Source organism: Ornithorhynchus anatinus, chromosome 13, assembly GCF_004115215.2.
Source record: "Ornithorhynchus anatinus isolate Pmale09 chromosome 13, mOrnAna1.pri.v4, whole genome shotgun sequence".
Lineage (NCBI taxonomy): Eukaryota > Metazoa > Chordata > Mammalia > Monotremata > Ornithorhynchidae > Ornithorhynchus > Ornithorhynchus anatinus.
Window position 1 is genome coordinate 31,164,944 of NC_041740.1, and position 72,089 is coordinate 31,237,032.

Here is a 72,089-nt window from a genome sequence, read left to right on the forward strand (position 1 = left end):
TAACCAATAATTAAGTCACTGACTATCCTTGGTCCTTCAGATTCAAACATCTATTATATTTCAGAGCTAAATGAATCCAGTGAGAATTGCTGAAAGAGATTGCTGTTGCCCCTCTTAGTCGTGCTACTGTATTATCGTAGAGCGCAATATATTCTTAATATTTGCATCGGAACTTCTAAAAGCTACAAGCTGCCTAGACAGACATAATAAGTCTCAAGATATCATTTATATTTTCTCTTCAAGGTATTGAGAATTATGTATCACAAATAACAACCACAACATTAACTGTGAATATCCCAAAGTTTCTGTTGGTGGGACCTCTCCTTCTATTATTCCCTTTCCCAAAAGTAAAACCACTTTTTTCCTGGGCGCTGAAATCCTTAGCTGAACTTTAATAATGTCTTGTAAGTATATGTTCTGACTTCAAAAACATGAAAAAAGATTTCTTACCCAAGCTCTCCTGGGATTTAGGCTCACTTGAACAGCCTGAAGAGCCAAGAAAAAGGTTGTAATTTCATGTTTTCATTTCTACTAGAATTTAAGCTCCTTGTGAGCAGGGAATGTGTCACTTTCTTCCCAAGTGTTTAGTACAGTGCATTGCACCCAAGGGGCATTCAAGAAATGCTATGCTCTTATTATTACTACAGTAGAAGTAGAATTTCTATTTATTGAGCTCCTACTGAGTGCACTTCACTATACCATGTGCTTGGGAGATACAACAGAAGCACAGACATAAATATAGCCAATATGCATAACTACACAAGTGTGTATACTAAAACTATCCTTCGTTAGAATGCTTTTCTTTAAGGATCCTTTCAAAATAGTGTAAAGGGATTTTAATACGAGTGTTACCTATTATAGATAGGATTGACCTCTCGGTTCAAGAGAGCACTACATAGTTTAGCCTGCCTTAAAAGCTTCCTGATTTGAATAGAATGATTAGAGCCCATTTCTAATTAACATAGATTACAGGAGACCTATTAGCACAGCCGTTTCTTGGCTATTAGCACAGGGTGAAACAATGAAGATTAAATACTGGGTGTGGTGCGGTGTAGGGGAAGAGAGAGAGAGAGAAGATTGAGAAATATCAAATTCAATGAATAATAATAATGATGGCATTTGTTAAACGCTTACTATGTGCCAAGCAGAGAGATACAAGCTAATCAGATTTTCCCACATGGGGCTCACAGTCTTAATCCCCATTTTCCAGATGAGGTAACTGAGGCACAGAGAAGTTAAGTGACTTGCCCAAAGTCACACAGCTGACAAGTGGCAGAGCTGGGTTTAGAACCCATGACCTCTGACTCCCAAGCCCGTGCTTTTTCCACTACTGATGAATACTGCTGATGGATAATAATAATAATAATAATGTTGGTATTTGTTAAGCGCTTACTATGTGCCGAGCACTGTTCTAAGCGCTGGGGTAGACATAGGGGAATCAGGTTGTCCCACGTGGGGCTCACAGTCTTAATCCCCATTTTACAGATGAGGGAACTGAGGCACAGAGAAGTTAAGTGACTTGCCCACAGTCACACAGCCAACAAGTGGCAGAGCTGGGATTCGAACTCATGAGCCCTGACTCCAAAGCCCGTGCTCTTTCCACCGAGCCACGCTGCTTCTCGAAGAAACCTGGGTAATCTCCAGTCATGTCCACCACCATTTTAGCTGCAGTGTGCAACAGGAACCCCTCCAGTTCTCTCCTCCACTCAAGGGAAGGATGAGGCTGTAGGGAGATTGGTTTCATTCTTCCTTCAGTGAAAGTTGGTTGTGGGCAGGGAATGTGTCTGTTATAGCATTGTGTTGCACTCTCCCAAGCACTTAGTACACTGCACACAGTAAGCACTCAATAAACATAATTGATTGATAGGTATTTATTGAGCACCTACTTGGTTCAAAGAATTGAACAAGTCATTTGGAAGAGGACTATAAAAGTTAAAGGACAGGTTTCCGTTCTATAAGAGCTTGCATCCCCTCACCTCCATCCCCACAGGAAAATGTGTATCCCTTGAAATGATGGGAAGAAATTAGTTCAATCTTTTTTTTCTCAGTGTTCAATCATTTTTTTCTATGCTCCAATATTCCCAAGAAATGGACTTAATTTTTGACTGAATTAGACCACAAAGTCGGAAGGTAATTTGGTGAATCACAAAGTAAGGAATGCCAGCTGGAATGACTGTTCTAATGGAAATGGAAATGCTACAATACCCAGAGTTTGGCCAGGGGGATGTTTGAACAAGTGTTGGGGTAAAATATCCATGAAAAAAGTGATTCCAAAGAAATTGTAAATTAAAGCAGATGAACCAAATTCAGAAATGTGTATGACCACATGGGCATGTAGTTTTGCCAAAAAATAAATGGAAGGAACAAATTAAGCATTAAGGCAAGGTGCTCCCATGGGTGAAATGTAACCCATAAGAACAAGCCAGGTTGAGGAGAAAAATCAGAAAAATCAGTACCAGTGTTCTTTCTGGAAAATAACAATTCATGTCTAAACTCTTAGAAGAAAGACCCTTCCAGCATGATCAGCTTTGAAGACAGTCTTGGGAAATCTCATTATCTGAAGATAAATGGAAGAAGGGAAATCTCTGTAAAGCCAATGGCAATCCCAAATTAATGAGACTACATGATGATAAAGGGGAAATAGCAGAAATTTAAATAAGAAAGTGTCCTGATGTCTTTAACTCCCTTTATCCCTGCCTCCCCCACCTCCTCCCTGTCATTTGGCAGTGGTCCCTAGACCATTAAGAGAATAAACATTTAAAGCAAGTAGGCACCAATAAAGAAGTGGCAGGGTGGCAGGGAACCTTTCTGTTCCAGAGAAGATCGAGCTGAGAGTGGGGTTAAGAGGTCAGGTTCAGATGGATGAACCTGAAAATTCATGATCTGAAGCTTTGTCTCTGACTTTTCAATCAGGATGAAACAAATCTGAGTTGGTGCCTCAATCACAGACTCAGTAGAGATGTAATATATGTTACTAACTGCCTAGGCAAGGTCTCACACAAAGAGAGCACCTACATTTCTGACTTCGAAGATGTCTGCATCATTTCCTCTATTTCAAAGATGAAAACAAGTCAGACATCACAGGAGTGAGTCAGACATCACAGGAACAATATCGTCCTTCTATACACATGCTTCCCATTGAAGCACTGCAGTCTCCTGTTTCAGACATGGAGCAGATCTGATATCAGCTCTTTGAGAACAGGGCAGTTGTCCAGAGCATGGCCCTCTGGGTCATACATGCAATACAGAGACCAGTTCCCTGTCTGAAAAAATTCAAATTTCCCTTCTCAGATCTTTTACTCTGTTCTCCTATTTTACAATATCAGCAATTTTGCCCTTTATCTCAGTAATTCAGTTATTCACACATCACTAGTCTTTGGCTCTATGTGGAAGGGACTTTTCCCCACCCCTGTGAGTGCTGTGCTCCTTTTTCTGATTGACTGTGCTTGTAATCACATTTCCATTCTTTAGATTTCCAAGTGTCTTCATGGTTAAGAATAAGAGAGTCGAGAGCAGAAGCAGGAAACTTTCCTGCTGATGGCTGACAAAAATCAGAAACCAATAGTGATATTTAGTGGCAAAATCAAAAACACAAGTCTCCTGAGTCTCAATTCACTCTTCTTTCTACCGTTACTATCTCTCCCTTCCTAATAGTAGTAGAAGCATATTATTAAGTTAAGAATACCACGGCCTCTCCCCCATAGGTTAATCACTGTTTAATTTGATTCTCTAATTAGGATGAAATTTCATGAACAAATTGCTCTGAGCTGCTATAAATAATGCATTTTCCACCCTTAAATTGCAATTAAGATTTAATTGCCATTACTAGATGGGAAAAGATGGAAAATTGTGCCTAATAAAATATAAAGACACATACTGAAATGTTATAAAATATGACTAACTTGTGCCATTCAGGCTTTTCTTTAGCTGAGCAATAGGTTTTGTATAAATCAGAAGCTGAATTAGTATAATATATAAATTAAAAAACAGAACTAGAAGTGGACTGAATTCAAATAAAAGGAAAAACCCACTGATGTCAGAGTTGATATAATCTAACCTTGCCATTTTAAAAGAAGCTTTCAGAAAGGCACTGTTCAAGCCTACCATAAATTTTACTAATTTGCTACTGCAATGGCAGCTTTCAAATCTTTTAAAAACAAAACGATGAAAAGAAAGGTTAGACTAGAAAAGCCAGGAATGATTCTGATTAGGAAAGGCAGCAGCAATATATGCGAATGAAGCATTTGTCAAACACTATCATCATCAACGACAGTATTTATTGAATACCTACTGAACTAAGTGCTTGAATGCATAAGAAGAATAGAGGATATCGCCCTGCCTTGTAGGGGTTTTAACAATAATGCAGATGAAAGGTAGCCAAAAAAAGTGTGGTGAGCATATAGAAATAGGTGGAGCAGAGGAAAGACACAGAGAATAAGATGGTAATTGCTAGAGAGACAAATATGAGCAGCATGGCCTTGTGGGAAGCTTTGTGGCCAAGTGGAAAGATTTATGGGACTACGAGTCAGAGGGTCTAGGTTTCAGTCCCGGCTCTGCCACTTGTCTGCTATGTGACCTTGGGCCAGTCACTTAACTTCTAGTGCCTAAGGTACTTCATCTATAAAATGGGGATTAAATCCTCCTGATTAAATCCTCCTCCTTTTGTCTAAGACTGTGAGCCCCATATGGAGCAGAGACTGTATCAAAGTGAATTATCTTGTATCTACCCCAGTGCTTAGTAAGTGCTTACCTGGCACATAGTAAGTGCTTAACAAATACCATAAATATTTAAAATATACACATATGCCAAGGAGCCTGTGTATACATGTGACCCTTGGGAGAAAGTGACCTCAAGTGGTGGAAAATTAATTGATAAAGATTTCTGGAGAGGTAGAATTTCAGGAAATCTTTCCAAATGTACAGAAAAAATATGCAAAACCCCTTCTCTTCCCAGCTTCTGAATAGTCATGATTAAACTCCTATATTCCAAATATGAGTAGGACTGGCACTTGAGATTTTTGCTGCTTTATAGTATTTCAGGTTTAAATTTTGCATGATCAAGTGCCCGGGTAATGGAGAAGAGGATGATTGAGATAAATAATTTTCCAATCATTCATTTTGTTGATTTGTTGTTTCAAAAACACAGAGGAAAAAGGGGATGTATTTTCCTATTCCTCCTCCTCCATCATGTTAAACACAATGTTATTTGGAGCTTGTCTGGTGATGCAGAAGACAAGTTGTCATCCCAATTCATAAACTCCTCATTTTCTTTCAGATGTTCCTGGTATTATTATGGTATTTGTTAAGTACTTACTGTATGACAACCAATGTTCTAATCGCTAAGGTAGTACTAACAGCTTAGCTAAGCAATGCTTCTGTGGAAAACCAATTGCAACCCCCCAGAGTACACAGTGTGTTTGGTACTATAAATATGTTTTACATTGTCAATTCTCAGCCTTGTTCTTCCTATTTTGCACACGTGTTTCATATCACCACCTTTCAGAAATGAGGTAACAGATCATTAAATATAAATTTTTTGTATTGCAGTCAGAGAGAGACCATATGGCTTAAGGTAGTAATCAATGGACGGCCGTGGTTACCTCTGTCCTCCACTCGGTTGGTGAAGGAACATGAGCAAGTGACTGCAGCTTTGCTTATCTTTCTTATATGGAAAATACATGCTCTCTGCAAGCATAGTCACACCCTTCCCAGTGTTTACATTGCAATTCAATTCCTGCACCAGTCATATTCTATTAAGGACTGCATTCCCCACCAATTAAGACAACATTGGTCATATTTAAAGCAAAAAACAGTTAAGTCTGTCAGTCAACCACTGTTCAGCACAGAGCATTATATTAAGTGCTGGGAGAGTTAAGGAGACAAGCTCTATGCCCTCAAAGATTTTCTAGCCTAGAAGGATCTAGTCTAATTAAATCATATTCAGGAAGTAAGAGTAGACAAGACTGAATTTTGACTATAGTCAGGATCTACAGCTATCGTAATTGCAGAACAAATCATTTAACCCCTGTCACTTTTTTCCCTTCACATAGGGAAATGTAAAACAGCATGGCCTAGTGGATAGAGCACAGACCTGGGGGTCAGAAGGAGCTGGGTTCTAATTCTGCCTCCACCCTTTGCTGTGTGATCTTGGGCAAATCACTTCCCTTCTCTGTGCCTCAGCTCATCTGGAAAATAGAGATTGAGACTGTGAGCCCTACGTGGGACAGGGACTGTATCCAAATTGATTACCTTGTAACTGCTCCAGCGCTTAGTTCAATATCTGCCACGTTGTGCTTTACAAATACCACAATCATTATTATTATCAATATTAAACAAAATTCTCCCCATTCTGAAGGAAATTTAAGTCAGGAAAATGGGATTTTTAGGATCAAAGATAACAAAAATATGCATGTAACTGTGACTTGAGGGACTTTTTATACTCTGAAATTCTGTAGAGATTTATTTATCCTTCTTTAGAAGAAGAGAAATTTGAGTGCAGCACTTAGTCCTATACAGTGCACAGAGAGACAAGAGTTTTGGGTTTATAAGTGAATAGTGAGTATTGTTAAGGTTGGGAATGAGTTATTCCTACTCGGGCTTTGTTTCTTCATAAAAGCTTTCAACTGATTTATTTAGTTTTCCTCACTCCACTGGGAAACTCAGGATCTCTGGCTTGGGAGAGAAAACACCTCTTCATATCCCATTGTATTACCTCCTCCTTGGCACTAATGGCTGATAGTTGAATGTCTTGGACCGTGCACCGTAACCATAGACACAAGGGACTAAGGAAATAACCCAGAGAATCCCATGTTAGTGTGGTCACTGGCTCCTCTTACTGCATTTTCAGCCTTATTCCAGTTAAGTCATTACACAGAGAATACAACAGTTGATCATATGATGGAGGTAAGGGGCACCTTCCCTCTCCCCTAAGAAAGCATGGTCTAATGGATAGAACAGGAGCTTGGGAGTCAAAAGAGCCTGGATTCTAATCGTGGCTCAGCCACTTTTCTGCTGAGGGACCTTAGACAAGTCACTTAACTTCTCTGTTTCTCAGTTACCTCATCTGTAAAATGGGGATTAAAAGTGTGTGCCCCATGTGGGACATAAACTATTTCCAACTTGATTAGATTGGATCTACCTCAGTGCTTAGTACACTGCCTGGCACATTGTAAGTACTTATCAAATACCATGAAAAAAATTCACTGGCTCTCCATGGGAGTAAGTGAGTGGATGCAGGGACCAGAAAGTAGGGCTGAGGGGAAGGAAGGAAGCCAGACTGATTGTATTAGGATTTCAACTCTTAATCTTATCCTACTTCAACTACTTTGGAATGCTGGGAGCAGTTTTGAAAAGGAATGTGAAAGTGAAGAGGGTATTAGCTTTGTCATGAAGGTAACAGGAAATTACTAGTAATAATGATTATTGTATTTGTTAAGCGCTTACTATGTGCCGAGCACTGGTCTAAGTGCTGGAATAGATACAAGGTAATGAGGTTGTCCCATGTGGGGCTCACAGTCTTAATTCCCATTTTACAGATGAGTAGATGAGTTAACTGAGGCACAGAGAAGTTAAGTGCTTTGCTCAAAGTCACACAGCTGATCAGAGGCAGATCTGGAATTCGAACCCACAACCTCTGACTCCCAAGCCCCTGGTCTTTCCACTAAGCCATACTGCTTCTCTAGTGGTCTTCTGGTGTATCGGGAAGGGTTAATATATAAAAAAGAAAAGTGTAAATGGAACAGTAATGCTAAGCATTTAAGGCCCCTTGGGTGCTTTGAGGGCTTATTTAGGTGTATAGATCTATCTTCAAGAGGATAGATCTGACTATGGTACTGGTTACTTTAGAAAAAACTTAGGAAGCTTAATAATAAGAATAACAGTTTTCTGCCTCAGTTTTTATTTCAAAAATTCCTTGATAATTAGGCCAAATGCTAATTGTCCTTGCCTGATCAGCAGATTGCTTTCTTTGATGTTATATTTCTACCTTGCCAAAAATGAGATCATTCAAATTTCTACTTCTGCTTCCATGCTGGGAATGTGTTTTACAGAGTCACATTTTCCTGCTAGGTGTGGTTCCTCTGAAGTTTGGAAATATTAGAATTGCATGTTCATCTCTGATTTTATTAGAGCAATACAGTCTTTCCAAAAATTATTACTAAACAGAACTCCTAGTTCATCTCCCCACCAATATCATCCCTCAAAGTGTTATCTACCATACACAAAAAGCAGAATTTTCTGCTAATACAAGCAGTATTTCGGCAAAGACCCAAGTTGTGAGGTGTTGGTTCTTTTTTCAAACAATAACTAAACTACATGCTCATTTGAATTTTCAACATATCTACATTCCAAATCCTTCCATTGTCTCTTTACCACTTATTCATTCCCCATAGACATTTTAATGCTACCAAGGTTCAAGACAGTGCAATCATCAGACTGGCTTGTGCCTTAAATTATCAGATTATAAAATGAGGCAGGACTCACTTTGTTATTTTATTAGTGACCATGACAAAAGTGGAACACGCCTTGTTTTGAGCTAGGTCAGAAATTAAATGTTGTTGTATCATTGAGTTTATCTTGTCTCTCCATTCCAGAAAAAAAGAAATATGAAGTGTAAAATATGCAACATAAAACATTAGATCTGGACAGCATCAGAGGAGCAAATTAGAATAAAAACAGCAGCTTGTACCTGCAGTTCCCTATTACCCAACTTTTAGCAGCCTCAAGAATAGGTAGTAATGGTGCTAATTTAGTGTCATCCTCTCAGCATTCTAGGTGTGAAGGTCAAGGACATTTTTTTCTCAAATTAATTTTATCGTCCTGAACATTGTTCATTCATGTGACCTCAAATGATATAATCAGATCAAGGAAATGCAGGAGAGAAAAGAAAAACAAAACCTTCCTTTGAAAATCACTGAATGTACAGTGAAGTTTGTATCTATTAACCATTAGCCTATTGATGCAGAGGCTGAGATTTGAGTTCTTCCACAGTTTGCAAGAATTTAGGTATTTCAAGATTGTATTTTGATTGCTTTAAGTGCTAAATTTTTCCATGGACAGACTAAAGAAGAACAGAGGCAGATGAATGAAGCAGTTACAATTATGGTGATGGAATATGAGTGTAGGCCTTGGAATCAGTTTGGGGCTAAATCTCTAGAGGAAATCAAATCACATTGGACTGACCTAGAGCAGTTTATCATGAGATGTTCATTTTCCTTCATATTAAATGGCAAAACTGAGTTTTGAATAACTTTCTCAACCAAATTCCAGAAACTCTTCAAGGTCTTAGTTTCCAGAGGAAAATGACTGGTGTTAGTTTCCACTCCTGAACCACCACAGAGTTTTCCCAGGGTTAATAGGTAGGTTGTGTTAACTGTTCAGTTGCTCAATTTCTCACTGCTAAGGAGGAATATAATGAGTTATTTCAGTCAGTCAGTACGTCAGTCATATATACTGAGCATTTACTGTGTGAAGAGCACTGTACTGAGTGTTTGGGAGAGTACAAGATAGCAATATCTTGAGAAGCAGTGTGGCTCAGTAGAAAGAGCCCGAGCTTGGGAGTCAGAGGTCATGGGTTGTAATCCCAGCTCTGCCACTTGTCAGCTGTGTGACTGTGGGCAAGTCACTTAACTTCTCTCTGCCTCAGTTCCCTCATCTGTAAAATGGGGATGAAGACTGTGAGCCTCATGTGGGACAACCTAATTACCCTGAATACCCCAGCGCTTAGAACAGTGCTCTGCACATAGTAAGCGCTTAATAAATACCAACATTACAATATAACAGACACATTCCCTTCCCACAGTGAGTTTACAGTCCAGAGTGGGGGAGACAGGCACGAATATAAATACATTAATTACAGATATAAACATAAGTGCCTTAGGGCTGGAAAAGGGAACAAGTCAGGTAAACACAGAAGGTAGCTGAAGAAAAGGAAAAGGGTTTAGTCAGGGAAGGCCTCTTGGAGGAGACGTGTTATCACTTGAAAATCTATTGTAGTTTATAGGGGCTTCCTGGCTCTGGCTAGTAGGTAATTTTACTTTTTATCAACATTCAATCTCAGTAACTTCAGGAAACATTTCATACAGGTCAAAAACGCTAACTCTGAGTTATCGTTTTTAATTATTACAGCATAGCAAGTAGAGTCTGCCTTATTGCCTCTGTCCTTTCTAATGTTTGCAAAATCCAAATAATCCATATCCCCTCATTACCTGATGCAGTTCCCCAGAAACAGGGAAAGAAGTGAAGCCTTTGTTCTCAGACTCTTTCTGGAGGAAACCAGGCAGTTGCTCGCAGAAGGAAATAATGAAAAAGCCAGGAATTAGTGGTCCATATTATTGATCGGGTGATCTTCCAGTCTAAAAATGGCTTCTCTAGGGTACAGAGAACTAGCCTTTTGAGACTCTCTACTAATGATTTTCAGGGCCTGACTACAGTAGAATTGAGTTACAGATGCTATGGTAACCTTTCCTCTAAACTGCCAGTTTTTGCAGTGTGTGGGTGAGAGTAGGTGGGTGTGGGTGTATTTTAAGATTCTGACACTATTTTAATCTGATTTCAACAATCACAGTTTTAGTGGGTACAATTATTTCTTGTTAGTCTCTATTAAGTGCAATACAAAAGGCAGTGCATCTGATTAAATATGAGCAATGATATTAACACCCCTTTCTCTGTGTCTTCTCTAAGTGCTGCCAAGCTGGCTGCTTTGTTCAATAGTATACCGCATTCTTTACATATAAATTAATGAGCTGGAAAATGATATCCAGGAGGCTAGAGAATCACATTTTTGAGCTGCCATTGCACACGTATGTCCTTCACATCTTTTTATATAGCTAAGACCCTCATTTATTTATGCCATATTTAAATGAGTGTTGTAAACTAATTGCTTATTCAGTGGTCCCCTTTGTCAGTGCACTAGAGAAGCAGGAAACCCTTGTGAAGGGTGTCATGTGGGACTTCGCATGCAGGAGCTTTGAAAAGAAAACCCAGTACTAGGAAATGTTGACCCAGAAGTTTGAAGAAAGGCATGAGTTGCTCAGGCAGTGTCCACTGATAAGCTCAGCTCGCCTCCTGAAATCCTCTACCGACTGACAAATTCTCTCAGATGCCAAACTGTTCACTAGACTGTAAACTCCTGAAGGACAGAGATCACATCTGCCACATCTACTGTACTAGACTCTTCTAAACTCTTAGAAAAATGGTCTTCATCCAGTAAGTACTGAAGAAATACTGTTGATTATTTTGTGGGCCGGAGCTCTGAGAAGTTGAGACTTCCAGGGGCAGGGATTCCGGGAGACAGAGAAGAGATGGGGAGTGAGAGAGAGTAGGAGAAAGAAAAAAAGAGCAGAGAAAAAAGTCAAGAAATCTAGTTGGGATCACAAACCCTCTCAACTCATCAGAGAGGATGGTAGAGATGCAGAAAGAATCCACGGGTAGGGCAGTGGCACTCCCAGTCCAGACCTAAAGAGAGTAAGAAAATCCGGAGCCTAAACTGGAGCCATGTTCATTTCCATTACTTTATTTTTTAAAATAATAATAATTGTGGTATTAGTTAAGTGCTTATTATGTGCCAAGCACTATTTAAGCGCTGGGGTAGGTAACAAGGTCATCAGGTTGTCCCACGTGGGGCTCACAGTCTTAATCCCCATTTTCCTGATGAGATAACTGAGGCACAGAGCAGTTAAGTGGCTTGCTCAAGGTCACACAGCAGACAAGTGGTGGAGTCAGAATTAGAAGCCATGACCCTAGTCCAAAGCAGCATGGCTTAGTGGAAAGAGCAAGGGCTTGAGAGTCAGAGATCATGGGTTTGAATCCTGGATGTGCCACTTGTCAGCTGTGTGACTTTGGGCCTCAGTTTCCTCATCTGTAAAATGGGGACTAAAACTGTGAGCCCCACTTAGGACAACCTGAAAACCTTGTATCTGCCCCAGCGCTTAGAAGAGTAATTGCACATAGTAAGTACTCAACAAATACCATTATTATTATTATTATTACTAATTCACACTGCTTCTCAATGGTATATGTTAAATGCTATTATGGGTCAAACATTGTTCTAGGCTCCAGGGTGGAAACAAGTTATTAAGTTGGACACAGTCCCTGTACCAAGTGGGGCTCACCATCTAAGCAGAAGGGAGAAAAAGAGAACTGAGGCACAGAGAAGTTAAGTGACTTGCCTAAGGTCACACATCAAGCAATTGCCAGAGCTGGGATTAGACCCAAGTACTCAGACCACCAGGCCCGTGCTCTTTCCATTAGGCCATGCTGCTTCTCATTTATTCAATAATATTTATTGAGCTCTTCCTATGTGCAGAGCACTGTACTCATCTATCTTCTAGAGTGCTCATCTATCTTCTCTTATTCATGTACTCCTGTTGACTGAGTTTTCAACACTATTGTTCATATGCCAAATTGGAATGTAACTTTAAACTTTAGGGAAGTGCAATTGAAATTCTTGTCACACAGAAGGTCAGTAACCAATCCTTCTATACTATCTCTGTTAATTTGACCAAAGTTTGGGGGATAAACAATAGATTAGAATGCTGTCAACTCTCAACAGTCTGCAGGAGTTCATCAGCCTTCTTAAATCACAGTCTCCTGTCACATCTCTATACATATTGATTTCCAGGCTGCACTATTTTTGCACTTCTCCCTCTTATCTGTAAATTATTGTGTATTCATCTCTCTTGTTAGATTGCAAGCTCCCTGTGGGCAGAGATCATGCCTCTCTGTGTACTTTATGCTCTTTAATGCTTTGTACAGTATTCTTCATACAGTAGGAATCTAATACATTCTATTACTTAATTGATTGACTGTCAGCCTGATTCACAAACCTTGTTTAGCAAGATATTTTATATATCAAATGAATCAAAGACAAAGCAGGATGTGTAAGTATGATTACAAATTTTCCCTTCTATTTCTCCAAAATGTTTTTTTCTCCAAAGAAGTCAGTAAACAGTTAGAATTGTTAGACGAACCATAAGAATATGCAGTCATTCCTTGTTTCTATGTGGCTATAAAATAGGGAAGGCTTTACTTCTGTGTTAAAAACATAAACATTGCTTATAGAAATCAGAAGGTAACTAGCCATGATTTTATAAGTAGAAACCTAAGATCTCCATTTCTGCATTATTATTATCATAATTATGTAATTATTATTATATTTATTGCAGTGTAGCTTAGTGGAAAGAGCATGGGCTTGGGGGTCAGAGGTCGTGGGTTCTAACCCCAGCTCCACAATTTATCAGCTGTGTGACTTTGGGCAAGTCACTTTACTTCTCTGTGCCTCAGTTACCTCATCTGTAAAATAGGGATTAAGACTCCAGCCCCACGTGGGACAACCTGATTACCTTGCATCTAATCCAGTGCTTAGAACAGGGCGTGGCACATAGTAAGCACTTAACAAATGCCATTTGTTAAATACCTACTATATGTTAAGCACTGTCTAAGCACTGAGTAGATACAAGTTATTGACGTTGGACACAGTCTCTGTCCCACATGATGCTCACAGTCTAAGTAGTGGGGAGTAGGTTTTAATTCTCATCTTTCAGTTGGGGAAACTGAAGCACAGAGAAGTTAAGTGACTTACATAAGGTCACGTAGCAAGCAATTAGCAGAGTCGGGATTAGAACCCAGATCCTCTGACTGCCAGGCCCATGCCTGGTATGCCTGGAAAGATCCACTTGGCGAGGCAGCTTTCCAGTAGTCTCTGCTGCTTCTGCATCTTCCATAGCTCAATTTTGCATGGAAGATTGTCAGTTATAGCTTTTAAAATGCATTTGCTTTATTTTCAGAAAAAGTACACCTAATTACTCCTTATGGGCTGGATGGGTTTTGGTGACTTTACTAGGGGATGAAAGAACTCTAAATTGGGCTATTAAATTTGTGGAATTCTAAATTTGTGGTTATTTTCACAGTACTGGATAGAAGAACAATTCATTCTCTACTAATAGTGGAACTCCTCTTCAACAAAATCGAACATTTTTCAAGTGTGCAATTATGTCTATTTTCTCAAGGGGGAGCTGTAATGTAGGAAATTTACCTCCTGAAGAAAATGCTGTGTTCATGGAACTTCTGCTGTTCAGCATGACTATTTCCGTAAGCATCATTGTGATCAGATTTCATATTTTCTATAAAAATTTACTATGACTATTGTTCATATTTTAATTCAATTTAATGCATATGCATCAAGCACATTTACTGAAATACCTGCTGTATGCAGAGAATTGTAATACATTATTAGCTCCTAGCTAGAGAGCAAACTCCTTGAGGGCAGAAGGTTATGTCTACTAATTCTAGGTCATTCTCCCAAGTATTAGTACAGTGTTCCACCAATTAGACTGTAAGCCCGTCAATTGGCAGGGACTGTCTCTATCTGTTGCTGATTTGTACATTTGAAGCGCTTAGTACAGTGCTCTACACATAGTAAGCCCTCAATAAATACTATTGAATTTAGAGTAAGCACTCAGTAAATACTATTAATTGATGGGCAATGGAATCCTTGCCCTCAAGAAGGTCACAGGCTAATGTGGGGTGACAGACACAGTGTGAATACAGCTAGGAATAAGAAGAAATTGGATAATCACAAAATATAGGTGAGCAACTGCATAAATGGCAGAGTATATACAGAACTATGAGAGTTTGTGAGTGCATTAAAGGAGTACAAAAGTGATGAGTTGGTAGTTGGAAAGATATGACCTGGAAAGAAGTAAAAAAATTAATTGGGGGCAAACTCATAAAGGAAGAAAGATTTCTAAAAGGCTTGGAAGATGCTGGAGAAGATGAGAAGCTGTGTTCTGGCAGATTTGAAGTGGGAAGGAGTTCTAGGGAAGAAGGCCATGAGCAAGGGGTCAGAGATGAGAGAGATAAGAATGAGACACACTGAGTAAGTCAGCTTGAGAGGGACAAAGTGTGATCTGGGGTGCTGTGGGAGATAAGAGCTGAGAACTAAGAAGGAGAAAGCTGCTGGGGTTTTTTTAAAGTTTCACCTCTGAGAACTCCTTATCTTCTTTCCCAAAACCTTTTTTCTGCTTAATTTTCCCATCACAGTTAACAATGCCACCAACCTCTCTGACCTTAACTGTTATAGCTTTGTCATTATCCTTGATTACAGCTTCTTCAAAAGTCTTCTTGCCCTCCTTTTACTCCCCTCACCAGTCCATATGTAACCCTGCTATTTGAATCATTTTTTTGAAATATCGTTCTGCACACATTTCCCCACTCCTTACAAATTTTCAGTGGTTAAGCATTCCTCTCCCTCAAGTAAAAATTCCTGATCATGAATATTAGACACAGATAGTCACTAACTGAGTAAAGGATTCCAAATTCCCAGGATTTTTAAGGATTCAAATAGAGGTGGGGTTAGTTGCATCAGCACTTCTTCAAGCTTAGGTGATTCTTGTAGGATCTGCCATGGTTGAATTTTCCAGGGAAAGATCTTTATTGCATGTCTCATATGCAGTATGTTTTTGTTTCCAAGCCTGTTGGATACCCAAGAAGCTGATGAATAGTGAACTGATGAATAGTAAGTCAGATGGGCAGACTCTACAATATAAAGGACAGAGAAAATTCCAGTTTCAGAAATTTGAACAGTGAACTTTGGGGGAGATATTTGCAGTGGAATGACTAGGCTGCAATCCGGAGAGGAGAGCTCCTTGAGGACAGGGATCAGGTCTACCAACGCTATAGAACTGAGTATTGTATTCTCCTAAGCACTTAATAGAGTGGTCTGCATACATAGGTGCTCAGTAGATACCACTGATTGTTTGATTGACTGATCACCTTGATCTTTGTGAAAACTTTCTTTGAGGACAGTCTCTCCTCTCCTTGTGTCAGGGGCCAACTGGTTCTGTATCAACTATTCCAGCTTACTGATCCCTACCCTCTAGGAGCTTGTGATCTAGCAATTTACAATCAAGTGGAGCTTTCCCTCTCTGTTTTGCCTCTCAAGGGTGAGAATAGGGCTAGGTTTAGGAGGGAATCTCTAAGGAGTTTACAGTCTAGTGGAGGAGAGAGTCATTAAATGAAATTACTGATGGGAAAAGGGATAGAGTATAGGGATATATACAGAAGCATGCAGGGCTGGGGTGGGGTGGGTATCAAAGGGGAACAGGCTTGAAAACAGAAACATACCCTGTAGGTGACAAGCTTGTTAACAACCACAAGGGTCTATCTTTATGTGCTAGCAATATAGAAAGAAATAGCCAGACATCAGTCCTTTCAGCCACAGTTGCATATATGGGTAGGTTTTCACCTAGTGCTATCTTTCTCTCTCCTTAGGCCAGGGAACAGCTAATGTGAGGAATCCTAATAATCATTGTGGCATTTGGTAAGTGCTTACTATGTGCTAAATTCTAGGGTAACTACAATATGGGGAGTCAGTAGTTTAGGAGACACAAGTCTCCTCAGTTCCATCCAATGTGGGAAGACATGTAACTATGAGTGACAGTTTCCTGGGACACGCATTAGTTTCTAGCCTCGCTGACTTCCTCCTGCTGCTGTTTCAGCTGCCCCTGCTACATCTTTCACAGCTGCATCTCAACATTTGACAGGGCCCTGTTTGGAAGAATGCAGGAATGCACAAAATGAGATAGAAAGCATCTCTTTTATTACCTTTTGGGTATTGCAATGATGGTAGTTACATTTCTCCACTTCCCCAAGTAAATTCTAAAGGTAGAAGTCTGCTGCTTCCCCTATCTTGTAATTTACTGGCATGTCTGTCTCCCCCACGGGATTGTAAAATTCTCGAGAGCAGTGATAATATATACCAATTTTATTGCACTGTCCCAAGTCCCTAGTTCAATCAATCAGTGGTATTTATTGAGCTTTTACTTTGAACAGAACGCTCTACTAAATGCTTAGGAGAGTACAGTACAATAGAGTTAGTAGACATGTTTACTGCCTTAGTTCAGTGCTCTACCCACATTTTTTTATGATTTTAGTTAAGCACTTACTATGTACAAGGCACTATACTAAGCGCTGGGGTTAAGGCAAGTTAATCAGGTTGGACACAATTCCTTTCCCACAGTAGGGCTCACAGTCTCAATCCCCATTTTAGAGATGAGGTAACTGAAACACAGAGAAACGAAGTGACTTGCCCCACGATCAAACAGCAGACAAGTGGCAGAGCCGGGATTAGACCCCAAGTCCTTCTGAGTCTCAGACCTGTGTTCTATCCACTAGGCAATACTGCTTGAGACAAACCGTATTGAAATTATTCAGGAGGCTATGATTGGTTAAAATGTATTTGGCACAAAAGGCTCAGGGTGTTGACTGAACAAACACAGGTTTAGTTCACTCTCTTACCTCCTTCCATCAATTTCAAAGGAAGCCACAGCCAGAGCAGGAAGAAAACTGCTTCCGATCGTCTAATGGCATTCCTATCTAGCTTCCAGATTAGCCAAATGGATCAACAGCACAGATGTTTGTTTATATTTCTGAGGTAACCTTGTTACCTAACCCTTCAGGTTACACACTTAGTAAGCCAAAATAGTTCAGCAGAGAAGTACGTTTGCTTCAGGCAAAAACAAAATTGGGTGAAAACATCCTGTTTTTCTACAACTACAAAGATCAGGGACTGTTCATTAAGTCACACTTAAATGACATGGTTTTATAGGAAGCTGTCAACTTGTCCTCTTAGACTAGGTGGTCTGAGAGTGACAGAAAACAACAAAATGTATGAAGTTAGGGCAACGTCAGAATGGATGAGAGAACTGAATACTGACACCTATTTTCTACAGAGTCTGCACAAGGCAAAATAAATATCCTCTTAGTTTTTAAAATCCTAAAACCATGGTGAAAACTTCTCCATTATTTCACCACAACCAGTATGGCATTTCATAAAGCAATATCTGTTAGCATTACTATGGGTCTGTGTGACCTTGGGCAAGTTATGTAACTTCTCAGGGTCTCTCTGGGTTTCTTTTGGATTTTATTAAGTGTTTACTATGTGGTAGGCACAGTATTAAGCTCTGGGGTAGTTACAAGTTAATCAGTGGGAAGCAGCATGGCCTCTTGGTTAGAGCATGAGCCTGGGAGTCAGAAGGACCTGGGTTCTAATCCCCACTCCACAACTTGTCTGCTTTGTGACCTTGGGCAAGTCACTTCACTTGTCTGTGCCTCCATTACCTCATCTGTGAAATGGGGATTAAGATCGTGAGCACGTTGCTGGGCAGGGATTGTCTCTATCTGTTGACGAATTGTACATTCCAATCGCTTAGTACAGTGCTCTGAATACAGTAAGCGCTCAATAAATACAATTGAGCTCCATGTAGTATAGGGTAGTACAGGGACTGTGTCCAACCTGATAGGCTTGTACTTACCCCAGCACTTAGAATAGTGCTTGACAAATACCACCATCATCGGCATCATTTCCTCATCTCTAAAATGGTGATGATAATATCCGTGTCTCCCTTTCTCATAGGGTTCTGGTGAGGATCAAATGAGATGATGGAAGTACTGGTGGTGTAGAAAAATCAGAGTGCTATCTAAATTCCTGGTATCATAGGTTGAAGGTGTGATCAGGATAACAATCAGAATCAAGTCACCTATCCAGGCTCCTATTTCTTTCCCTAAAATGACCATTGAGCCTTTTGGTTTTGCTCGCACTGACCTATCCAAAGCCTTTAACATAGCCAGGATAGGTGAAATCCAAATTTAAGTAATTATCCTAGCATGCTTTAGCTCCCAGCAATATACATAACCTGACACAGTCATTAGTTCTAATGCTGTTTAAGGGCAACTGTGTTTCCAGAAATCCAATTTACTTCTGACAGAAGACTATTAGGCAACCAAAGCATGAAGTCTGTCGAAAGCTTCCTCCAAGTGAAACACAATGCTGACAGAAGGTGAGCTGCAATCAAGTAGAGACATGATGCTTTATTTGTTTGCTTTGATTGGCCCATCATTTTCCTGTTCTTAAAACTGTCTCATCTTCTGTACTGGCAATATTTAAAACTGACTTAAGAAGTCTCTGTTCCTGAAAAAGGTTCTCATAGATGGTGCCTCGGCATTTGTTTAGGCAATGACACGGCATTCAAAATTGTTAGAAGACAGCTGGTCCAGCATGTTGGCTGTAATAGAACAGGGGAGGGAGCGTGAAATGTACAGTGGAGGAATGAGGTTAGAAGCAACAAGCTGTGTTTGAAGAAGTTTAGAGCACAGTAACCTCCCTCTGTGGCCATGTGGCCTTTCTCTTTCTCTTTTCCAAACATGTCCTTCAAAATTCCATGTAAAATCTTGGAGTCTGAACACAGAATAGCAGTTAATCAATTATCTTCAGTGAACACTTACTCTGTGCAGAGCGTGGTACTAAGTGCTTTTTTAAGGTATCTGTTAAGTACTTACTATGTGTTCAAACACTGTCCTAAATGCTGGAGTAGGTACCACGTTAATTAGGTCGAACACAGTCCTGCTCATGGGAGAGTACAATAGAATTAGTAGACATAATTCCTACCCTGCAGGAGCTTACAAGCTAGAGATCAATAGTGATAACAGCAGTAATAATTGTGGTATTTGTTAAAATCTGACTATGTGCCAAGCACTGCATTAAGTACTAGGGTAGATACAAGATAATTGGGTTGGACATAATAATAATAATAATTTTGGTATTTGTTAAGCACTTACTATGTGCAGAGCACTCTTCTAAGTGCTGGGGTAGATACAGGGTAATCAGGTTGTCCCACGTGAGGCCCAGTTAATCCCCATTTTACAGATGAAGTCACTGAGGCACAGAGAAGTTAAGTGACTTGCCCACAGTCACACCTACAAGTGGCAGAGCCGGGATTCAAACCCATGACCTGTGACTCCCAAACCCGGGCTCTTTCTACTGAGCCACGCTGCTAGTCCCTGTCTCACATAGGGGTCACAGTCTTAATCCCTCTTTTATAGATGAGGTAACTGAGGCACAGAGAAGTGAAGTGACTTGCCCAAGATCACACAGCAGACAAGTGTAGGAGTGGGATTAGAACCCAGTTCCTTCTGATTTTTGTGCAGTAATAATAACAATATCGTACCCTTTTTTTAAGAATGCTTTTATTTTTCCATTTAATTTTTACCTCAATTATCTCAGTTTATTCTGACAACATTCCTCTGAAATAGAGAGGGACAGATGTTATTATCCCTGGCCAATTCAGATTGGCCTCCTCAAGGGAATGCACAGTGAAAAAGTGTTGTATACAGCAGGTTGGAGAGAGATTATTCTGCAATATTCAACCAATCACTAATTCTCTTTGAGATTTTTGTTTTAATTCCAACCTCTTTTACTTTAAGCTTCTTGAGAAGCAGCATGGTATAGTAGATAGAGCATGGGCCTGGGAGTCAGAAGGTCCTGGGTTCCAATCCCACTCCACCACTTGCTGCTGTGTGACCTTGGTCGAGTCACTTCATTTCTCTGTGCCTCAGTTACCTGATCTGTAAAATGGGGATTGAGACTGTGAGCCCCACATGGGACCAGGACTGTATCTAACTCAATAAACCCCAGCACAGTGCCTGGTACATAGTAAGTGCTTAACAAACGCCATCATTCTTGAGGGCAGAAATCACGTCTACTTACTCTATTGTACTCTCCCACAGAAAGCACTGTATAACTACTACTGATGTGCCTCAGTTACCTCATCTGTAAAATGGGAATCGAGACTGTGAGCCCCATGTGAGACAGGGACTGTGTACAACCTGATTTGCTTGTATCCACCCCAGAGCTTAATATGTGCCTGGCACATAGTAAGTGCTTAACAAATACCATAATTATTATAATAATTATTATTCTAGGAGTTTCCCTTCCATTCCTTCCCCTTGTAGTTGACCCTACCCTACCCCAATTACCTAATTACCCTCTTCTCCCTCTACACCTCAGTTACTGATCTCTCTCTTGCAAACCTATGCCCATCTTCCTCACATGCTTCATCACTCCACTTGCCTCTGAGTTGTTCCTCCTTTCCTCCTCCATGCTCTCCATTTGCTCATCCCACCTACCAGACTCTGTTCAAATTTCATCTGCTGCCTTTCCAATCAGCCAGCCAACCAGTAAGTGGCATTTATTGAGCCACTTTTAAGAAAAAATCACTATACTTGACAGAGAACATCAGGAGAAAGACATACTTTCCCTGCTTTCAAGGAGTTTACAATCCATTTTCTCCTTTTCAGACAAGTCACAAATGACTATTCACTCCTGTCCTACCAGGAAACCTGCTGTTTTTCTTTCTACCTCCTTGATAACTTCCCTCAGTCTACATAAATGTTGGTCACTGATTGCTCCCTAGTAGAAATGAGTTTCAAGAGCAAGTTAAGGTAGCTGACAGAAGTCAAATATTGGATAGTTTGTAGGAGATTGTGCAGTCTGATTAGAAGAAATTGGATGGAGATTGTAATTTCTTGAAGGGCAGGGAATGTGTCTTTTATTTCTGTAATATGTTCACAAGGGCCCAGTACAGCACTCAATAAAGGCTGTTGATGATGTGTCAATAAATCATTTCTATCCAATAGCCATGAAGTAAACCTCACATTCTGATTTTTAACCTAGAGTGTGGAGTGAGCATAAATTTCAGTTGGTTACAATTCTCAGTTTTCCATCTTCACCAATGATTCTGACAGCAGTGCAATGATGGGGGAAGTCAGAAGGGAAAAAAGAAACTTTTTTATCTATATGTCTCCTTATAGCGTTATCCTAGGAAGTGTGGAGCTCCCAAAGCCGAGAAACCATTTTAAAAAATGGGATATACTTTCCTGAGTTATTTAGTTTTGAACTTAAAAATAAAAAGCATGATTGTCAGTTCAGTCAGATGTAAAAAAAAAAAAATCATTGCCAATGCCCCAGAGTTCCAGCTCAATGCACCTTGACATAGACATTAAGATGAAACAGATGTATTTTTTTCTATTTCATTAACATTTTAAAATGAACTGGATTTATAGAATTACAGTGGCAAGTTTGATTCTAAATGATGTATGAAATGAAACCTCTTTGCCAACTTCAGATAATGGGCTAAGGTCTGCTTTCTCTGCTATGCTTGGTTACTTCCAAATATATATATAAATACATATATATGTATATATTTGTAAATACATTTGTGTGTGTGTGCTTCAAACGTGTGTGTGTGTGTGTGTGTGTGTAAAAATCAGTCTCATTTGAGTGGAAAAGGATTTTCTAGGATTATTTCCAGACTCTCTTCCCTCCCCACTAAGTCTCCAGCAGCTAAGGTGGGAAGAATAGACTTAATTTATTGTTAATTCAAGTTTTAATGAGCCAAATTTCCTTCTGGAAGCAAGGCAGTTGAGCTGTCACAAAGGTTAAGTCAAGAGCCTGAATCTGTAAGAGCTTTAATATGCCACCCTACCCCATGGATTTACCCCAGCCAGTCAGAAGGAGCAGAGCCCTAGCCCAGGAAGAACCAGGGATGCTGCAAGATAGGTGAGTACTTCCTCACCCCAATAATAAAAACAATAATAATAATTGCGATATTGGTTAAGTGCTTCCTGTGTACCAGGCACTATAGTAAGCGCTGAGGTGGTTACAAGCAAATCAAGTTGCACACAGTTCCTGTCCCATGTGGGGCTCACAGTCTCAATTCCCATTTTCAGAGGAGGTAACTGAGGCACAGAGAAGGGAAGTGACTTGCCCAAGGTCACTGAGCAGACATGTGGCGGAGCCGGGATTAGAACCATGGCAGCTGTATGGTGGGCCTTCTTTCCAAGGGGAAAAGTTGCAATCACTTTTGAACCCCCTCTGATCAGAGAATATGGAATATTCCATGCATTCTAACATTGCATGCACATACACATGTTCATCTCACCTTCACAACATTTCCCCTTCCTCAAAAACCTGCTAAAAGCCACCTTCTCCAGGAGGCACTCCACAGTTAACTCCCCCACATTCCAATCTTGTCAGCCCTTCAGCCACTTAGGACTTTTCGCTGGTTGGCTGCTAAGTAATTTATTGTTTATTTACCTGGATGCTGTTCTTGCATTTCTGCTGCTGCCAAGATCAACCAAACGGTGTTCTTTTTTGAGCACTTAATGTATGCAGGGCACTTTACTAAACCCTTGGGAGAGTATGTACAACAGAGTTGGAAGAGTGTCAAATAGATTGGAGCTATTTCTAAGTAGCCTATTCTTCTCCTGGAGAAAGGATAGCTACAGAAAGATCCACATGACCATATGTAAGAGCTTAGCCATGACAGCCCCAGCCAAGGTTAGATTAATTCATACATGACCTAGAATTGGGACTGAGTAAAGCTGATTGGCCCTCTGCCCAAGTGCTCTTTCTTACTCTAAATGCTTGGACTTCTATGTGTGGGTTGGATAGGCTCAGCATACTAAATTTATAATACAGCATTTTAGGATTTACACTACAAATGACCCAAATTTTTGGAGAACTTTAATCCACATGATACTCTACCTCTGTGCTCTCTCTGCCACCTAGCTAGAAGGGGAAGGAGTTTAAATTGAGTCTCTTTGGTCCAGTTTTCGTACATGACATGATTGATGGATTGAAAAACAAATAAATTTAGAATACCACCCACTCGGATAAAAAAATAAAAAGCCAACCTCTTTCTTTGGAGAGAACATGGGATACAGCTATAATGAACCATTTCCTCGGCTCTCTATGTCAATGACATTGCTGGCAATTTGATTCCCTGTGAGTGAATTACTAAATCTGCCACCTGAAGTTGTGCCAGTTGTCCTGGGCTCCTGAATTGGCTCATAGTAACCCAAACCTTTGGATGCCAGACTATGCAACCTGCATAATTACTGGTAGCAAAGACTACATGAGCATTTTTTCAAAACTGCCTGGATGAGTCATCATCCTCCGTGGCTCAGCGGACAAATTGTCTCCCAGATCAGTGTTGCAGCAGTCAGATTCCAATACACAAAGCTATTCTGAGATATTAAGAGGCTCTATCCTAAGTAACGTCTAAACCATAGTCACATCTCATGTTAGGTCATCTCCTTTTTCCCATGATAAATTAAAGGGCTATGGGTCTTAATGGCATTAAGAAAAAACCACCAGATTAAATGGGGCCATTTGGACACAGAGAATAAAGCCAATTTCTCAAATGAAAAAACCTCCTGTTCCGGTGATGGAGTGTCACTGCTTGCAAGGCAGTTCTCTCTCAGTATGGAGTTTCAGGATCAGAAGTGGTCATGCAATTGGATCCAGGTAAATCTGTCCCCTTAACAGATGGAAGGGAGGTTCACAATGAGTGGAAAGATTTATCATTTACAAAACTGTGTCAGCTTCATCTAAAAGCAGCCAGGTTATAGCATGTGGCACTGCATGAAGTGAGTTAAACAGTCACAACTCCCACTATCCCCAACTTCTAACCGTGTGGCATCGTTTATGCCTTCTCCCCGTAAAGTGTTCTTGCCCTGTTGCGTGAACATAATGCAATGACTTCGTTACATCTGGATAGGTTTGCAGTCTGGCGATATTGCATTGGATCACCAGAAGGGGGTGTGGAATGCCATCCCCGAACAAGGGACTTGGTCCCTGCACTGTTCTTGCCAGAGGGAAAAGGCTATTCCGGGCAGTAGCTGCCCACCTGTAATCTCCAGAACCCCAGTGGCATGGGGACTCCTGACTACTTTAATTGTGAGATCTCTATGAAGCACTTACTGTGGACTCACAGTCTAAATAAGAGGGAGAACAGATCCTCTAAACATATTTTACAGGTGAGGCACAGATAGTTAAGTGATTGTCCAAGGTCATCCAGAAGGCAAGTGGCTGCGTTAGAATTAGAACCCAAGTCTTGTGACTCCCTAAAAAATAGACTGATCATATAGCAATCCATCTAGTAAACTAGCTCCTCCCTTCATGTAAAAATCATCATGACGTAGTGGATAGAGTTCAGGCTTGGGGTCAGAAGGTCATGGGTTATAATCCCAAGATCCACCACTTGTCTGCTGTTTGGCCTTGGGCAAGTCACTTACCTTCTCTGTGCCTCAGTTCCCTCATCTGTAAAATGGAGATTAAGACTGTGAGCCCCACATGGGACAGGGACTGTGTCCAATCTGATTTGCTTGCATCCCAGTGCTTAGAACAGTACCTGGCACTTAGTAAATGCTTAACAAATGTCATTATTATTATTATTATTATTACTCAGAATTACTACCTTCTTCTTCCATTTTTAACTATTGCTTTAAATCCCCCCCTCTATGTGTATCTACCCACACATGACCATACACAGATACTCTCACAAAAAAGTGCTCCCATCCCCTCAAAAATACCAGCATAGAAAGGTTCACACACACACACACACACACACACACACACTTGCTTATACACATTTACACTTTAATCATATACTCATACTCAGTTACACACAAACAGAAATGCAAGCCTTGCAAGCTCAGTCAATAAATGGCATCTGTTGAGTGCCCACTGTGTGCAATATACTGTAAAAATAATAATGTTGGTATTTGTTAAGCGCTTACTATGTGCAGAGCACTGTTCTAAGTGCTGGGGTAGATGCAGGGTAACCAGGTTGTCCCACGTGAGGCTCACAGTCTTCATCCCCATTTTATAGATGAGGGAACTGAGGCACAGAGAAGTTAAGTGACTTGCCCATTGTCACACAGCTGACAAGTGGCAGAGGCGGGATACGAAGCACTTGGGAGAGTACATTACAACAGAGCGGGGAGACACAATCCCTGCTCGCAAGGAGGGCATACTATTACATTTACTATTTACATAGACTGTAAGCCTGTCAAAGAGCAGGGACTGTCTCTGTTGCCGACTTGTACATTCCAAGCGCTTAGTACAGTGCTCTGCACATAGTAAGCGCTCAATAAATAAAAAATTGAATGAATGAAAATTACTATTACATAGTATTCATTCAATCGTATTTATTGAGCCCTTACTGTGTGCAGAGCACTGTACTAAGAGGGCAGGGGCGGCTCCACTAAATTATGAAGGCTCGCTTGAGCTTCAGCTTGAGCTGCATGGGCTTCACTCCTCTGACTACTCACCCCACCCCCATCGTGATTCAGTTCTGTTTGGGGCTAGAGAGAGAAAAAGATTCTTGGACAGATAGCAGTAGTTCCATTCATTGAGTACCCCCAGGGAAATAGACTGCAAGCTCTTTGTGAGCAATAATTGTGTCAACTCTTGTATTCTCCCAAGGACTTAATAGAGTACTCCCCCCAGAGTAAATGTTCAATAGATACTATTGATCAATTAATTGTTAAATTGACAGAATAAAGAAGTGAAACGTTCCCTGTTCACAGGAACATATTATAATGGAGAGGTAAACATAAAAATATTCAAAATATGTTTACAATATTTACAGATGAGATTTGGGGTCAGGAGGTATCTTAACACAGCTCTGGGTCTCAGATAGCGACCCACGCCTGCGTTCAGTTCATAGATAAGTAGAGATGTGCAACCTCTTCTAGAACATGGGTTTTCACTAATCACTTTCTGGAACATAGAGAATTAGGGACCAGTCAACCAATCGTAGAACTCTGTTTGGATATAGAACCCCATGGTGTTAGAAGAAATGGCTTGCTTTCATTTGCTTATGTGCATCATATCAATCACTATAACACATGTATTCCTGAAAGTGGGGTTTTAAGAGGAGACAAACTCTGTGTTTTAGGAAAATTGAGTGGGCCATCATTTTGTCTCTCCATTTGTGGGGCAGGGGAGTTTGAGTTTGTGTGTGTGTGTGTGTGTGTGTGTTTCCTTATATCTAGTAGAAATGACCTTGGTGTGCTTCTGTAATGTCAAGGTGGGGCCTCATGCTTTTTGATGCCTAAATTCATCCCTTTTTGTCCTTTACCCCTTAAAGCTATAAATATTGGCAACTCATCTGAAGAATTTCAAATGCTCTGAGGCCAAAGAGAAATTGACAAGGTAATGCACCTTTAAGTCCCAGATTTTTCAGGGCAAGCAAAGCCGAGAATTGAAGCAATTATTCTTCTAATTCAGGATCAGGATAATTGCACAATTGTCTAGGGTATATGGGTTATGGAGGCCTGAACTTTTGTGCCTGCCTTTCTTGCATTAATGGACTTTGGTGGGGGTTGTTGAATAAATTACTGCTCAGCTTCACTAAATGACTCCTAGTGGTCTTGAAATGAATTCACCCCAGAAAGGCCCTACTTGCACCCAAGATAAAGTGTAATTCTCCTGGAAAATTCTAACCCAGTCATTTCTAGCAGAACCTAAATTTAGACCAGGTGCAGTACCATTTAAAATAATTTTATTCAAATGAGGGACTATAATCAGATTTCTATATTTATATATTGTTTTGATCCTATGGGGCTTATACCAAATTATCAAAAAATCCTTCTTTTTATGGGCAAAAGCTTGGGGAAATTGACTTACTAAACTAAATGAAAGCAAATATATTCCCCTAGAATACATATTATTTAAGATGTGTATGCTTGTTGCATTAAAATCTTCATTGAATTTTAGGATAAATTTGGGATGCAGAGAAAATTCAGAATTAATTCTGAATTCTTTCTTGCCCTCTAGATGGTAACTTAGTGTAACTTCATGTGGGGAAGGAATGTTGCTACCAACTCTGCTGTATAGTACTCTCTCAAGTGCTGAGTACAGTGCTCTGCCCACATTAAGTGCTCAATAAATACCATCAGTTGATTGATTCATTCATTACCAATGTTTTCACCAGCATCACAGACAATATTCATCATAGCCACCATCATTTCCAACATTACCATCACCACTATCATTCTCATCCTTGCCATCATCATGATGATTGTCAACATCTTCATCTCATCATCGCCACCCATCATTATCACCATCAACATCCTCCTCCTCATCATCATTGGCATCATCACCATCATCATCACCAAAATCATCCTCATCATAGTCATAAATCGAAACTCTTTCAGTAAATGCTCCTTGTCTCCTGATTCACATACATACTCTCCACTGATTTCAAGAGGTTAAGCGAGGTGGAAGGATCTGAGGAAGCAATTGCAATAGATAGGCTGCCCGTTCCATGGCACACGTGAAAGGAAAGCAGTGTGGCTCAGTGGAAAGAGGCCGGGCTTGGGAGTCAGAGGTAATGGATTCGAATCCCGGCTCTGCCACTTGTCAGCTGTGTGACTGTGGGCAAGTCACTTAACTTCTCTGTGCCTCAGTTCCCTCATCTGCAAAATGGGGATTAAGACTATGAGCCCCATGTGGGACAACCTGATTCCCTTGTGTCTACCCCAGCGCTTAGAACAGTGCTCTGCACATAGTAAGCACTTAACAAATACCAACATTAAAATCCGTGGAGTACTCTTTGGCTATTGAGATGGACTCTCAAATGACTAGTCGCTGAAAGACATCCATTCAAGGGGCTGAAAAACATCACAGGAGTGAAGCAGGGAAGAAAGTGAATGTTCCAAAGTCCTATGGAAAAATAACTCTTATTGTATTTGGGAGGGCTCACATTGTTCTCAGTCTAGAAATTGCCGTAGACAACCGCGACCTAGAAACTAAAGCAAAATAGATTGAAGTGGCTAAGAGCTGTCTAAGTGGATCATTGGAGCTCCCCCAGAGGAGAAACATGAATGCCATCATCTACTGACATCTTTTGCCTCATTCCTAGATCTGCCCTCTTTCACTGATAAATGAACCACTAAGTGGGCAAACAAGGCCTTATCAGCATTGATGTTATCAGCATTTTTTGAGCACTTGCAGGAGATAGAGCACTGTGCTGAGCACTTAGAAACCACAAAAAATGAAATAAAAGATTCCACCCCTGCTCTTAAGGAGTTGAAAATTAAATGGAGAGATATTAGACACAAATTGGGACATATATAATAGTTTATGAGTGAGAGAACAGATACAAGTAATAGGCCCATATGAATAAATGAATAAAAAATAAATTAAAGCATGAATACTGGCATGGCCAAGAGAATGACATCACCCGTGCAGTTAAGTACTCCCACCCTACCAGCACTCTTCTACACATATCTTTATACTATATTACTGTCATCTGTCTGTATTTTATTTTAATGCCTTTCTCTCCCCCCCCCACCATATTGTAAACTCTTTGTGGGATGGATTCATGCCTGTTATCTCCTAACTACTTAATGCATTGCTCTGCATTTAAGACACTCAATAAATATTGTTGATTGATGACTGGAAGGGTTAGGGGAATTAATCAAGGGCTGTATAAATGAGCTAAATAGAATGTGATGGAAAATAATTAGGCTTTTTTTAAGAGAACAACATCTTTGCTGCTGGAATGCCCTAGTTATGTAATCACCATTTTTAGAGTAATAAATGCAGGGTGACCTAGTGAATAGAGCAGGGGCCTGAAAGTCAGAGGGACCTGGGTTCTAATTCTGGGTCCCCCACTTGTTTGCTGTGTGACCTTGGGCAAGTCACTTCACTTCTTTGTGCCTCCGTTACCTCATCTGTAAAATGGGGATTAAGATTGTGAGCCCATTGTGGAATGTGGACTGTTTCCAACCTGATTAGCCTGTATCTACTCCAGCACTTAATACAGTGCCTGGCATATATAGTAAATGCTTAACAAATTCCATTTACTATCAGTGGTATCATCGATGTAACTTGAAAAGGGCGGTGAAAAATTTGCCAGGCTGTAAAACATTCCATAAACCTGAAGATTTTTTAGTCTATCTGGAAGGGTTGTTTAGGATTGCAGAGACAACAGTTTAACTAATTCTAGCAGTAAGTAAATGCTTACTGCAGTTTTGTGTTTAGCAATGCAATTTGAAAACAACTATTGACACTTAAAATACCTGTATTATACATAGACTCTAGCCAGTTAAGAGTAGCAATCAATCAGTGTTATTTATAATGATGGTATATGTTAAGCGCTTACTATGTGCCAAACACTGTTCTAAGCGCTGGGGTAGATAGAAGGTAATCAGGTTGACCCACATGGGGCTCCCAGTCTTAATCCCCATTTTTACAGATGAGGCAACTGAGGCACAGAGAAGTTAAGTGACTTGCCCAAAGTCACACAGCTAAGTGGCAGCGCCGGGGTTAGAACCCATGACCTCTGATTCCCAAGTCCGTGCTTTTGCCACAAAGCTATGCTGCTTAATTGATCACTTACTGTATGCAGAGCACTGTATTAAGGGTCTGGAGAGTACAATACAACAGAGTTGATAGACATGTTCCCTACCCATAAGGAGCTAAGAATAGCATCTACTTATATGCAAAATGAAAAATGGTAAATTCTTGAAACTTGTAACATATTTTTCAGTCTTGTTCTACCTCTGTCAGTAGTCATCAAATCTGTCCTGGGAACTTACTGAATCCCATGAGATACTTAAGACGGTACCATAATCATTATTATTATTATTATTGTTATGTTTAATCTGTTGGGGTTCATGATAGAGTTTACCTTTCTTTAAGACAGGGAACTGCCACTGATATTGGTATTAAACTAGTCAGTCAGTCAGCCTTATATATTGAACCCACTCTGGAGGGGCTTGTTGAAGGCTCCGAGGGTTTCAGAGGAATTTATAAACTCTGGTACTTTGAAGAAATCACAATTCAGTGGTTTGTATTGAATTCTGTGCCTACAGTTCTTATTAACAAATGAGTTAAAGTGTACATTGAATCAGAGCAGCATGATATTGGGATTTTGTAACCTCTTACTTAGATCGTTAGACAAGGTGATGTCTGTGTTCCATATTACCAGCTCCCTACAGAGCTCCAAAGACATTGCCAATTTCCCCGTGAATTGGTTTCTGCAAATGGATTTGCAGCAATGCATCCAATGGATAGAGACACGATTGTGGAATTGCCAAACGCGAGACTTGTGATTTAGCAAAAACCCCGAAATCACTCATTTTGCCATAAAATGTAGCACAAGAACAAAGGCACCATCCTTGGTGGGACATCCTTTTATGAAAAAGAGTCAGTTCTAGAATATAGTAAGGGATGGATGGGTGCTTTAGGGAGGAAATGAGATCACTGCTTAAGGTAGAGAGAAGAGTTAGAAGCTCCTGGGTTTAGCAATTACTCTAGGTTTGATATAGAGAAGCAGCGTGGCTCAGTGGAAAGAGCATGGGCTTTGGAGTCAGAGGTCATGGGTTTGAATCCCGGCTCTGCCACTTGTCAGCTGTGTGAATTTGGGCAAGTCACTTAACTTCTCGGTGCCTCAGTTACCCCATCTGTCAAATGGGGATTAACTGTGAGCCCCAACTGGGACAACCTGATTCCCCTGTGTCTACCCCAGCGCTTAGAACAGTGCTTGGCACATAGTAAGCGCTTAACAAATACCAACATTTATTTATTTTTTATATTTAGCTTTAAGAGTTATTTCTTTAGTTTAAAGTACTCAGCATCTCCAAAGGGAGACTCTGGACTTAATACTTCTTTTCTTTTTCTTTGAGGAATCGGTAGCCAGCCCTAACATAACACTTTGAGCCCTAACATAACAGAGAAGGAGCGTGACTCAGTGGAAAGAGCACGGGCTTTGGAGTCAGGGCTCATGAGTTCGAATCCCAGCTCTGCCACTTGTCGGCTGTGTGACTGTGGGCAAGTCACTTCACTTCTCTGTGCCTCAGTTCCCTCATCTGTAAAATGGGGATTAAGACTGTGAGCCCCACGTGGGACAACCTGATTCCCCTATGTCTACCCCAGCGCTTAGAACAGTGCTCGGCACATAGTAAGCGCTTAACAAGTACCAACATTATTATTATTATTATTACTTTGAGCTGGAAAGATTCTAGTTAGTAGTGAGCATAACAGAAAAAGAGACGCTTGGGTGTGTTATGCTCACTAATAACTAGAATCTTTCCAAGCGTCTCTTTTTCTAAGAAATGGCCCATAGGATGCACATCAGGCCCTGAAACAAGAGTTGGTCCCTTCATTGGGGCCAAAAAAGTACCAGAATAAACCCAGTGAGAATCAGGCAGTAGGTTTTAATGAAAAATGCAATGTTCTCTCCTTCTCCTGTCTATTAACTTTTTGATTTGGTTTCAGAAGAATCTTTATGAGTTGCAGAATTCATGGTATTTCCTGTAGTTGAATGGGTTTTTTTTAATGGTATTTGTTAAGCACTTACTATGTACCAGGCACTGTACTAACTGCTGGGGTATATTCAAATTAATCAAGTTGGACATAGTCCATTTCCCACATGTGGATCACAGTCTTAATCTCCATTTTATAAATGAAGTAACTGAGGTATAGTGAAGTTAAGTGACTTGCCTAAGGTCACCCAGCAGACAAGCAGTGGAGTAAGGATTAGAACCCAGGCCCTTCTGACTCCAAGGCACATGCTCTATCTACTAGGCCATGCTGCTTCTTAAGTTCTTGGCCAAAGAAGTTGCAGGAGCAAAAGAGAGAGGGAGCTGTGAAATTTCTGGGAAAATCAGTTACCTTTCTTTTATTCATAATGATGACATTTATTTAATGCTTACCATGTTCTAAGCCCTGAGGTAAATACAAAGTTATCAGATCTGACATAGTTCCTGTCCCACACAGAGCTTACAATCTATCTCACTTAACAGTGAAGAAAATTGAAGCCCAGTGAGCATAAGCAACTTGCCCAAGACCACATAGTATACCAGCTAGAATTAGAATCCAGGTCTCCTGCCTCCCTGTCCCATACTCTTGCCTTTAGGCTCCCCAGTCTTACAGAGAAGGACAAGCTCATTTAAGGAAGATAAAAAATTAACATGGGAAAGGCAAAGACTTTAGCTGAAACTCCCTTTCAGGGCTATGGTTGACATTGTAAGGAGCCCTAAAAATAACTGTGGTATATGTTAAGCACATACTATGTGCCAAGAACTGTACTAAGCACTGGGGTAGATACAATGTAATCAGGTTGGAGACAGTCCCTGTCCCACGTGGGGCTCACATTCTAAATTCTCATTTTACAAATGAGGTAATAATTATAGTATTTGTTAAGAGCTTACTATGTGCCAAGCACTGTTCTAAGCACTGGGGTAGATACAAGATTATCAGGTTCTCCCACGTGGGGCTCGCAGTCTTAATCCCTATTTTACAGATGAGGTAACTGAGGCACAGAGAGTAAAGTGGCTTGCCCAAGGTCACACAGCAGACCAGTTGCAGAGCCGGGATTAGAACCCAAGACCTCTGACTCCTAAGCCCATGCTCTTGCCACTAGGTCATGCTGCTTCTCTTGAGGTAACTGAGGCGAAGGGACGTTAAGTGACTCACCCAAGGTCACACCACAGGCAAAAGGTGGAGTCTGGAGGCTTAGAACCCAGTTCTGTGACTTCCAGATCTGTTTGTTTTCCACTAGGCTGCGCTGCTTCCTCAGGCACTCCTATCTACTCAGATAGTGTAGGAGTCTTCTCTTACACTTCCTTTCCCAACAGCAGTCTGGTTTTTTTAGAAAGAGCACAGGCCTGGGACACAGAAGACCTGCGTTTTAATTCCTTCTGCCCCTTACCTGTTGTGTGACCTTGGGCAAGTCACTTAACTACTTGATGTCTGGGTCCCCGCATTCACAAAATGGGTATTCAACATCTTTTCTCTCTCCTACTTAGACCGTGAATCCCATGTGGAACCTAATTATCTTGTAACTACCCCAGTGTTTAGTACAGTGCTTGACACATAGTACTCACAAAACAAATGTCACAATTACTGATACAGCAAGATCCATCAAGAGAGGCTCCTGAAAACAAGATGTCTTGGGTAGTGACTGTGTTCATTTGGCCTGGTTTTCTGCATCCCAGAAATGATGCCTTTAGGTCACAGCTTTCCTGTGGTTTGTAAATGGAGCCATCTAGGTGCAGTCAAACTCTGGTCTTCCTGCCAACCATTGCCATTAGTATGCAATTTCTCATCCATATCAGTGGAAATATTGCTTCTTGGTTGTAATTTCTCTGCCATGGGTTTAAAGCAGGCCCAGATGCTACCTATTTTGATGAATTAGAAAGGTTTGAAGTGATTCCATAAATCCCTCTCAGAACGTATGTTCTCGCCTATTAATAATATAAATGCTGCACTATTTTCTTCTTTCCAGTTTATGTAATAGATAATTTCATCTGATCTTTCCAGGATAGTGTCATCTAAATGCCCACTACAATTAAGAAACAGGAGCTTGGTATTACACTCCTGAATCTGATTTCAAATAGAGCCTGGAGGAAAGGTTTTTTTAAGCAGAAATCCTGAACCAGAGAGCTTAAAAATATTAAAATGAAAAAGAATGAATTTTGTAGCAAATATCTACCTTAGAAGGTGAAGGAAGAAATGTATTTCAGATTAAATTCCATTGATTTTCATCTTTCAACTAATCTATCAAATAAAATGGAACTTGGCTAAGTGGGGAACAGAACAAATTAAAAATGATACAATTCTTACCTTCTAGGAATTTCTGTTCACTATATAAAAATAACAATCAGAGAAGTAAATAGAAAGACATAAAAGTGAAATGCAAAGAGAGAAGAGGTATTGGAGAATTTTCTTATTTAAAATTTCATTGTGAAATAGTGCTGCTTTGGAATTTTTTAATGGGGAGGAGAGTTGTGTTGGTAGAGAATGCAAAGAGGTAAATGGACACAAATTTAAACCCCTCCTTGTCTGTGTAAACATAGATTAAACCGAAAACAGTTCCATGCCTGAGACAAATCAACGATTATCCAATTTCAACTCAAGGACCTAAATTCTAATCCCAGCTCTGCCAATTGCTCACTGAGTGACTTTGGGCAAATCACTTAACTTCTCTGTATCCAGTTTCCTCAACTACAAAATGGGGATATCTGTTCTGCCACCTTCTTTGACTGTGAGCCCGACTGTGTCTGACCGGATAAACTTGTAGCTACCCCAGCTCTTAGAACAGAGCTTGACCCATAGTAAGTACTTAACAAATACCATAAAAAAACTTCCAGTTCTATGTTCTTCCTCAGATGTGCTGATCAGAAATCCAAGCATAATTCCATAGTTTTATACAATGGAGAAACTATGCCTTCATAGAATTATTTTGACACAGTGATAAGAAGGTTCCTAGGAGTTTAAATTTACCAAAGTTTAAGAATATCATTATTTTTGAAGAAATAGTGGTCATAGTCCCTTCACTTGCCAGATCAGTAATATTTTTCTGGATTGAATCAATTTGTCCTTGAAATTTGATCTTGAAATTTCACTGGGCATTAAGTCTATCATTTACCAAAAATACGCAAACCAAATGAGAAAAAAACACCTGATTTTTGGGCTTTGCTGAAGAATAAAATCAATCATCCTCCCCAACTGAGGATCCTCTGAGTTCAAATAAATGAAAGTTTTCTGGGATTTTATTACACAGGCAGCATAAACTGAGGAGTAAAAAACATTTGCATCGCAAATATTTTTACTTATAGTGACAAGGCAAGATGAGGTGAAGACTTCATTTTGTGCTTAGTTGGAACCATGTAAGTGATAGAGTGCTATCCAATCAGAGATATCAAATGGATGTTGTTATGCTGTGAAAATATACTTTGTCAAAACACCAATAAATTTGAACAGAACTAGGGGTCAGTTTCCTTTGTTTTGTTTTCATGGTTTGTTGATAATTGGGTTGGACCCAGTTCCTGTTCCACATAGAGTTCATAATCTTAAACTCCATTTTACAGCTGAGCTAATTTAGGCACAGAAAAGTTAAATGATTTGCCCAAGGTCACATAGAGGCAATTGGCAGAGCCAGGAGTAGAACTCAGATCCCCCCAGACCTGTGTTCTATCCACTAGGCAACACTGCTTCTCTACCTTGAAGTTATTGAAGTTCAAGCAATATGAAGTTCTTCAACTTGATACTCTACATCACGGATTAACAGAAATGTCAAGGAATGGAAAATCCTGGATTGGTACCTTCTTCCTGATTCTGTCATTGTGAAAAATGGAAAAAAGTATATTATGTAGAGCTTGCAGTTCAGAGACCCATACAATGATGTTATTGATAAGTTCTACAAATATGTAAGTGCTAGTTTTTGATACTTAAATAAGTCACCTCTACCCAAGAATGAGAACAACATTACCATTTCTGAGGTAATATAAGATGATATGGTATCCAAAAGAACCATAAATACTTGATGTCTGGGCTTCTTTAACTATATGGAAGTTAAATATGCTTTGATTTGTTTGTATTTCTCTATAGAATGTCATTCATATTTTTTTTCTCGACTGTGTGACTAGGGATTTAAGAGTTTCTTGCAATAGATATCAGCGCATCCCATTTCTTATATCCAAATGACTTTTCACCCATCAGGTCTATCCAAACTCTGACAGAAGATCCATCATCTTGTCTCACAGACAGAAGCAAAGCAAGGAAAGTTGATAACTGAGGCAGTGGCACAAATCAAAGCAGCATGGCTCAGTGGAAAGAGCCCAGGCTTGGGAGTCAGAGGTCTTGGGCTCTAATCCCTGATCCGCCACTTGTTAGCTGTGTGACTGTGGGCAAGTCACTTAACTTCTCTGTGCATCAGTTCCCTCATCTGTAAAATGGGGATTAAGACTGTGAGTCCCACTTGGGACAACCTGATCACCTTGTATCCCCCCCAGCGCTTAGAACAGTGCTTTGCACATAGTAAGCGCTTAACAAATACCATCATTTATTATTAAATCTAGGCAGTTAGGAGTGATTGGAGCATGAATTACTATGACAGTTGTATGGTTTTAATGCTGTATCTCATATTTCCCCAAAATGTGTGGTAGTATGACAGCCACTTATATGGTGAGATTTCAGGGTAGAATTACCTAACAGCGAGAGGAGGTTTCTGCTATCCTTATTCATTCATTCATTAGTATTTATTGAGCACTTACTATGTGCCGAGCACTGTACTAAGCGCTTGGAAAGTACAAATTGGCAACAGATAGAGACAGTCCCTGCCCATTGACAGGCTTACAGTCTAAACGGGGGAGACAGACAGACAAAAACAATAGCAATAAATGGAATCAAGGTGATGTACATCTCATTAACAAAATAAATAGGGTAATAAAAATATATACAAATGAGAGGAAGAGCATAGTGCTGAGGGGAGGGGAAGGGAGAGGGGGAGGAGCAAAGGGAAAGCGAGGGGAAAGGGGGCTTAGCTGAGAGGAGGTGAAGAAGGGGGTAGAGAGGCAGCAGAGGGAGCAGAGGGAAAGGGGGAAGCTCAGTCTGGGAAGGCTTCTTGGAGGAGGTGAGCTCTCAGTAGGGCTTTGAAGAGGAGAAGAGAATTAGTTTGGCGGAGGTGAGGAGGGAGGGCATTCCAAGACAGTGGGAGGACTTGGCCCAGGGGTCGACAGCCGGATAGGCGAGAATGGGGAACAGTGAGGAGGTGGGCGGCAGAGAAGCGGAGCCTACGGGGTGGGCAGTAGAAAGAGATAAGGGAGGAGAGGTAGGATGGACAGACTTGTAGCCTAGAGTGAGAAGTTTTTGTTTCGTGTGGAGGTTGATAGGCAACCACTGGAGGTTTGTGCGAAGGGGAGTGACATGCCCAGGGCGTTTCTGCAGGAAGATGACTGGAGTGGGGAGAGACAAGAGGAAGGGAGATCAGAGAAAAGACTGACACAATAATCCAGCCAGGATATTATGAGAACCTGTACCAGTAAAATAGTCGTTTGGGTGGAGAGGAAAGGGCAGATCTTGGAGATATTATAAAGGTGAGACCGGCAGGTCTTGGTGACGGATTGGATGTGTGGGGTGAATGAGAGAGCCGAGTCAAAGATGACACCAAGGTTGCAGGCTTGAGAGACGGGAAGGATGGTCATACCATCCACAGTGATAGGGAAGTCAGAAAGAGGACAGGGCTTGGGAGGGAAGATAAGAAGCTTAGTTTTGGATATGTTGAGTTTTAGGTGGCGGGCAGACATCCAGGTAGAGATGTCCTGAAGGCAGGAGGAGATACGAGCCTGAAGTGAGGGGGAGAGGACGGGGCAGAGATGTAGATTTGTGTGTCACGTGCATAGAGATGATAGTTGAAACCGTGAGAGCAAATGAGTTCATCAAGGGAATGAGTGTAGATGGAGAACAGAAGAGGGCCAAGAACTGACCGTTGAGGAACCCCAACAATTAGAGGATGGGAGGGGGAGGAGAAACCTGCGGAGACTGAGAATGAACGGCTCCTTACTGGAACTTAACCTCAGTTCCATGGGCTAATCAATTATTAATGTCTAAACTCTAAGCTTATTGTGAACAGAGAATGTGTCTAGCAATTCTATTATATTGTACTTTTCTAATAACTTAATAAAGTGCTTTGTTCATAGTGAGTGCTCAGTAAAACACCATTAATTGATTTGAAATTCCTTAAATCAGTGATACTCTGTGAGTGTACAGTGTACACAGTGAGCGTTCAATTAAACACCATTAATTGATTGATATGAGATCCTTAAATCAATGATACTCGGTGAGTGTCCAGTGGAAAGAGCCCGGGCTTGGGAGTCATAGGTCATGGGTTCAAATCCCAGCTCTGCCACTTAGCTGTGTGACTGTAGGCAAGTCAGTTAACTTCTCTGTGCCTCAGTTACCTCATCTGTAAAATGGGGATTGATTGTGAGCTTCACGTGGGACAACCTGATTACCCTGTATCTCCCCCAGTACTTAGAACAGTGCTCTGCACATAGTAAGCACTTAACAAATACCACCACTATTATTATTATTATATTGATATTAAGAGGTGGGAGACAATTGGTGAGGTATGAGGTGGGCTGTGGGTTATTATTATTATTACTATTATTGGTGTTTTCTTAAGTGCTTACTATGTGCCAAGCAGTGTACAACATACATAATCAGTTTGAACACAGTCCCTATCCCACATGGGGCTTATAGTCTAAGGGGAGGGAGAACAGGAATTTTCCCATTTTATAGATAAGGAAACTGAGAGATAAAAAATTTAAGTGACTTGTCCAAAATCTTACATCAGACTAATTCTGATGCAGTCAGAATTAGAACTCAGATCTTCTGTTTCCTCGTCCTGTGCTTTTTATTCCAGGCAACACTGTTCCAGGTGACCCAAGGTCAATCAATCAAAACCCTATTAAACCACTACAGTATGCAGAGCAACATACTAAGTGATTAGGGGAGTACCATAAAATTAGTAGATCATCCTTACCTACCCAGTCCACTGTCATTTGTTTTGGGCATATTTATCATATGCCTAGTGCTGGGGAGATATACAATAATCACATTAAACAGAGACCCTACCCTCATGGAGCTCAATTCATTCAATCAATCATATTCAGGAGTGCTTACTGTGGCAAAGCACTGTACTAAGTGCTTGGGAGAGTACAATACAAATAAGAGGTAACATGAGAAAACTAAGAAGTTAAAAAGGGAGGCTAAATTACTTGCCCAAGGCCGCATTGCCTCTTGTCCTCCTTTTACAGTGATCCTGTCTTACTATTTGGTAGTAAAGCACAGAGGAGTTAAGTGATTTGTCCAAAGTCACCCAATAAAACAGTGACAGACTTGGGATTAAACCCCAAGACTCCTGAATACCACCTGAAATTTCTTTCCCCTACCTTATTACAGGGTAGCATTCTAATCATAGAGGGAGGGAACTCATCCCATAGAAAACTTGCTCTGTCAAATCAGGAGCAAGTTGAGCTTGATAAAAATCAGGGCCTTTTTAAGAAACTTAAGTGTTGAGAGAGAACAGCTGAGTTGTGAGCAGAAGAGCATTCTGGGAGAAGGAAAAAAGTTCTTCCTATTGAGGTGATGGTTTGTAGTCATGAGGCTTCAGTTTGGATTTGGTGCTTTTTTTTTTTTTGCCTCCTGAGCAGAGATCTTGTCTTTTATGATGAAAAACCCTAGAAGTAGCTTCACTGTGGATCTTGATGAGGTAGGAGTCCTGTTAACAGGAGTTTGGGATTTTCTTTCTGGTTTTTCATTGATTTGATGGCTTCTGGTTATTTTTCTAATGCTTCTGGGTGTTTGTTTTGTAGATAATTTGTCTTTGAGATATAATTCCAGTCACATAGAGGAATAGAAAATAATTTCAGTCCAACAAAATTTCCCTTCTGAAAAGTGTCCTGTTGGATTTGCCTTCATTTATCTCTGTGGATTTCTTTAAAATGGTGAGGTTTAGGGATAAACTGAGAGGCCAGGTAGGCTTGTTATTTTCAGTAGTGGAGTTGCCACCCTCTACCACACATTTCTGATTCAAACTTTACCTAAAGATAATAGGAGTAGGTGGCAGATGGAACTGGAATACTTCTATACACATTGTTCTTTTTAATCACTCCAGATACACTTAACACCTGTTACAGAGCCTTCAACTACAGCATAGAAGTTGGTTAGATTGGTAGACAACCATTCAGTTAGACGATAAACTCCTTAAATGCTGAAACTGTGTAATCTTCCACTGCGTATTCCCAAGCACCTAGTACAGCGCTCTATAGAGCACAGTATATGCTCAGTAAATAGTAGTGAGCTATTAATGACTAATGTCCAGAAAACTCCTTTTTTGGAAGATCTGATGGCATAAAACCTCCCTCTTGTAATCCAAGTCTTCTCCAGAACTCCCATTAATTTTAGCATCTGAAGTTATTGCTGAAGTACCTCTTAAAGCAAAACAAATTTGCCAATGTGTAACACACATGTGTGAATCTTTGATCACATCTGTTATATACTATACAGTTAGCATTATGCTGTTTCAAATTACCTTGTCCTTAGTGATGTCTAGAAAATACTGCCCCAATTTATTCCTTCTGTCATTTTAGGAAAGAGTGTGATAATGAATTGTTTTTCTTTGATTGCAATTTCATAATATCAATTATTATCTGTGTTCCAGTCAGTTCAGGGGCTTTTGAACAGTTCTTCAGTAGCCCTTAACTAACTTATCAGTTAAAATGTTAATTATCTAATCCTTTTTAGTAGAATTCATTTATTTCTTAGTATAATAGTTTCTCATAGGAAACCCCTCAATTCTCCCAGTAAGAAGCTTATTATTCATTTACAAGTAAAGCTGTGAGCTATTCTCATCCATGAATTAATGTTAGATAAGCATGGAATTGTCTATTATTAGATAAGCATACAGAAGTAGTCTGCTAATATTATGCTACTAATTTTCTTGCCATAATCTCTACAACTTTCATCTGAATTGGTTTGAAAACAGCACTTCAAAGCCAGCTAAGTACCCTATTGAAATGAGAATTTTTGAGAAAAGATTTTGTCCAACTGCTGGGAAAGATGATTGAAAGATTAAACAGGATTCTACATCGTTTTTTAGCCACACTAAATCTGAGGATACTATTTTAAAATGAAGAGGTGGAAGTTTGGATGGATTTACTTTGGACAAAAGTCATTGACATTGTCTCTCTTTGAGCTAGATAATTCTTATTTCTAGGTTTTTCTTACAATCTAGAGGTCCAGCATGATTTCCCCACATGTACCATTCATGCCCAAGCTAGTCTATCATTGTAGTGGAATCCTATGCATTGATTTTCACCCATGTGTATATTCTGGGAAACTCGATTTTTTCCTTATGACTTTCCATCTGTTTCTGATGCATTAGAGAACATCAGAATGTAGGAGGGACAAGGCACTAAGGATTTCTATATGTCTCTATATAAACATGTAAACATGTTTATATAAACATGTAAACATAAACATGACATATAAACATGTCTCTGTTTATTATATATCCACTCCATGTCTAATTGTTCTTTAGTTATATGCAAGATCTTCAAGGTATATTTAATTCCTACATGAGAAGCATTTATTGAATGTTAAATCACTGCCTTTGTTTAACCATTCAACTAAATCAAGTTTCAATCTATTGCTATATCCATGTTTTGAACACCATATGTCCCTTTCTACTATATTACTAAGATACTTTATCTTCCTTGCTTTTAGAATAGAGAGCAATCTCCTGTTCTCCTAATGTGCTAAGTGAATGGTTTTAGGATACTTGTAAAGAGCAAAGCTGCAAATACATCATCCTCTTTGCTACACTGAATCTATTGTTTCCACAGATCTCTTTGGAACAAGAAGATAAAGAGTATAAATGAACAAAAGACTCTGATTCCTATCAGGGAGAAGTGTGGCACTAATGGGCTAAGTGTTTCTCTTGGAAACTTTTACAACTCTAGGATCAAATCTCCTTTTGGATTGCTTTGTGATTCCAGGAGTGGACTTTTTTTTTCCTTTTACATTCTCTGGAACTAAAGTTGTAGAATCTTGAAGACCCACTCAACTAAAGTGTAAGGTTCATGTAAAAAATGTCCTTTAAAGAGACATCATGTATGCTCACTCATTTTCTTATTACATCCCTGTGACACCAAGTAATAGTTTTCCAACTCCAGTTGGAAAGAGGTTGCCTATTTCATTACTATAATAATGTTAATAATGTTGGTATTTGTTAAGCACTTACTATGTGCCGAGTACTGTTCTAAGTGCTGGGGTAGATACAGGGTAATCAGGTTGTCCCACTTGGGGCTCACAGTGTTAGTCCCCATTTTACAGATGAGGGAACTGAGGCCCTGAGAAGTGAAGTGACTTGCCCACAGTCACACAGCTGACAGGTAGGTGGTGGAGCTGGGATTAGAACCCACGACCTCTGACTCCTAAGCCCGTGCTCTTTCCACTGTGCCATGCTGCTTCTCTACTGTTACTGCTCTCCCCTGTTTGTGTAGACAAGGAGCAGAAAACTAGAGCTAAAATTCCTTCATCCAACAATTCCGTATCATATGGGCAATCAATTAATGCATGCTGATGGATGGGTAGGGTGGTCCATTGAAAATAACTCTACGTGAAGCTACAATACAGTAAATAGTGCTGTTATTAAATGGACCAACTTTTCAGTGTTCCACTTCGGTCATGAGCCACAATTTTATTAGGCAACCTTATAAATGCTATTTTCAGTGTATGTAAATGGGGCTGAAATAGTAATTTTTTTAAATGTGACATTTAAGTGTCTACTAAGTGCTGGGGTAGATACAAGCTAATCAGATTGGACACAGTCATGTGGGATCCCAGTCAATCCCCAGTTTACAGATGCAGGAACTGAGGAACAGAGAAGTTAAGTGGCTTGCCAAGGTCACACAGCAGACAAGTGGCAGAGCTGGGATTAGAACCTGGTGTAATTTGGTATTTACATGCTTATTATGTGCCAAATACTATAAATACAAGATAATTAGGTCAGATATAGTCCCTATTCTGCAAGGGGCTCACAGTCTAAGTAAAAGGGAAACAGGCATTTAATCCCCATTTTACAGGTGAATACTGAAGCATGGAGAAGGTAAGTGACTTGCCCAAAGTCACCAAGCAGGCAGGTGGTGGAATCAGGATTAGAAGCCACATGCTCTGACTCTTGGGCTCTTGTTCTTTCTCCCCGGCCATGCTTTTCCTTATGACTAAAAGTGGTTGTCAAATCTTAGAATCATTCCCGGTGGTCCCTACCTGCATCTGTTTCTCCATCTCAGACACATGAATCCATGTTATGAGGATAGATATGTTATTTCAACCCTAACATGGGGCCCAAGACTACCACTGTTGGTTTGTGACAGTTCATTATACTTACTCTCTCTCTCTCTCTCTCTTTTTCACTCTTTGCTATTTATTGTAACTTGGTGTGTGACAGCAAAGGTATTTATGATATTACTGTGTGTCCAATATAAAATACGATTTTCCACAGACTACAGACATGTTAAAAATAAAGACTGTCAAGCAATGTTCAGTCTGTACAGGACTAATCATTTACTGAGACGGATTTTGTGCAGAGTACTGAACTAAGTACTTGAGAGAATATAATAGTTAATAGAAATGTCCCTGCCCTGAATGAGCTTGTCTTATCTTATGATGTTGAGTTGTCTCCGACCCATAGCAACTCCATGGACGCATCTCTCCCAGAACTCTGCACCTCCATCTGCAATTGTTCTGGTAGTGTATTCATAGGGTTGTTCTGGTAAAAAATATGGAAGTGGTTTAGCATTACCTCCTTCCACATAGTAAACTTGAGTCTCCACCCTTGACTCTCTTCCATGCTGCTGCTGCTGCACAGCACAGGTGAGTTTTGAATTGTAACAGATTGCTTTCCACTTGCTAGCCACTATCCAAGCTAGGAATGGAATGGATATGCTTCTGCTTGACTCTCCCTCCCATAGTCTAGACTGGTAGAGTACTGGAAGCTCTCCAGGTGTGGCCCTGAGAGAGGCTGAATTAGCTTGCAGACTAAAAATACTAAGGCTACTTTTACTACAGAAATCACTCAGGGCTCTGCTTTCAAACCTTTCCATGAATTAAATGAAAATCTCTTTCTCCCTCAAACCAATACCTCATTTTTACTGTGAAATCCCCTTCACAAATCCTTGGTCCATTCTGTTTCCAAAATATCTGGAATGCAAGTTGTATTCCATGGGCAATATTCTTATCAAAGACTTCTTTATCTGTGTCAGGGAATTGAAACCTTATCATTAGGCTTTTATATTGGCCCTGCTTTGTGATTCTCCAGGAATCTGAGATTATTTTAACTCTAATTTATGAATCATAAATCTTTCATTTATTCCAACTCATTAATTTAGGCACCTCTGCTCTGGGTTAGTCAGAACTGATGTTACCAAAAAAATACATTTACAAGAGATGAGATTTGATTGCCATTTCTGTTGCTGCCTGAATTTCTATGTTGAATAGTGAGGGAGAAAAAGCAAATTTAATAAAATGATATTTATCGCTGTGTTGCATTCTGTATTGTAGATTATGAAGCTAAAAATGAAGAGTGCTTGAAAATATAGTCTCATGGGTAAGAGGTGAAAGAGTGGTGCCAAATATCATCTTCATAATAATGGACTACTGGAACATTTCAGGTGCATTTACTATCAAGATTAATTTATAAATATTTTACATTTGTCTTATGATTTAAGATGTAGGAGAGGGGCATATAAGCTTGTATTTAGTGGCACAACTTTATTACTCTTTCTATTCTGCCCTTGAGACTGGCTTCCTTCTGCCATCCTCACTGAAATTGCCCCATTAGCTTTCCATCCATAAGGGGTTTGTGCATTTTGTAGTTATCCATTCTGTCCACCCTCTGTCCAGGTAGAGTCGCTCAGAGCCAGCGATTATTAAGTAAGTTTGGAGACTGGTGGCTAGTGACACCACAAGACTTTATTGTTTGTTGATCCATTTTCCCCTTTTATATTTGACGCCCCTAGTCGGGGAGGAGACATGATATGGTCCCCTGTGGCAAGTAGCATCTTTTATGACTACTTCTGTAGACCTTCAACTATTTTCAGTGAGATATGGTTGAGAGCATCTATTTGGAAAAAACCTTTTACTAGCTTATACTCCATTTTGTAAGGTATATGACCCGTGAGTAAATTGTTCTCTTTCACGCTTCTACTTAAAGTAATACAACTGAGCTTGAGATGCTTCTATAGGAAGGAAGTTTTTTAACTAATGAAAAGATTCAATTTATTTTTGGATTCCTCAGAACTTATACAAGGAAGTTGGGCTCAGGGGAGGAGGAAGAATCTGATACTCTTATACACATGCAAGAGCATTTCACTTAAAAAAAAAAAATGCTAACACCTAAGAGGAAACCTAATCAAAGTGAATTACTTGAATCCCATTTTCCATAGGAATAAATATTTACCATTTTTTTCTTGTGTGCGTGTGTATCTCTTTTATGGTATTTGTTTAGCACTGACTAGTTTCCAGGCACTGTATTAAGCTCTAGGATAGATACAAGATAATTAGGTTAGTTATAGTCCATGTCCCATATGGGGCTCACAGTCTTAATCCCCATTTACCCAAGGTCACATAGCAGACAAGTGGCAGAGGTAAGGTTAGAGGCCAGATCCTTCTGACTCTAAGGCCCATGCTCTAAAAAGGCTGCTCTGCTTCCTGATCCACCAACCAGTTAATATGTTTTCAGAAAACTGACAAAATTTGGCAACTGCCAATGTGTTCTAATGCAGGTCTTTTACCACAGGAACTGTGAGGGCACTGCATTTGTGTCTCACATCATAAGTGCTGCCTTGACAAAACAAAGTCAAAGCAGGGTCACATCTCAAAGCACCACAAGTCAAGGAGTCACAATAACAGAAAGCGCTTTCCAGGGCATTTAGAAGACAAACACACAAACCACTAATTTGAAATATTTCTTCATTATTGCAGATTTCCATTGTCATTTGATCATTTATCACTTTTCAGTGCATTGATATTGTTTGTGTCAATTTTTTGGCTTTGAGAATGGGTTGTATTTCCTGTGGGAAACTATATTTTAAGAACTCTATTGCTTAATGTTATAGCTTCATGAAACTAAATAAGAACACTAATCAAGGTGTAGCACTGCTATTCTAATATAAACTGATCAGCAATGAATATACATAAACTTTTCTTGAATCTATTAGCATCTGATGGATTTCAAGATGGTGAATGTAATGAAGATGCTGAAGCAACAAATCCATCAATCGGTGATATTTGAGTGCTTATTATATGCAGAGAACTGAACTAAGTGCTTGGTAGAGTACAAAACAACAGAGTTTTCGGACACATTCCTTACCCATAATCATAGCAATAGTAATGTTGCCCAGTGGAAAGAGCATGGGCCTGGGAGTCAGAGGACTTGGGTTCTAATCTTGATCTGCCATGTGTGCTGTGTGACCTTGGGTAAATCACTTAACTTCTCTGTGCGGGGTTACCTCAACTGTAAAATGGGGATTTAACCCTACTCTCTCCTACTTGGACTATGAATCCCATTTGGGACTGATATGTATCCAATCTGATTGCCTTGCATCTACCCTAGTGCTTAGAAGAGTACTTAGTACATAGTAAGTGTTTAACAAGTACCATCAATCAATCAGCTTACAGTCTAGAGCAGACACATTTCACAATTTAGTAATGAATGCTCAAGCAGGGCAGAATGAGAAGACATGGGTAAAGCAAACAGATTACAATCTCCTTTAACTCCTACAGGTCTATTATCCAAAAAAGAACAGGATTCATTTGATAATTTCAAAGTTATTAATAAAATCATACCAGTTATTCCCTTGGTCCTTCTACCATGGGTCAAAACAAGTTTCCAACTGAAAATGGAATGGTCAGTGTAGTTACAACCAAAGTTAGAGGGAAATTCTTCCACAGTGCTAGTACAGCATGCTGTATTGTCACCAGAATGTTTAGAGTGAGCAAAAGTCATTTTTGCAGTGAGACTTTCCAATTGGAAGTGAAAGTGGAAAAATCTACATTTCCTGCTTTTGTTTGTTATGGGACAATCCCCAAACCAAAAAGAAAACTGTCAAAAAGTAACTGAGCCAGAAGCCTTAGACAATCTCTTAAAATTAATAGAGCAAAATCATTTTTCTCCATTTTAATTGGAGACAATTGAAAATATTGCAATCAGTGCTCATCCCTAGCAAATTCATATACCCTGCCATAGGTAATTGGATTATGATAAATATCGTCATGCCTGCTGTTGAGGCACACAAAGCAGATGCCAGAATCCAGCTCCAGGATTCCTCCTCCAGTTATGGTCACCAACCTGTCTATAATTAGAGATGGTTTTGGCCATATTACTATAAAAATGTTATATTTTAAACCTTGGCATACTACCAGGCGCACTGCTGCTGATCAATAGATTTTCTTGCATTACCATTTTTTATGGATAAAATCAACTCTATTGTCTTTCTGTCTGAGTACTTTTCACTGACTATGGAAGTTCTATATTGTAGAACTGGATCTATTAACTTGGTGAATTAATTTTCTACAGCCAGTTAGGAAATTGAAATCTGTGTTCTGAATTTCTACCCCAAGTGGCTTCTGAGTTTGTAAGGGTGAATGCTGCAATCAAAGCTGGATTGGAGGTTCATTCCATTCTTAAAATTCCTCAGCTTGCTCACTTGATAGTGGCTTTTATTTCTGGTTCTGTTTTGTTTTTCTTGTTTAATCTGATCCCAAAGAGAAATTGCTATGGAACATTTGAATTTAATCCTTTTATGTAAGCTTGTTATGGGTAGGGGATGGTGTCTACCAACTCTTGTTATATTGTACTCTTCCAAGTGCTTAGTACAGTGCTCTGCACACAATAGGCACTCTATAAATTGGAAGGTACAAGATCTTTAGTGTTCCCAGTGAGAACCAGCAGGTCAGAGTAGAAAGTAATGGTCTCCTGTGGGCATACAATGCTAGGGTACTGACCAGACACTTGGAACAAAGTAAAGAGTATTCCATTACTTCAGTGGTATTTATTGAGCATTTACTATGTGCAGAACAGTGTACCAACCTGGATTTGATTAGAGGCAGTTGTCACTTCACCTCTTTGTAATAAGTCATCAGTAATAAGGAAGAAGACTCTGCTAATTCTACAGATACCCAAGGAGTTAGCTTGGTGTAGCCATCTGGGTCATCTCTAGGTAGAATATCTCTCATTTCCAGTAGGTTTCTTTAGAGTTTTCCACATTTTCTCCTAAGCTTTGTGTGTTCCTACTGCATTTCCCCCACTCCATCATTCAGACTTATTTTTCTCCAACCCTCCCTTCTGTGAGTACACAAGACACAGTTAGCACTGATATCAGATGCAAGTGCACATGACATGATTTGTAAGGGTACCAGTGATGCAAGGCGCACAAGCTAGGTTTGATAAGTAGATTAAGGAAGAAAACTCACACCCAGATCGGTGCAGGGAGAGGCCGATACAGCTGCACAGAGGGACCACAGGGAACACAACAGACCAACATCAGTATCAGTCATAATGGCATCTCAATTCTCACACCCCGATTAGTTCAGGGAAACCTAAGAATAGATGCATGGGGGAGCCACGAGGAACACAAAGGACGGTCTGAACTATAAGTCATCATGGATCTTAATAGCAAGGGGAAAGAAACACATTTTTACAAGCTGTGCTGGTTTCATACACAACAGTAGAGGGAGGGGGGCTATGGGTACGTCATCACCTTGGGAAGCATCCTCCCGACCAAATCCGGCGTTTCCCCACAGTCCAGATTTTTGTGTTTTGTCCTTGCTCTATAAGGACTACATTCTGGGAGTTGGGTCTCCTGCACCTGGTGCAGGGGTGTGTCTATTCTTTATTGGGGGCCTTCCTCCCAGGAATATGAATCAAGGGGCCCACAGTTCTCCAGTTAGCACCAGGAGATCCTTGTGTGAACGAGATTGATTTAATACCACTAAGAACCCTCTTTGTTAATCTTCCTCGGTATTCCTCTTACACCTTCCCCCACAGTTTCTCACATGTTCACTTATGTCAGTATGTACACTCAAAGTGATAGGTATTATACTTACATTTTACTGTTTCTCATTATTAAATCATCCTCTGTCATTCTGAGCAGATGAAAAAGAATTCAGAGCATTTTGGAAAAATACTGCTTTTCAGATTCACAGTACTTTCTGTTCTTTCTGTGTGTGTTTATAATCAATTGTGCAGGGTAAGACAGACATACACATTTGCACATTACAGTCACAATGTAAGCTCCTTGTTGACAGCATAAGCACAAGCTTAGCACAGCGTAAGGTACCCATTGGGGGATCAGTAAACGCCAGAACTCTGTTAGGAAATTATGGATATTTCATTCAATAATATGAATCTGTTCAGATCCAACATGGTGCTGTGTTGGGGAAAGAGCTGTTCTGTGGGTTTGCACAGAACATAAGGCATGGTAAGGCATGGCAAGTTCTCCTAAATGTGCGTTTTTGCAAAAATGCAACCTTAGCATTGTAGGGGAACTTGGTGCATATTGATTTAAGCAACTGTGCAATGTGCCCACAGCTCAGGCCATGGCAAGTACTACAACATAAGTTTTCCTTAATGTGATGTTTAGCAAGAATTGTTGAAGGACTGGGTGCAGAGTTGGGATTTCATTTTTCAGAAAATATGACCATGAAATCTGCAGCTTCAACCAAAGTCACCATCTCTTAGCCCCGTCGTGGCAATGTCAAGTCATTTTCTCTCAGCCATTTTAACTAGGTTTTATAAAAGTGATTTGTCAAATATGGCATTTTGAGATGCTCAGAAATTAATAGACTGTCTCCTGACTCAATGTTCCCTTAGCCTGAGGCTTTCCAAAAATACTATTACTATATTAAGCAAAGATTAGAGCATGGCTTAGTGGAAAGAACACTGCCTTGGGAGTCAGAGGTCATGGGTTCTAATCCTGGCTCCGCCACTTATCAGCTGTGTGACTTTGGGCAAGTCACTTAACTTTCTCTGTGTCTGTCACCTTATCTGTATAATGGGGATTAAGACTGTGAGCCCCATGTGGGACAACCTGATTACCTTGTATCTACTCCAGCACGTAGAACAGTGTTTGGCACATAATAAGTGCTTTACAAATACCATCATTAATATTATTACATTTTAGGCATATTTAATTCCTTTAGAATACAGGGCCAAAATTGGATCTACACCTGCTGTGGTGAATATATACCCCAAATTTTTAGAGCTCTTTATTTTCCAAAGCACTTTATATTACCTATCCCACTCTGCCTTCACAACATCCCTGTGAGATGAAGACAGGCAGGTGTTATCCCTGTTCAGTTGATAAGAGGACTGAAAGCTCACAGAGGGGAGTAGAACACAAATACTCTAGCTTCTGGAACTGTCTCCACTATACCATGCTGTCTGAAATTCCTTCCAGGATTTGAGTCAGACACAAAGGAGAATCTGGCTTCTAATAATAATAGTAAGAAGGAGAAGAATGGTATTTAAGTGCTTACTATGTATCAAATACTCTAGCTTCTGGAACTGTCTCCACTATACCATGCTGTCTGAAATTCCTTCCAGGATTTGAGTCAGACACAAAGGAGAATCTGGCTTCTAATAATAATAGTAAGAAGGAGAAGAATGGTATTTAAGTGCTTACTATGTATCAAGCACTGATCTAAGTGCTGAGATGGATGCAAGTTAACCAGTTGGAAATAGTCCTTGACCCACATAAGGTTCACAGTGTAGGTAGGAAGGAGAACAGGTTAAATAAATCCCATTTTACAGTTGAAGAAGAAACACAGAGAAGTGACTTGCCTCAGTTTCCTCAATTGACGATTTCTCTATCCTCTTTACCCAGTTCATCCATGTAAACACTGCTTCCTCTTGTAGCCAAAGTGTGTTTATTCCCTGACCTAGGCCTTCTCCACTTCCTCCCAAAAAAGGACAAGCCACTAGATGATATCAAGTCTGTAAATGCTCTGAGCCACTTACCAAAGGACACTAAATAAATAAAATGGATTATTTTAACAGTTTAGTTTATTGATTTTGAAATAAAATAGTGATACAATATATATGAGCTCCATGTAGTTTATTGAATTGCATTTTTGCATTCATTCTGACTAGTCCATTATTTATTGAATTTTACCACTGAGAGAATATATTGTTTAATAGAATCATTTTTATTGGAATGTATTTTTAACTTGGTCTACAGAAGAAAACAACTATAGAAACCTCTGATAAGAGAAATGACAAGTTTTCAACTGAGCTTGAATCTTTTGTAGCTTTACAGAAATCTACTTAATCTTATTGAGGAGGAATGGGAAGAGAAAAGATGGTAATTATATTAACATTCTGGGTGCTGGTGAATAGTCTAGCTGTATTTTGATATTAGAGCAGATATCCATTTTAAAAAAAATGTGCAAAAAAATCCTAAAATGAATTGTACCAGATTGAGAATTGAATTACCTAGCAAACTGGGCCCATATTTAAGATAGAATTATCTAAGTAAAGTGTTTCAGAAACAGAGCTGAATATGATGTGTGCACAGAGAGCAAGCTCCCATAACAGAGGGAAGCAGCAAATTAATGCAGTTGTTTAGATAACTCAAGCTTCAAAGAATCCTTCTGGTGGAAGTGAGTTACAGGGAAGAGGGGTTGTTCTGAATTCTCTACAAATCTTGAATTCATCAGCTCCACATTTCAACTTTTCACTGGGCTCTGCCCATGTCTCCCTGCCCCAAGTCCTCCCTTCAATATGGGGAGGAGGAAGATGAGACATCCAAGCCCCTCCCCTGGCATTCTGCAAGGGAGAATAGACAGGCTTCCCATCTTTTCAGGGAGTCTGCTGCTCAGACGAAGTATTTGTCCATTTGTTTTCATTCCCTACTTCCACTTCCATGCTTACATGGGCCTGGGAGTCAGAGGTTTGGATTTTAATCCCACCTCCACCACTTGCCTGCTGTGTGACTTTAGGCAAAATCACTTGATTTCCCTGGCCCAAGTTTCCTCTTCTGTAAAATGAGCATCTAATACCTGTTCTGCCTCCCACTTAGACTGTGAACTCCACGTTGTGACTGGGACTGGGAATGGGACTGGGTCTGACCTGATTATCTTGTATCTGTCCCAGAACTTAGGAGAGTTCTTGGTACCTAATAAACACATAGTATTCATTCAATAGTATTTATTGAGTGCTTACTATGTGCAGAGCACTGTACTAAGCGCTTGGAATGAACAAGTTGGCAACAGAGACAGTCCCTGCCATTTGATGGGCAATAATAATAATAATATATACATAATAATAATATGTATATTTATAATAATAATACATAATAGTAATCTTGGCATGTGTAATCTTCCTTCCTGGAACTCCCTTTCATTTCAAAACCATTTATCCCAGATCTTCCCATCATCACCAAAGCCACACTGAAAACCCATATCTTCCAAGAAGTGTTCTTTGATAAAACTCCCCCTTGCCAGGTGGCATTCATTTAACAGCCACCCTTAGCACATACATAGATCTCAGAACTGCCCAATAAAACCCACTTCCAATGATTCTCACTTACCTGGAGCCCAAGTATGTGTCATGGTTAGAGCCACCGCAGAGGTAAGTACTGTTTTGGGCTTTGGTTTTTTTCTTTTCTTTCTAACCTGAGTCCACCCAGTGGTGATAAGTGCAAAGATCAACCCTGGGTATCGTTGTTCATCTTGCTCCTCAGGTGTCATAACTGAGATGACTTCTGTAATGTGCCTCTTCTTCAATGGCAGAAGAGCATACTCTGATTGTGTAGCCTAATCGTTGGGGCTTAAAGTGTGAAGGGGAAATACTATGGTACCTCACTGGCCACATTGCATTTGTTCCAAACATTTAGCAAGATGTGAAGCTATCAGGTCATTATCTCTTCCTCTCTGTTTTATTGAGCAAAATGCATGTTTCAAGCTCCTTCCCAATTTTCCATTTCAAAACATTTCCCTCCAAAGCCCCCAAAAAGCTTGACAGTATTTGTTGTTACAGGTGAGATCTACCACCAGTAATTAAAAATTCCAACTAGGTAGAAGTGCAGTGTTCTTCTGACTATACTGCCAAGGTAACCATCTAAAAATAATTCTTTCATAGTTAAGTAGATTAAAATTCATTCTGATTTTAAATCTGCATATAATCCCTTTGCCACTATGGCTTAACTCTTGGGATAAGCTTGAGTGCTCTGGGGTCCAAGATGTAGCCTTGAGAAGACTTAATGGAGCTTTACTTTTACTGGTGTAATTAAAACTGTTTATTCATATGCTTGCTGAAACCATTGGATCTTCTGAAAATGTCTTTAAATAAAACAAATCAATACGCACCAGCTCAGTAAATTCTGATGCTAAAAAGTCAGTGATTTTTAGTAACTGGAATAAGTGTGATGTGACTGCACTATTTCTGCAGCTGGTAGAGCATTCACATTCAGTTTTCATAGCTTTAAAGCTATCATCTTCTTTTCCCTGTCATAACCCTTGACAACAGATGCAGTGCATTGAACTGAAGTGTGCGATATTTAGAGAAGTGTCCCCCATACTTGTTGACTTTTTTTTTTTTGCCACTATACTGAGCCAGATCAGCTCCTGTAAACTTAGGTAACACCAGAAAATACACCCATTTCTTTCCTGGGGAAAGGTAGTCCCCTCATTTCTGACATTGTTCAAGTTTTTCCTGGCTTAATTTAAAATCCCAGCAGCACCCACACAGTTTGTAGACTCAGCTAGTCAAAACTCATTAAAGTTCCCAAAATTCTGTTCTCCAAGAGTGGTTTTGATCATTTGACATATTAAAAAATGCATAATGCTTTTGGAATGCTAATATTCCAAATAGAACAATTGGTTTTACACCCTCGGGACTGTTTTTGCAGAATTAAATTAAAATTAAAGTTCTGAATCGATTTTGTCTAAATCACCAAATATAAATTTTATTGCACACGGTTAAGTGACATTTGATTTTATGAACCTTTCAGGACACAAAGAACTTGAGATGCTTAGCAGACATGCCCGTGTCTGTCACATTGAAGTGCCTGTTATCCCTTCCATCCACAGTCCTAATAGTTTCTAAGTAGGAAAATGTCTATTAAGTATGAATGGACTCTTAAATACTATGTGGCATAGGCATTTTCAAGCTTATATAGTAGTGGACTTAAAAGATATTTCTGGGTGATAGCAAAAGTCTCTTATTAGAAAGTGAAATATTGCTGCCTGGATCATTTTTCTCCAAAAATGTTCAGTCCATGTTTTTCCACTCCTCAAGAACCTCCAGTGGTTGCCCTCCACTTGCATATCAAACAGAAATTCCTTTCCATCAGCTTTAAAGCACTCAATCATCTTGCCTTTTCTTACCTCACCTAGGCTGCTTCCCTACTACAACCTAGCCCACACACTTTGCTCTTCTGGTTCCAACTTACTCTGTACTTTGATCTCGTCTATCTCATTGCCTACTTCTCACCCACGTCCTGCCTCTGACTGGGAATGCCCTCCCGCTTCATATTGTAGTGGGCCTGAAAGTCAGAAAGCCATGGTTTCTAATCCCGGCCCCACCATTTGTCTGCTGTGTGACCTTGGACAAGTCACTTCACTTCCCTGGGCATCGGTTACCTCATCTGTAAAATGGGCATTGAGACTGTGAGCCCTTTGTGGGACAGGGACTGTGTCCAACTTGATTTGTTCGTAGACAACCAGTGCTTAGTACAGTGCATGGCACATAATAAACACTAAATCCCATTATAATCATCTGACAAATAATTAACTATCCCCACCTTCAAAGCCTTACTGAAGGTGCATCTCCTCCAAGAGGCCTTCCCTGATTTAGCCCCCATTTCCTCTTCTCCCACTCACTTCTTAGTCACTCTGATTTGTTCCCTTCAGTGACCCCCAGTCCCACATCACTTATGTACATATGCATAGTTTATATTCATGTCTGTTTCCCCATCTAAACTGTAATCTTACAGGCAGGCAGGAACCATGTCTACTAATCCTGTCATATTGTACTTTCCCATGCACTTAGTATAGTCCTCTGAACACAGTAAGTGCTCAGTAAATATGTTTGATTGGGGTACACCCTTAGTGCATTCTGGGAAGTAGTGGGAAAGACTTTATTCACTCACTCAGGATAAAAGATAGTCTATCAGAATTAATCATCAAAGATAGACTCTTCTCTTGATGATGTTCAACAAGGAGATAAAATCAAGACACTGTGGAACTTTAAAAACAAATACCAGGCCAGCATTTGGAAAGAACAATTTAGAAGGAACATGATTTGTGGTAGAATGCCACAGAGAACTCCCTTTCTTAATTGAGGAATGAAGTCAAATTTATAGACACTAATGATGCTAAATGATTGGTTAAACAATTACTGTCCTTCAAGTGATAAGAACATTCTTTGGAAATTATGGTTGAAGAAGATAAATATGTCTATTTGATTCACTTCCCTTTCTATTATTTTATGCTACCAATTTTAAATCATTTTTTCCTGCAGGCTTTTTAAAGGTATAATTTAAGATGATTTTTTAATTCTACTCCAAATGACATACGGTTAGGAAGCGAAGAAATTTTAGATTCTTTACTGTTGATTTGAAGCTGAATCTACATGCCTTACGATACAGACTTGGGGATAATTTAGACAGGCAACACTAACTGGTTTTATGGCATAACTGAAAAGTTGGTGTAGAGGGAAACCTTTTCCCCACAATGAACCATTTATCAACAATTTACTGTGTAGCTGTCATTTTTCAAAACATGACACTACTGATAGGGTTCACCTACACAGGGAATCGAAGTGCAACTGAAAAGACAGAGTGCTTGAACAACAGCAGTATTAACAATAATTGTAGTATTTAGGTAATTGCTATAATAAACACTGGGAAGTAAGATAATGATGTTGGATAATAGTCCCTGTCCCACACAGAGCCCACAGTATATCTTAACCGTATTTACAGATCAGGAAATTAAGGCCCATAGAGGTTGTCACTTGCCCTAGGTCACACAGCAGGCAACTGACAGAGCCAGGATTAGAAATCATGTGCTCTGTCTTTCATGCCCAAGCTCTTTCCACTACTTTGGGTTGCTTTAATAATAATACTAATAATAATAATAATTGTGGTATTTAAGTATTTACTATGTGCCAAGCACTATACTAAGCTCTGGGGTAGATACAAGCAAATCAGGTTGGACACAGTCCCTGTCCCACATGGGGCTCACAATCTCAATCCCCATTTTACAGATGAGGGAACTAAGGCACAGAGAAATGAAATGACTTGCCCAAGGTCACACAGCAGACAAGTGGCAGAGTCAGGATTAGAACCCATGGCCTTCTCACTCCCAGACCCATGCTCTATCCACTATACCATGCTGCTTCTCACACTTGACATATATCAGCAAAATAGTGCTTAAGAAGTCATTACATTTCTCTGGGCATGTGACATTATACATATCAATGTGCTTGGGAAATTTATCACTAATGACCAACCTACCTAAAGACTTTTTTTGTTAAATGACCAATCTCACAAAAATGAGGCCACAAGAACATGTCCCCTGGAGTGGCTATGGTAAATATTCTTTGAAATCAAAAGGAGTGTGTTTCAGTCAATCAGTGGTATTTTTGAGTGCTTACTGTGTACAGATCACTATACTAAGTGCTTGCGAGAAGATAATGATGCAACAGAGTTTGTGGACATGTTCCCTGCCCACCAGGAGCCCTACAATCTAGAGATTACGGTTTCTTCCCATCTAAGTTTTTTAATGGACACCATTACCACCAGCCTAGGTCAATTCTATAACAATGATAATCTGAGGAAAAAAATGGTCAGTGAAAACCCATAGAATCAATAGATATATATGTATAAACATTTGGGTGTGTATGTATATATGTATCTGTATCTATATAGATATGTATAATGGCCACACAGCTGGTAACAAGACCTTGGGCTTTGCATCTCAGTTAATAATGTTGGTGACTTCTTTTTTTAGAGTTGCACAGGTAGTGACTAGTAATTATAATTATGGTATTTAAGTGCTTACTATGTGCCAAGCACTGTTCTAAGCTCTGGGGTAGATACAAGGTAATCAGGTTGTCCTACATGAGTCTCACAGTCTTTAACCCCATTTTCCAGATGAGGTAACTGAGGCACAGAGAAGTTAAGCAGCTTGCCCAAGATCACACAGCAGACAAGTGATGGAGCTGACATTAAAACCCATGTCCTCTGACTCCCAAGCCCTTGCTCTTTCAACTAAGCCATGCTGCTTTCCAATGAAGAGTGACTTGCAAAATCACTGTTTGATATGCTAGTGAAAACATTATAGTAAGTGCTATTGATCATTTGCTTCCCTAAACCTCTGAGTGAGAATTCCTAATATTCCTCATCTGGAAAATGGGGATTCAATACCAGTTCTTCCTCTTAGATGGTGAGAACCATGTGGGACAGAGATTGTATCTGACCTGATTATCTTGTACCTACCCCAGCACTTAGTACCATGCTTGGCACTTAGTAAGTGCTTAACAAATACTACCATTAATACTCCTGTGCCACTGAATGCATCACTTCATTTGCAGTTAGATAAGTGTGAGTTCAAGGTCAGTATCCCTTATCTTCCTGTTGCTGAAGTCATCATTCCATCAACTTTCATTTCAAGTTTAAGATTATGTTTTTCTTTTCTTTGCCGCTTGGTTTCTTTCCTACCTCTGTCAGCTTTATTTGATCCTTTTGCTATCATTCTGGCTTTGAACTTCTTTCTGGTCACATCAACCATGAATGTTGCCTCTTAAAAAGAAATGCTTGAAGAAATCCTAAATTTTGGTCTCAGCATCCCAGCAGCTGTGGTTGTGACATCATCAATTTTTTTCGTCACTCTTCTAACCATGAAACCCAGTTCCTTGTCCTCTGCCACCAAGTCACTGCCGGCTGAGTCTTTTCTTTTACTATTTTTTTGTGTATGATAGTGTGTGTATATGAAGTCCATGTGTCTATTTCTGAGTGCCTCTTCAATAGAGTATCTCCTTGGGGATGGAGGTGTCAACAAAAATGTCAGTATTCTTGTGTGCTATAAGTGGTCAATGTAATCTTTGCCTGTAAAACTCTATTTTTTGTTTCCTTTCAGTTGGAATTTGATGTTGGAATTTTCATGCATAAGGTTGAGGCATCTCTGATTCACGTCAGTGTTAGTGTATGTTTTGGATTCCATTTTGCATTGTACATCTCTCCAGTGTGTGGAGTATGTTGTGTATGTGTGGGAGTGGTCTGGTGTTAGGGTATGGGTGGAGGGAGTGTTTTGTTCTCGATGTGTGAGTTGCATCCCAGTATAAGGGTCTTTGATGTTGAGAGTGTCTGTGTCATCATTCATAATCACTGCCAGGCCAACTGGAAAAGTGGAAAGGGATAATTGCTATTTGGGACTATGAATGAAATCTATTTGAACTTTTTCATTAAGAGGCTTTAAGGAATGATCAGTGGGCATAGTATATGTGCATGGCGATACCAGGCAGGAGGCAGGCCAGGAGTTCATTAAAGAACAGTCACTGTAGCTGCCATGGTGTGGATGAGTGAGAAAGGGGAAGATAGCTTAGGAATGAGGAGGATATGAAGAGTTAACTTGTAAAAATGGAAAACATTCTTTTCGTAAACCAAGGCCTTCTCATTAGTCACGGCATATTCTCACAAAAGAGAAAGTCAAATTACCCTAGCAGGATTTCTGTAAAATAGCTCTCATTTGCATCAAGTTGGAAGCACATATGTGCACATGCACACACATGGAGAAATTGATGAAGGGGACTGCAACTCAGGGTCCCACACTGATGCGGGGGGGCATTGGTGAGATTTTGCCTTTTTTTTCCTTACAGATGTTTAATGACCCACAAATTTTTAATTTGCAAAGGTTGTGATTGAGATACAATGTTCCTCCTGTATTATTAATAGACTTTAATGTTTGCATAATGTTTGCATGTTGGTCCTTCAGGCAGTTTGGTATGCATATTGATGCAGGAGCCTGATGTGCTGAAGAACATAGCTGGAAAACTCCTTGAGCAAGGTCTTTGACTTTTACCTCCATTGAACTTTCCTTGGCAGAGTTCTCAGCACATCATAGATCTTGATGGATTGATTCTGTTGAATTTCTGTCTGACAGCTGGTGACATTTGGACTGAGTTTTGCTTCTTGTCTTGCCAACACCAAGAAGTCTGATATCGGTATCTCTGATAGAAAGGTGGGGGAAGGAGGAGGTTAAACTATTGATAGGGGATGTTTAACATTTCCAATCTTTACCCAACTCAGTGGCAGTAGCAATAGCTCAGGTGTGGACAGGGATTTGGTTGGGGGCCAAGAGGATGGTGGTCCTGGAGAAAGGGGATTTCTGATCGACTTGCAGTCTGGGAAGGTTTTTGTTGCATTTAAGTAGTGAAAAATAAAATGAAATGGCCAAGCGAGATATAAACAAATCTCTGATTGAGATGGGGAAAAAGTGAGCAGAGGCAGTAGGGTTATGTGGTGAAGGAATGAGTTAGAAATTCTCAATCTATAGTAACCACTTAATACTGCACCAAGGCTTCCATTATTATCTTGGTTTACACCTAGTTCATTTCTCTGCCCCTGTGCATTTCTAAATTGATGTGTGCCTTCATTAAATCTGAGGAAATTGTGTTCAGTCGTTTTCACATTCTGAAGATGAGAAATGTACATTTTCCACTTTAGAGGCAATTTAAGTCTTATTTTGTGCATGGATAACTCCAAAACTACAGGATTTTAAAGGTTGAAATGTTCCATGTGCTTCCTCATTAGAGAAAGTCTCTCGAGTAAACTTTAAAAGAAAAAAAAACATTGTGAATGACTAGAAACTTTCTTCTACTCACAGCTGCTACTTGCAGCCCATCACATTAAAATATCCAATATTTGTCTATTTCTGTGGAATTTTGTAAACACAGTGTGTCAATATATGAAAACTGCAAGGCTGTGATTACCATGTGACACAAATGGGTAGGTAATATGTAACTAGTTGGACTTCTCTCATATCTGATATGCAGAAAAATTCCAAGAGCATCTTTCAAGACCTCTATGTTGTGTTTGTGGATGTTTCAAAAGTATTTGACACTACCAGTAGAGATCATTAATGGTATTTATTGAGTGCTTACTATGTGCAGAGCACTATACTATACTAAGCACTTGTGAAAGTACAACAGAACAAAGGTGGTAGATATTTTCCCTGCCCACAATGAGCTTACAGTCTATAGGGGGGGACAGATGTTAATAATAATAGTAATAATGATGAAGGCATTTTAAGTGCTTACTATGTGCCAAACACTGTTCTAAGCGCTGGGGTAGACACAAGGTAATCAGGTTGTCCCACTTGGGTTTCAGTCTTAATCCCCATTTTATATATGAAGTAACTGAGGCACAGAGAAGTTGTGACTTGCCCAAAGTCACACAGCTGACAAGTGGTAGAGGTGGGATTAGAACCCATGACCTCTAACTCCCAAGCCCGGGCTCTTTCCACTAAGAGTACCATCTTTCCACTCTTTCCACTGCTGCATCTCTGTTGCTGTCCGCTGCAGCAGTCACGCTGCTGCTAATATGTACACAAGTGCTGTGGGGTGAATATCAAATTTCCAAAGGTCACAGATCCAAGTGTATAGACAATGAAGAAGCAATATATGGGCTCAGAAAACTACTAAAAAGTTTGTCTGAAAATATTGTTCAGAATCCTAATATCATTACAAAATATAGCTGGCCAAGTCAAAATTTGAGGTGTCTAGTGATTCATTCCCAAAGAAGGGAAACAGAGGTATGAATTAAAAGTCCAGTTCTGACAAATGTCTCCTCGGCAGTCATTCTTGAGGATGCCATGAGGAATCTGGAAGTGGGGGGTCAGAATACAGCTCATTTTTTGAGAAACCCCTTTCCACTAAACAGGCTAAAAGCATCTACCGAATCATATTGGGAAGAAGTGTTGCCTAATGGATAAAGCAAGGACTTGGGTTCTGATCCCAACTCTGGCACTTGTCAGCTGTGTGTCCTAGTGCAAGTCACTTACCATCTCTGAGCCTTAGTTACCTCATCTGTAAAATGGGGATCTAGACTGTGAGCCCAGTGTTGGGTAGGGATTGCTTCTATTTGTTGCTGAATTGGACTTTCAAAGCGCTTAGTACAGCACTCTGCACACAGTAAGCACTCAATAAATATGATTGAATGAATGAACGAACCCCCCACCCTCCACAACCTAGACTGTGAACCCTGGATGGGACGGGGACTGTGTTCAACCTGATTATCTTGAATGTTCCCCAGTGCTTTGCACTTAAGCGCTTCCTGAGTATTATAAAAAAAAAAAAGAGTCCTTTGAATCAAACATACAAGGACTCCTATATTTAAATTGCAGTGCATAAAATGCATGCAGGTAATGAATCACTTTGTAGAATCAAGTTCTGTGGGTTGATAATTATACTGACGACTAACTTTTATGATTATCCGGCAACTGACAAACCTTAAGGTCAGCCAAAAATCTCCACTGAAACAAAGTTGAATGCCATTGCTGAATTCTGCCACGAAGAAGTACATGTCACAAAGACACGAAGATAAAAACTGAAAAAATAGCTCAAAAAGCCTAGTCTGTTCTTTGGGAAACTGACAAGCAAATCGGATACTTTGTGTATCCAGTACAATAACCCCCTATTGAAACACACTTCTTTTTTTCCTTTAACCCTCTTTCTGCTGTAGAACTATTCAACTATCATACACGCACACACAATCACACACATAATCCTGCTGTTTAGTCCAGTGGAAAGATCAAATTTCTGGCTACAACAACCATTTCCTTCCCTATTTCCTTAGTCTCCCTCTGTGATCTCCTTGTGAGCAGGAATTGTGTTTACCACCTCCAATGCTTTGTATTCTCCCAAGAGCTTAATATATTGCTTTGCCAACAATAAGCACTTCATGGATTGATAGTGTTTGTGTGTGTGTGTGTGTGTGTGTGAGAGAGAGAGAGAGAGAGAGAGAGAGAGAGAGATCGATCCAGAACATTCTCTGAAGGTAATTTTTTTGCAAGTGTCCGTCAAAGTCAAAGCACAACTCAAATGGCAATAAGGCAGAGGAACTTTACTCAGCTCTCTGAAATCCAAAATAAAATGGTCTTGATTAATTAGCTGAAATTAAAGATTCGAACTCCAAGAACAGAGATCACGATATAATTTAAAATAGGAAGGAAAGGGGCAAGTTTAAATTAGTTCTAACTAATGGAATTCTTTTTTTAAAATTGCCTTGCATCTCTTTGAGTCTCTGAGATTCTGCAAATGTATGCACAATTTCTCCCTGTGATAATCAAAACAATGAAAACGCTCACAACCATTGCACCTTTTGAGGAGTGTGCGACTTATCCACTATGTCAAATTGAGACAGTGGGTCTGGAGGGCAACAGCACCAAGCTTCATCAGAACCAGACTGAGAATCAATGCTGTTTGATTCATTTGCTATTTTCAATGTTTTCTCAGTGTGCAGAAATAAATCACTTTAGGGTCTTTCCCTCTCTTAACTCACCTAAGAGGAGTCATTAATATGCCATTATTCTAGATGCTACTCAGCTCAGAGCTGAAGCAGTTTTGCAAAGTCATGATTTGTGTTCCAAAAGCCCAGCTTGGACAAATGTCAAATCTCAGCAAGATGGATGTCGCTTACAGTGGTCTTCAAAAATCTTCATTTGATGTATACTGGAATTTTTGGAAAGGAATGAAAACTAATGGAAGTGTCTTTAATTCAATCTGCTCTCCAAACCTTGTTTCTCCACTACAGCATCTTAATGTGAAGAATATATGGGGAGAGTTTGGTTCATACCACCATCTCTTTTATTGACTGACTCTTTTATGGGGGCTGTTTGCACAGAAATAACTCCCATAGAAGTATGACAATTCTAGAATTATTAACCCATTCAAATATATCAATCTCTAAACCACAATTATTTTCCCCAGTAACAATTGCTATAGAACCCACTGTTATTACTGCAGCAGTGTTCTTCCCAGTATATGGCCTAGGAAGTCTGTCATTCATCTCTCTCTGCTTATATAATTCCTTTATTGAATTACCCAGAATAGCAATCTGATCTTTTTTTTTTGAATTGAGAATTCTAATGCCTTAAATTAGCTTCTCTTTCATATACAGAACAGTGACCAAAAAAATAAGCCATTCTAGTGGTTCAACTGGGCATACACAATGCCCAAAAGTAGAGCCTAAGGAAAGGCCATTTAAGCTGGTTCCCACACTGAGTTATTAGGGTGTTCAACAAATTAACTCAAAGTATGCAGAACTTGCAGAAGAATCTACAGTTGTCCTCCTCCTGCCTAATTTTGCTCGTCTCCCAATAAAAGCCTGCTAGCACACTTTGCTCCTCTAACACCGACCTATTTACTGTATCTCCATCTCATCTCTCTTGATGTCAACTGCACCCTTCTACCTGGGACTCCCTCTCCCTTCATATTTGACAGGCCTACCCACTCACCATCTTCAATGGCTTATTAAAATCCTATCTCCTCCAAGAAGCTTTCCATCATTAACCTCTCATTTCCCCACCATATCCTCTTTCCCTTCTGCATTCCCTATGGTTCTGTACTTCCTAAGTATCTTGATACTCACCCCACCCCCACATTAATTATGTAGTATCCTTATACTTCCCCTGGCTGGAATGTATTTTAATGTCTGTCTCCCCTTCTAGACTGTAAACTCCTTGAGTGCAGAGATTGTGTCTACCAACTCTATTGTACTGTACTCTCCCAAGTGCTCAGTACAGTGCTCTGCTTATGGTAAATGCTCAATGGCTGAATGAGAACAGCTGCCATTGGCACTTTCAGTGCTGTAATGAATGGAATGATTTGTCGGATAGCAGTGATGCTGGCTGCAGCCACCACTATGAGCAATCATTCCTCATTGGCTGGAATCATCCTAAATTAGGACAATCTGGAATAAAGCCATCCCAGGTTCACTCCTCCAGGTAGTCCCTGACTCCCAAATGTGACTCTGACTAGGTCACTGATTTGCCTTATAATGATGACACTGACCCTGCCTTTGGCAGTAGTTGTATCATGACAGCATAATAATCTCAAGCACCTTTTTGGAGTAAATTAGATTTCCCAAGAAAATGACATGATATGAAACATTAAAAGTGTAAAGCAAATATAACTGTAAAGCAAATGTCAAAGAGATTGTAGCAAACAGAAGTATGTATGAGGTGATCGTGTCAGTCCCATAGCACTTGAGGTGGAAATACCTTATCACTTCTCCATAGGCCGAATCGGTTCCCTGCACAGAATGTCTTTATCTTTGCAAAATTAAAATCCATATCTAATGCAAATCACCTTATGCCTAACATATCTTTTGGTTTAAAAAGTCAAATCCAATATCTTTTCAAGGAAATTATTGAACCATGCTAGAGGAAAAAGTTCAGCTCTTGGGATATCTGAAAGTAACAGACAGAACTTTTTTGAGCAGGAAAGGAAGTCTTTTAAAAACAGATTAAACCCATATTACTTGGATTCAAATGGTGTCAATCATATTTATTGAATGTTTACTGCATGCAGAGCACTCATAAAACATTTTGAGAGAGAACAATGGAAGTTAGCAGCCATGTTCCCTTCCCACAATGAGCTTGCAGTTTAGAGGGAGAGACAGATATTAACATAAATTAATAAATGATGAATATTTACATAACTGCTGTGGGGCTGAGGAATGAATGAATGAAGGGAGCAAATCCAAGTGCAAAGGTGATATAGAAGGGAGTGGGAGAAGAGGAAATGAGGACTTAGTCAAGGAAGGCTTCTTAAAGGCTTTGAAGGTGGCGAGAGTGATCATCTGTTATATATGAAGAGGGAGGATATTCCGGACTAAAGGCAGGATGTTGGTGACAGTTTGGCAGCAAGATAAATGAAGTACAGTGAGTAGGCTGGCATTACAGGAGCAAAATGTGCAGCCTAGGTTGTAAGAGGAGAGCAGCGAGGTAAAATAGTGGGCAAGGTGATTGAGGGCTTCAGAGGTGATGATTAGGCATTTCTGTTTGATGCAGTGGTGGATGGGAAACCACTGGAAGTTCATGGGAAGTCAGAAAACATGGACTGAACACTTTAGGCTGCTGCCCAGCTAGACACTCTATAAAAGTATGGACTGGAATGGGGACAGACAGGAGGCAGGGAGGTCAGCAGTAATAAAGGAGGGATAGGAAAAATGCTTGGATTAACATGGTAGCAGTTTGAATGGAGAGGAACTTCAACAGCAACCATTTGAAGTAGAATACTCTACTAGGTTATTGGGAAAAGACATAAGGCATGCCTCTGCCTGAGGAGCTTAGAATCTTATGACCCACTAGACAACATATTTTGAAGTCATCTTTTGGCTTAATGAAACCCGGGGTTGAAAGCCAATCTCCATGAAACATAAACAGTATGAGTCATGGAGGTTGGGGGGGAATAGTATGGATTATATGCTAAAGTGTGTCTTATGGCTAAGCATGACCCCTTTAATTTACTACCAAAGGGGAGGATTAATTATCTGGTGGATTTAAATCCTCTGAAAGCCAATATGATTAATTCAGATTCCACAAAAATATTTTTGCCTGAGTAATTTAAATTGACTTCTATGCCTTTCAAATTCCCTAGATAATCGTGCAACCTTCTACTTCTGGTTCTGTAGATACAGCCTGAAGTAAGATGTGCAGAGCCAATGAGAAGCTAAGGCTTCAGGCAATTAACAGGATAATTCAGGGAAAATTCCTCTGATGGAATATTGTAGGAATAATAGTTTTAACCCCCTGCTTCAGGACGAGGTGGTGTCACTGTACCCAGAGTACTGTTAAGGAAACCTGTGATCTGATGTCTTGGTATGGGACAGGATGTTCACAGCTTGAGTTGTGGTTTAAAGACTTTGCAATATGTTCAGTGACAGTATATAGGAACTAGGAAATGGAAATAGGAGAAGATCTCTAAAGGAATTACAGTATTAAGAAAGGTAGAAAAATGCCATAATCTCAAAACCGTTCCTCTATGCCACAACCTGGACAACAGCAAAACCACTGTTAATATTCATAGTCAGATTTTCATTGGCTAGCTTGCCCACCCTTTCAAAAGTGTCAGGTCAGTGCAGGTTGTAATCAGTAAGGACTACAAATGTCAGCCAGTCCACAAGTTGAATATTGAAAAGGTCAAAGAAGCAATGCCCTCCCCACTTTAATTCTCCCAAAATGACACATTATAGAATCCAGCATATTTAGACTTCAGATGCCCCTTGCTCAGGACAAAGTTAGTAACGAGAAAAGAAAATGGCAAAGCAGCAATCCATTTTCCTGACAAAGATTGTAATGAGAGTGGAAAAGGGCAAATATTCCATTTCTATTTCTCCTGTGGAAGTTATTCACAAAGAACTGAACTTAGAGCAAAAGCCTAAAATTCCTATATAAAATGTAAATGTTTGTGCACTTTAATCAGTAGGATGTAGGTGTAATCCATATAGCCATCTCCCTTCCTTTAAAGTGGTGTTAGGTTCTGAAAAAGGTCAGTGCAAAATGAAACCATGCACAGCAAACCCGATTTCACACTGAAGAGAGTGAGTTAAGTTCTAGATCTCTTTAGCCAAAAAAACTTCATTTTTCTATGTGTACATTTACTCACTTCCACCTCACTTGTATCATTCGTCTAATTTTGGCTGACACTGATCAGATTTCTGGTCAGAATGAACATTCCAGTGCGTGATGGGAGTAATGTAGTTTTCCCAACCCCTGGAACATCTCCAGAGATTCTATTTGGTCCTTAAGCCCTACATACCCTCCATCATGGCAGCATCATGGTACAGTGAAGCATGGGCTAGCCCAACTTGTGACACCAGGGCAGAGTGCCCAGGCTGTGCCCCTTTGATGATGATGATGATGACATTTGTTAAGTGCTTACTATGTGTCAAGCACTGTTCTAAGTGTTGGAGTAGATACACGGAAATCAGTTGGACACAGTCCCTGTCCCTCTTGAGGAACATAGGCTTAATCCCCATTTTATAGATGAGGGATCTGAGGCACAGAGAAGCTAGGTGACTGGCTCCAGGTCACACAGCAGACAAGTGGCAGAGGCAAATTAGAACCCAGGTCCTTCTGACTCCCAGGCACTGATTCTCTTTGAGATGCATTAGAAGCACAGACATAAATTGTCCATCCCAACCCTTTTGATGGCTTCAGGGGTTAGTGAGAGAGTGCTGTATGTAGCCCACCTCCAAGTGCTTCAAACTTTCAAGCCCCTCATAGATAAGGATCAAAACAACAAATGTTCTGCACTCTGTAACAACCCAGATAATGTTGGGTCCAGTCCATCTAACATATTCACTGAACTCCTGCTCTGTGCAGAGCACTGGACTAAGTACTTGGGAGAGTACAAGAGTATGAATAGACACAATTCCTGCACTCCAGGAGCTTACAGTCTAGCAAAGGAGTCTTGCCATGGCAACAGATAAGACTTGCCATGTAGAATTTTTGGAAATAACATCAATCAATCAATGGTATTTGCAGAGAACTATATGAGCACACAGGGAGAGTACACTACAACAGAGTTGGTAGATGTGTTCCTGCCCAGAAGGAGCTTACAGTTTAGAGGGGAGATAAATATTAATATAAATAAATTATAAATACATATATAAGTATTTTATGGTGACTATCGAGTACTAAAAGTGTATAGGTCCAAGCCAATCAGTTCTACTTCAATTTGTATTTCACTACATATTTTGTCTAGGATATTTGTAAGGAATTGGAAAACATTCTTCCAAGAGCAGGAGCTTGCTTGGATTCGGATTGGCACTGTCAAAAATAGCAGTTTGTTCACCTGGTGTCAAATGGTGGTGTCAGACATTGTGAGTACAACCGCACAAGTTTTTCTTAATGTGAAATTGTCTAGACCGCATTCCCTGAGTTTTAGGAGAGCTAGGTGAAATGGAAATTTGTAAATAAACAGTTATTCAAATATAATTTTTCCAAATTTAAGTAGAACAAATTGTAATTAATGGCTTGCAAGAGTATATTTATCCTAAGTGGTTTCAAAACTCCCTCTTGCCTCTCCCACATTCTGTAAAACATGATATTTCATAGTTTTATGTTTTTTCCAGTAAATCCTGTAGTAGTGGTATAATATAAGTGAAGAACAGTGAAGAATGTGTATCTTGTTCATTTCCTCTCATGACTTCATTCAGGTATAATTCAGCAACTACCTATTTGCTGCCCACATCTAGGGATACGCTGAGAATAATTCTAGAGTCTAGTGATATTACCAGGACAAGGTACTAAGCTAAGTAAATCAGGATATTGTTTCAGACCCATTCCCTTGCCCACTGAACATTTTAAAGGAGAGGGGAGAAGATCCTTATACAGAGAATCTCATAGTATGGCAATTCTGGGCTTTAATCATTCATTTGTATTTACTGAGCACTTACTATGTGAAGTGCTGTTCTATTCAACAGGGAGAATGCAATAATGTATTGAAACCTGCCCTCAAGGATTGTATAATCTAATGGCTGCACGTCCCCAGTTCCTGCCAGAAGGTAGGTCTTTAACCAACAATAGAGAATGGGGAGAGAGGGGTGACCTCAGTAATCAGGTGGTCTTCCAGCAAACATCTCAACCTGAATGACACAGAGACTTAGACCATGGGACACATGAAGGCACTTAATAGTGAAATTCTCGATGCTTGGATCGGTGGTAAAGTGCTTTGAAGAATGGTGCAATGGCATTCCTAGAAATTATATGACATAATGGTGCAAAATCTCACCAAAAATATTTTTGAAAATGTCCATAGTGGCAACACTTGTTCGCTTAATGGCATGATATTTGTTATTATTGTTGTTATCATTGTTATTATTATTGATTGTATTGATTATTCACTATGTGCCAATTACTGTTCTAAGAACTGGAGTAGATACAAGATAACATCAGACATAGTCCCTGTCCTACATGGAGCTCACAGTCAGAAGGAGACCAGATGATGTCTCTCCATTTTACAGATAAGAAAACTAAGGCATAGAGAAGTTAAGTGACTTACCCAAGGTCACACAGAAAGTGGCAGAGGAGGAATTAGAACCCCAATCCTCTGAATCCCAGAACTGGGCTCTTTCCACTAGGCCACTGTGCTCCTCTACTTCAGGCCATAGCAGAATTTCATCATCTGTAGTACAAGAATTACAATTTCCTTATGTGCAAGCTATAGTATATTTTCCAAATAACCCAAGTCTTCTTTTTACTCCATTCATAATCATTTTAAAGCAAAAAGATAGGTTTTCTTTTTAAAAATGTTATCTCTATCTACCACTTTTCTTTTTAAATTACATTTTAGAGAGATGATAAAAAAATAGCAGTTACCATTTTAGAATGAAGCTGTTTTAATAACTTCAAGTATTGCCTTGATGGAATGGTTACAAGACCAGCAACTGCAAAAAGATAATTTTAATAATCCTTCTTTATCTAGACATCCTAGCACATTCATTCTGTAAATGAAAAAAATTCATTCATCTAAAACATAATAGGTAAAACAAATGCCTTTTGTCAAAGGCTTAGTTTTTCCGACTTCAATTATACCTCAGAATGACTTTCACACGTGAGGAACTACCTAGAAAAGATCAATTCTATCTTCATTGCATCAGTTTTATATTACTCCATATGGCTAATGTTGATTCTTCAAGCATGATAAAGAATTTCACTAAAGTTTTCCATTTTCTGGCAATTGCACTTTTAACTGAGGGTGAAATTATTATAGTTTTACCATCATTTTAACTTTAGTCAAATGCTCCATTAATCTCAATTTATCCATCATGGTAAAATACATGCACTCTGTGTTCACCACCAAAGAATCTAATATTGGAATTACCAGCTCAAATACTGCTCCAGACAAGATTTTTGTTAAATAACGTGACTTAAGGGCAGCTCTTTCTGTGGAAATTCTAGACCCAGTTTGGTTCCAAAAGGACTCAAATTGACTTGGGCTGCTGGAAGTGGTTGTATATTTGCCCTCAAATAGGAGGCTAATCTGAGCAGGGGTCCTGCTTACAGAATGTGCATAGTCCAGGTACAGATCACTTGGTGGAGATAGAATGCTGGTAGATTGGTTAAATGAGGACCTGAAGTGTTGGAAGAAGGTAGGTCCTTGCTGTCTTAGTAAGCACCAACACATACTCAAGGGAAAAGATCATTTACTTTAACATAGAATTTAGGGAAAGGATGGCTTGGGAACAACTCAGTTATTCCTCTTCTGGCTTCCTTCATGATGGCATTAAATGCCACTGGGATAAGCCATGCCAGGGCATATTCTTTTTTTAAAAAAATGGCATTTGTTAAGTGTTTTCTATGTGCCAAGGATTGTACCAAGTGCAAGGTTAGATACAAGATAATCAGGGGGGATGCAGTGCCTGTCCCAAATGGGGCTCACAATCTAAAACAGAGGATGAAACTGAGGCTCAGAAAAGTTGTAATTTGCCCAAGGTCACACAGCAGACAAGAGCAGCAGTGTGGCCTACTGAAAAGAGCAGAGGCCTGAGAGTCAGAGTACCTGGATTCTAATTCCGGCTTTGTCACTTGTCTGATTTGTGACCTCGGGCAAGTCACTTAACTTCTCAGTCCCTCATTTACTTCATTTATAAAGTGGGGATTAAATCTCCTCCCTCCAATTTAGACTGTGAGCAGGATATGAGACCGGAATTGTGTCCAACTTGATTATCTTTTATCTACTCCAGTGTTTAGAAGTGTTTAACACATGAATCCGGAGAAACCAGGAATAGAACCCAGGTCCTCTGACTCCTAGGTCCATGCTCCTTCAAACTAGGTCATGCTGCTTTAATCTCCTGTTTCACTCCCTTCCTTGTGCAGAATCATTTGAAACAATTGAAGGACTTTCCTGTGGCTTTCTATGACCTCTTCTATAATTTATAGAGCAAGAGATACTGATTTAATTTAGGGTTGTGTGTTTCAGCTTAGCATTCAGTTCCTAGAAGCCTTTTAGGATTATCATTATTATTATCATTATTACCATTTTCACTATTATGATTATTATTATTACTATTAGTGTTAAGTGCTTATTACGTGCCAAGCATTAAGGTAGATATGATGCAATCAGATCACTCAAAGTCCATGACCCACCTGGTGCTCAGAATCTGAGGGGAAGAAAGAACAGGTATTTTGTTCCCATTTTTATTTCCTAAACTCCCACAACTCTAAAGTAATTTTCCTTAAACACTATGACTAGAAGTAGAATTTTTTTTACAAGCAAGACAAAAATCCCTGAAGTTTTCTCTGCACACCTGTCATACTGTTCTCCAGGGAAGCTGATCTTAGACTTGTAAATACTAAGCCAGCTGTCCCCCAGAAAATTCCTTCTCTCTCCTTTAGTGCAAAAGTGTGGATTGTTTATGGGATGGTACCAGAAGGAATTCTTGGATTTGAAGATTTTTTTTTTTCAAATGTTGGGTGTAAGGAGATCTCTGATAACACTTGAGAATATCAAACATCAAGACACGAATGATGTCATGGAGGTATGTGTGACTATAGCCAACAGCAGAACTAGGTGATTGATATATATCATTTTGCAGAAGTAGCAATCAGTATTTATTGATTGAATACTTAACTGTAAGGAAAGAGCTATACGAAGTCCTTGGAAGAATTGAATAAAGCACAAAGATGAGAACCCTGCCCTCTCAAAACTTTAGGAAAGCAACAATCAATCAGTCAATCATTCATATTTACTGAATGCTTATTGTGTGCAGAGCACCCTAATAAGTGCTTGGGAGAGTACAATATAACAGAATTGGTAGACACAATCCTGGCCCACAATGAGTTTATGGTCTAGAGGGAAGAGGGACAGTCTAGTCAAATTAAAACATTTTAATTGGATTTAGAACAAAAGTGTTTTAAATTAGTGCTTAATAAATGTCATAATTGGTCTCTAACACTGACAGGGTATTGCCCATTAATCTTTTATTAACTTTCAGAGTACCAGGGCTTATACAAGACTCTCTCATAGACTCATAAAATAATGGTGTTCTGTTTTAAATGTTAATGGTTATTAAAATGACATATCCAAGTAAAGTGGCAG